The sequence below is a fragment of the Miniopterus natalensis genome, chromosome 9 (genome assembly GCF_054644295.1).
Source record: "Miniopterus natalensis isolate mMinNat1 chromosome 9, mMinNat1.hap1, whole genome shotgun sequence".
NCBI classification, from domain to species: domain Eukaryota; kingdom Metazoa; phylum Chordata; class Mammalia; order Chiroptera; family Miniopteridae; genus Miniopterus; species Miniopterus natalensis.
Window position 1 is genome coordinate 27411735 of NC_142089.1, and position 71307 is coordinate 27483041.

General features: G+C 46.1%; 2 protein-coding genes across 2 annotated transcripts; one reads left to right on the top strand and one right to left on the bottom strand.

Moving 5' to 3' along the window:
- Positions 1-14693: 14693 nt before the first annotated feature.
- On the top strand, positions 14694-38702 carry LOC107526777 (cytochrome P450 4X1). The gene is given in 12 exon segments (XM_016199341.2): positions 14694-14870; positions 20355-20496; positions 21363-21407; positions 22799-22926; positions 24610-24737; positions 24817-24971; positions 29809-29915; positions 30478-30668; positions 34053-34186; positions 36168-36232; positions 37616-37698; positions 38534-38702. Coding segments are annotated over 12 exon segments (1524 nt in total).
- Positions 38703-50103: 11401 nt separating this feature from the next.
- PDZK1IP1 (PDZK1 interacting protein 1) lies at positions 50104-55707 on the bottom strand. The gene is made up of 4 exons (XM_016199342.2): positions 55543-55707; positions 53107-53215; positions 51186-51281; positions 50104-50663 (listed from the first exon to the last, which is right to left on the bottom strand). The coding sequence occupies exons 1-4, from the start codon at positions 55607-55609 to the stop codon at positions 50591-50593; spliced, it is 345 nt and encodes a 114-aa protein (XP_016054828.2). The 5' UTR covers positions 55610-55707; the 3' UTR covers positions 50104-50590.
- Positions 55708-71307: the final 15600 nt, after the last annotated feature.

A 71307-nucleotide genomic window follows, 5' to 3' on the forward strand; every position in this document is an offset into this window, starting at 1 on the left:
TGCAGGGTAGCTGGCAGAAGTACAACTTTATTATAGTCTTTATTTGTAGATTAAGTATGGTTTATGGGGATGTGTGTGGATGCCAAGTTGACAAGGGGTGGATTGTGACATCTAGTTTTATGTGTCAACTGGATAAGCTGTAGTACACAGTTTTTCAGTTAAACACAAGATTAGATGTTGCTGTGAAGATTTTGTAGATGTGGTTAATATCTACAATCAATTGAATTTAAGAATATTTCCTTGATAATCTAGGAATGCCTAATGCAGTCACTAAAAGGTCTTAAGAGCAAAGTTCTAGAAGGTAGAAAATGTAAGAAATGAGATTCTTTCTTAGAGCTTCTGCAACACCTTGATGTGGCCCACTGAAGCCCCATTTCAGGTTTCTGATCTCTTAACTTATGTGTTGTTTAAGTCACTAAGTTTGTTGTAATTTTCTATAACATCAAAGGAATACTAATACAGGTTCAGGAAGGCAGGCAGAAAGTAAAAAGAGAGGAAGAGGGCAGACAGGCTGGAGGACCAGCATGTGACTAGGAGTTAGGTAGACAGAGGTGCAGGTAGGTAGAGACGGGATAGACAAACAAGTTGTAAGTCTGGCAAAGAGTGAGACAGAGAAGAGCAGAAAGACTGGTGGGCAGGAGGAGGACAGAAGTTGATGATAGGAAGACAGCACGCTAAGCAAGAAGTCCTCAGAGCTTGTCCTTGTCTCGTCGAGGGTTAGAGAAGCTTTCTGAGATGCAGGTGGATCCCATTCTGGGACTTCAACACAATTCCTGGTAGGGCTATGGGGACTCTGGAGGGATCTGCTGCCTGTTCCAAGTGGAGCATGTTCAGGACCATGGCCACTTTCAGCTTGTTCATGGCAGACAGCTTCGGGATGAAGTTCCTGAGCCAGGGAGGGAAACCGATATGAGAAATGGCCTTAAACCCTGTTTAGAGCTGGGCAGGTATTGGCCGCTGAGCCCTCGTCAAGAACAGGGCATTCTGATATGAGCAATGCGATCCCCTTCCTTTTATGTCACACACACTTCTACCCCAAAAGCCTTGCTTCCTGTCGACAAAGCCTATCTTTTTTTCAGAAGTAGCTCCTAACTCCTACTTCTGTTCTCAGTAGGCATGAAATCCTGTTAGGGGAAGGTCAGTGTCCTAAGCCACAGAGTCAAATCAAGTGAGTCATTAAAAAGTTAATTATTAGTTTGTTTACTCCTTTCACAAGCAGTTTCTGGTTTCTCAATGTGCAGGTCAGCTCAGGGCATAATATGGAGTGGGATGGGCCATACTCTCAGGCCCTCACCATATAGTGGGATGCACTGGGACCTTGATCCTTAGAGAGAAGACAAATGGGGTTGTATAAGGAAATCAGAATGATAACAGGGGAACTTCTGGAGGGGCCGCAGTTTAGCCACTCTCAACCTATTGTACCATCTGCCTCCCAATAAATGGTCCAGACTCCTGCCTCTTCCTCTCTGTCAGCTATACCTCTTGCTCCCCAGACACTAAGGCACAATTAGTGTTTGACTCAAGGACACATAACTGTCCAGTGCCCAGGACAATGCAAAGAACATGGAACATTCAACAATCTGCTCAATTTGTGAATAGTGAGAGAAAGAAAGAATGAATGTTTGTCTTGAGTAGAGGTATTTGTTTCATGACTGTGAACTCTTGAATTCAGGGAAAGTGTCTCTCATCTCTGTGTTCCCATCTCCTAGCACAGGATTTGGCACATAAAGACAATCTTAATAATTTTAGATTTGATTGAGATTTAGATTTAGATTTCAGAAGTTAATTGAATTAAAAAACAAAACAAAATAGAATAAACTAAGAGTAAATATGAGTTCTGGCCTAAGGATTCAGCTGCCTAGAACCCTTCTGTCCAATAGTGGCAGCCACGTGACTTGCAGTCAAGGTCAGTAAAGAAGGTGGGAGAAGGTGAAGCAGAGCTAGTTCTGGGATAGGTGCAGAGTTCAGCAGGAAGAAATGTTTATTTCTTTGGATGGTGTGGGCAACAGTGTGGAAAGTTCAGAGCAAGCAAGAAGTGTAGGTTCCTAGGGGTCGATGGCACCTAGTCTCTTTGGGTAATTGTGGATATAGCCACTTGTAAGAGGAATGTAATTAGTCTTTGTTGCTTTTGTCCTGCGGTTGTTATTGGATTAACCATTCTTGTCTCCTCCCTTCCCCTCTGCCTGCTGTAATTAATTTGGGGCATCTCAGAATGTTCTCCTTTTCAATAAAAATCATAAGACTTTGGGCCTGAGCCCTGGTGGGTGTGGCTCAGTTGGTTGGAGCATCTGTACCATATACCCAAAGGCTGTGAGCTGGAGTCTCGGGTAGGGCACATACCTGGCTTGCGGGATTGATCCTCAGATGGGGAATGTACAGAGGCAACCAATCAATGTTCTCTCTCAAATCAATGTTACTGTTTCTGTCTCTGTCTCTCTGTCTCTCAAATCAATAAGCATATCCTTGAGTGAGGAATAAAAAATAAAAAATAAAGACTTCAGGTCTGAAAGGTAAGGAATGGTATTATAGGAAACTGGAGGGGACCAAACAAGGCAGGCAGCTCCCAATAGGCAGCTGTGGTCCAGACCACAGGCTGCCATCCCTTCCTGATCATTGTTAGTTGACAGTTTGTCTTAAGTGACCTCCCACATGCCTCCCATCCCCAAGTCTCTGTGTCCTAATTCTGTAGGTTGAAATCAGACTCTCCCATGGCATTGAGAGAAAAGCATCACACAGATCCACACACGGGAGATTGTGGTGTGGCAAGGTGATTTATTAGGGTGCAAATAGACCCCTGGGTTTTCAGTGTCCCATCTCCATCCGTCCCGCCACGGAAAAGTCCAATTGTGTCTTTAGCAAAGCTAAGACCAAGGCTAGTGTCCAGAGTTTTTGCTTCATATTAAAGCTTAGTCCTTTTGGAGACCACACAGTCTGCTTGGGGCCTTGGTTGCTGCTAGACCCACATGTTCTCCTGTTCTTGGGTGAGAGATTAGGCAAAGGAACAGGGCAAGTGTGGGTCACAGAAGGAGAGAGAGCTTCTTTGTTCCCCCTGGGGGTTTAACCAGGAGCTTTTTCAAAATAAACAATCTACTTCCCAAGTTTTCGAGGGCTTGCATTGGCTCCACCCCCTAGCCAATGATTTTTTTTTGCCAGGTTAGACTGATAGGCCTCTATGGTCAAGCACCTCTCTTGTGCCATTTTTACTTTATTGCACATGTCTTTACCTTCCCCTTTGTTCTATCTCTTCCCCTGGGTGGTGAGTGTGAAGCTGTAGCTTCCTAGTGAAGCAAACAGGCTGTGTTCCCAGCTGACCTTGCTTAACAATGTCTGACTTCCCTTGCTCTCTTCCTTTTTAGTAATATTTAGCTAACCGTGGTAACACTAATAGTCACTGTGGACACAGGAAGGCAGACTCAGTGTCCCAGCAGCAGAACACCCACAGGACTAGGATGGTGTGTCTGCCAGAAACGTAGGCTCTCCTCAGTGCAAGAGGAAAACACAGAAGTCTGTGGTCTTCCTACAATTTGTGGGGTCTTAGTCATCCCATGACCCAGGATAGGCAACAGTTAGAAGTGCCAAACCCAAGTCATGGGGGATAGAAAATTGTCTTTTAGATCTGGGGAAATTTACATTACAGATCATCTCAATCTGGTAAAGAGAAAAAGAGAGAAAGGAAAGGAAAGGAAAGGAAAGGAAAGGAAAGGAAAGGAAAGGAAAGGAAAGGAAAGGAAAGGAAAGGAAAGGAAAGGAAAGGAAGGAAGGAAGGAAGGAAGGAAGGAAGGAAGGAAGGAGAGAAAGGGGAGGAAGGGAGGGAGGAGAGGAAGGGAGGAAAGAAAAGGAAGGAAGAAAGGGAGGGAGCTAGAGAAGGAGGGAAGGAAGGAAGGAAGAAGGAAGTTAGAAAGAAAAAGGAAATTGGCCCCACATAGCTGTTTAAGCATTCTATTTACATAAAGATTGTTGGACTTAGGCTGGTATGTGGTTTGAGGGGGTGGTTGATAGAGGGTTCAGGTAAAAATAGCAGAACAGACTCTTCTAGAATTTCACAACCCAAGGGCATACACCCAAGAGAGAAGAACTGCTCCTGCCTGGGACTCCTGACTCTGGTTTAGCTCTCACCTGTTTTTCCAGGATCACCTTCATGTAGTCAGAGTCAAGTCTGACCTTGCTGCCCACAGCGAGGGAGGACAGGCACACAGGAATTTCACTACACTTTTCTGAAGCTGTTGTAGCTCTGGGTCCTTTTGGATGTGTAACCAAGGGAAAGACAGATCAATAAAACCTTTCTCTCTAGGTCCAGCTCGTGGAGTGGTGGTGAAGGGCATGTGGCCACAGTTTGGAGCTGTTTCTGATGAGCTGTGTTCTGATCTGGATTCTTGCTCTATTGCAAGGCTTGATCTAAGGAAGGAAAGGAAAGCAAAGGCAAAGGGCATGGTGGCATGAAGGCCTGGTGTCTTAGGAATGGTAACAAGTTCAGTGTAGGTGAGGAGTAAAATGACAGGTGAGCAGTGGAAGACAAAGATGAAAGTAAGGGCAGGGGTGTAACTTCTGATGAGCCATGCATTCCATAATGACCAAGAGGATGTTTTATAGGCAGTGCCTATTTAAAACCCATGGTGGTTGTGAAGTAAGGTATTGACATTATCCCACAGGACACTGAATGAAAGGTGTTTGGTGGCAGAGGTACTAGCTAGAACGTCTGACCTATAACCATGGCAGCAGGATGACTTCAGAGGAGGGATCAGATTTGAAATAGATTTCCAAGGTAGAGTCAGGAATTAGGCAGAACAGAAAAAGGAAGAACCTGACAACACTTCAGAGAAGTCACCAGTAACCCCTTAGGGACCATAGTGTTAGTTAACCCAATGAGGCACCACTAGGCTCATTAAAAAGCCTGAGTCAGACCCTGTGTAATGCCTAAGTTTCTTTAAAAATACCAAGTACAGCCCTAGCTGGTTTGGCTCAGTGGTTAGAGCATCGGCCCCTGGACTGAAGAGCCCCAGGTTCGATTCCGGCCAAGAACACGTATCTTGGTTGTAGGCTTGATCCCTGCCCTCTCTCCCCTCACCCCACTGTGAGCCCACGGAAACAACCCCCCCCCCCCCCCCGAAAAGCAATGTAAAGTATTTAACCCTCTGGTGAGGGTTAAACATAAATAAATAAATAAATACCAAGCACATAAAAAAAGCATCCATACTAGGGTGGGTGGGGGAAGAACAAACACTTTCTAAGCTCCCAAAATAAAGATAATTGACTTAGGGGCTTCCACTTGAATTTCAAATATGACCTAAAAAAAATGATAAGCCTTTGGAACAGGGAGTGGGGTGTCTGTTCCACCCTGGAATCTGGAATTTGAATCTGTCCTCATCACTGCCCCCCTCACTTCATGCACCAGTCTTGATCACACTCTGACCATGACTTCCTCATCTGGGCCCAGATGTTAGTATCCTTTGTACCTCCTCAGGTGGGTCTCTCTGACTTACGCAACTTAGCCCCTAAGCCAGACGTTGAATCTTTCCTGATTTCTCAGCCGAGTCCATTTAAGACTGGCTGGTCATCTGATCTCCACTCTCTCCTTCCCTACATTCTCCTTTCTTGGCAGCTCCTCCATGCCCTCCAACCAGTTCTGGGTAAATTCTGGCCAGAAAGGGCTGGTACAAATGTGAAACAATACTGTTGACCTTGAACAAACACGAAAGTCAAATATTGCTCCAATAAAATGGGTTTATTCGGGAACAACAATCTCAATTTTGGATAAGTGGTCTAATGGTGAATCACACACCAGTCTCAAGAAACAAAGGAAAGGGAAGGGTATTATACAGGGGAACAGGATGTTGGGAGAGCCATTACAGACACGGAGTTCTGCCTGTTGGCACTCTCCCTTTTGGCCTCCTCACTTCATTTTAAATGAGGTTTCTGTGTACTGACTTTTATAATACACATGCCAGTCCCTTTGCAACAACTGTCAAGAGCCCAAGCTGGGACTAGGGACATGGGTTTAGTCTCACTTCCACATTTGGCTCTCCCTGGATGTTCTCTGTGTCCATGTCCTAACCTGTGAAATGACTCTTACGTTGCCCTACATTTCACAGTGGTCTGGGAGGATCAAGTGAGGGACTATTTTGGAAAGTGATGTATTTCTGTCAGCTTTTATTATTTCCACTTCCCTGTGTTCCAGGTGTGGGTTGTTATTTTTAAATAATTTTTTACTTTTCAATTATAGTTGACGTACAATATTATGTTAGTTTCAGGTGTACAACCCAGTGATTAGACCTATAGCTTACAAAGTGATTGCCCCATAAATCTAGTACCCATATGAAACCATACATAGCTATTATAACATTATTGACTATACTCCCTAGGCTGTACTTTACATCCCCATGACTATTCTGTAACTACCAATTTGTACTTCTTAATCCCTTCACCTTTTTCTCCCAGTCCCAATCCCTGTCCCATCTGGCAACCATCAAAATGTTCTCTGTATCTAGAAGTTTATTTCTGTTCTGCTTGTTCATTTATTTTGCTTTTTAGATTCCACATAGAATTGAAATCATGTGGCATTTTCCTTTCTCTACTTACTTATAACACTCAACACAATATCCTCTGGGACCTTCCATATTGTTGCACATGCAGGATTTCATTCTTTCTTACGGCTGAGCTATATTCCATTGTATATAGGCACCACTTCCTCTTTATCCATTCATCTTTTGATGGACACTTAGGTTCCTTCCATATCTTGGCTATTGTAAATAATGCTGCAAAGAACATATAGATATATATGTCTTTTCAATGTAGTGTTTTGGGTTTCTTTGGATACATACTCAAAAATGAAATTGCTGGGTCCTTCTTTTTTCTTGTTATAGCCTTTGTTTTAAAGTCTATTTTGCCTGGTATAAGTATTGCTACCCCAGCTTTTTTTGTTTGTTTGTTTCCATTTTCATTAAATATCTTTTTCCATCCTTTTACTTTCAATCTGTGTGTATCTTTCATTCTGGAGTGCATCTCTCGTAGACAGCGTATATATAGGTCTTACTTTGTTAGCCCTTCAGCCACTATAAGTCTTTTGATTAGAGCATTTAATTCGTTTTTACTTAAAGTATTTGTTGATAAATATATATATTGCCATTTTATTATTTATCTTTTTATCTTTTTTTATATTTCATATTTCTTGTAATACTGATTTGGTGGTGATGAACTCCTTTAGGTTTTTCTTGTCTGGAAAGCTCTTTGTCTATCTGTTGATTCTAAATGACAGCCTTCCTGGGTAATCTTGGTTGTACATCCTCACTTTTTATGACTTCGAATATTTTGTGCCAATCCCTTCTGCCTACAAAGTTTCTGTTGAGAAATCAACTGACAGTCTTATGGGAGCTCCTTTATACATAACCAATTGCTTTTCTCTTGCTACTTTTACGATTCTCTCGGTGTTTTTAATCTTTGGCATTCTAATTATGATGTGTCTTAGTGTGGGCCTCCTTGGATTCATCTTATTTGGAACTCTTTCACTTCCTAGACTTCTATGTCTAGTTCCTTCACCAGGTTAGAAAAGTTTTCTGTCATTATGTTTTCAAATAGGTTTTCAGTGCCTTACTCTCTCTCTTCTCTTTGTTGCATCCCCATGATGTGAGTGTTGGTATGCCTGAAGTTTTCCTAGAGAATCCTTAAACTATCCTCATTTTTTTGGATTATTTTTTTCTTGTTGCTATTTGGATTGGGTGTTTTCTGCTTCTTTATCTTCCAAATCACTGATTTGATCCTCTGCTTTGTCTACTGTATGCTACTGTTGATTCCCTGTAATGTATCCTTCGTTTCAGTTCATGTATTCTTCATTCCTGACTGGTGTTTTTTTTTATGTTTCCTATCTTCATTTTTATGTTTCCTATCTTTTTGTTGAAGTTCTTGCTAAGTTCATCTACTTTTCCCCTACGTTCATGGATCATCCTTATAGTGAGTGTTTTGAACTCCATATCTTGTAGATTGCTTGTCTCCATTTTGTTCAGTTATTTTTCTGAAGTTTTGTTCTGTTCTTTCATTTGAGACATGCTTCTTTGTCTCCTTATTTTGGCTGCCTCACTTTGTTTGCTTCCATGTATTAGTTTGAGCTTCTATGTATTCCAGTTTTGGTAGAGTGGCCTTATGCTGTAGGTGTCCTGTAGGGCCCAGTGGCACAATTTTCCCAGTCAACAGAACTAGGCACTCCAGATGTGTCTTTTGTGTGGACTGTGTGCACTCTCCTGTAGTAGCTGAGCTTGATTGTTGCTGACACATCAATGGAAGGGATACACGCCATGGCAGATCAGCTGGGAGCACTGGCCACAACCACAGTGTAGGATCTGCTGTGCAAGGCTGACCCCATAGAGCAGGACTTCTGGTACCTGATGAGTCCACCCCTTGAGTGTGTTGTTTGTGGAGGTAGTAGGTGGTCACTCAGGTGGCATCTGAAGATTTCCACTGGGTGCACTGGCTCACCAGCCTCCTGGAAGTACAGGCCAAGGTCAGCCACTGTCTTTGCCCTGCCCAGGGTCACCCTCCATGAGTTACAGAGCGATTGGCAGATGGCTGCTACTTGTTCTGGGTTGGAGGTGCCCAGGAGATGCCAAACTTCTAAGTAAGGCCAGCTGCCACTTTTGTGAGTCCTGGGGACACTGAGCAACAGGTACAGGACATTGTGAGGCCAGGTGCTGCTTGTTGGGGTTTGTGAACCTTTGAGAGATTTCAGGGAGGTTCACAGGATGAGCCAAGACAGGCTGTTTATATAGGAATATCCATTGGTTGGCCTGCATGTTAGCTGGGGTGTGGCCCCAGGGAATCACTAGGGCAGGGTGAACAGTGTTAGCCAGGTTGATGGAGACTCAGATATGACACCTGCCTGCTGTCTCTGTCAGGGGATGGCTCAGCAAGGGAACAATGGCTTCTGCCAGCACTTCCATCTGAGAGAAAACTTTCCCTCAAGCCCTTGCCCTGAAGCCAGATAATTCATTTCTTCCCTGTATGCCTCTGGAGCCTTTCAAATAGCTGCACCTGTTCTGGAGCTCAGAACAAGTGCATCTGAGTAAGTCTCTACATAGCCCCTTTAACAGGCCTGGGACTCAAGCAGGCTTCTATCTCTCTCAGCACAGTCCTCACCAATTTTCACAGTCAAAAGTTATGGGGGGCTTCTCTTCTGGCACTGGAACCCTGGGCTGCGGGGCCTGGTGTGGGGCTGTGATCACTCTCCTTTCAGGGGGCACTTCTGCAGCCAAAATATCCCTCCCAATTTTTAACCAACAAAGGTGGGTGTAGGACCAGCTCATTCTGCCTCTCCAGCCCCCTACCAGTAGCAATGTGGCTTCTTCCATGTATCCTTAGTTATAAGACTTCTGGTCAGCTAGACTTCAGGTGGTTCCAAATGATGGTTGTTCTGTAGTTTAGTTGTAATTTGATGTGGTGTGGGAGGACGCGAGTACCACATTGACCTACTCTGCAACCCTGACCTGAAGTCCCCAGGTGTTGATTTTTTTAAAATTACAAGAGCCTAAAAGCCCATTTGTCTTCGAAGTCAGTCAATTTGTCGGAAACAAAAAGTAATTAAAGTCTTTTACTTAATCTTGTTACCTAACTCATTTCTGCACATTTGAACATCTTTCTGTTAAAAAAGTTTTGACTGTTTTCTAGTTTCTTAGCAGCACATAAAATAGTTTCCAGCTTTCAGCTTCATTCTAGGGGAAAGGCCACTCCAGCATTTTCTCAATGGTGTACTGTTGTAGCTGGTTCATTCAGAGTTTTTGAAAACATAGGGATTAAGACATTTATGAAAAAATTTGAACCATGGTTAATCATTCACTTAATATACATTCGCTAGCTGGGAAATATGTGGTAGATAGTAAGTCATATGACAATGTTTCTAGTTCTTTGCATTTGTCTATTGATGGAATATATTTGTTTAGCATGCATATTTTTTGTTTAGTGTACATTTGTTTATGACTGAATAGATGAATGACATGCCCCTTATTTCACTTCTCTGGGTCTCCCTGGCTGGAGCCCTTGTTTCTCTGATTAGTACAATATTGAAAACCATGTGTGCACTCACTGCTTCAGCACAGTGCTCAGTGTTACACATTGTTACCTCATGTAATTTTCACAATAACTGACAGTGGTATGTGTTATTGTCATTCTCATTTTTTGCAATTTGGAGAACTGAGGCCACTTGGTTAAATACCACATGAGCCCAGGGGCTATGCTCCGTTCACAGAAGCAGCACATTGCAGGAAGCTGGGCAGTGGTTTGATTTGTAAGTAGATCTGAAACAAAGCAGGGTAATTTTTGCTGACATTAACCCACAGTTTCCTCATTCCTGCTCCTATTTATTGGCTCAGTGATTTCTTGTCTTGGGCAGGTTCAATGCAGGGCAGGGCCATAGAAAGGCCAGTTCTCCCACTGGCTGACATATGCAGCTTGATACATTCCCAACTCATACCAGATTTTTAGGCAAAAGGGTTGTAATCATCATTTTTGTTAAGCAGTTGACAGAGAGATTACTTAGAAATTATAATACTATAAAAACTCAACTATAGATGCTAAAATATTTTCATTTCTTCCCCCAACCCAGTTATTTCAAGTGGATGAAAACCTATTTTAAAAAATATGAATGTTGCAAAGATAAAATCAAGTGACCCATCTGAACTATTACCAATAAAATTAATTATTTGAATAAAATCAGTAAAAATAAAATTGAAAAATTAATACTGCAATTATGCTGAGATTAGTATCATAAATACAATATACATGCAAGTTTTGCAAATCAGGTTCTTTACTAAGTTTATTTTGATAATCCAATCTTTGTTGCTATAGTATAATGTCCTTCATATTAAAAATTAAAAATTTTTAAGTAATACAATTGGATAACCATGATTAACAGAGCTAGTGCTATTAACCATGGAAGTTCAACAACTGAAAAAAATGAAAATAGTAACATATGTGGCTAAAATCACATAGTCACGAAACCATAAAAATTCTAGAAGAAAAAGTCAGTAAAATCTCAGACATCTTGTGTAGCAATATTTTTGCTGATATATCTCCTAGGGAAAGGGAAATAAAGGAAAAAACAAATAGGACTACATAAAACTAAAAAGCTTCTGGACAGCAAAAGAAACCATCAACAAAATGAAAAGGAACCCACAGTGTGAGAACAAATTTGTCAATGATACTTCTGATAAGGGGTTAATTTCCAAAATGTATAAAAACTTACACAACTCAACACCAGGATGACAAACAACCCAATTAAAAAATGGGCAAAGGATCTGAACAGACACTTCTCCAAAGGGGACATACAGATGGTCAATAGACACATGAAAAAATGCTCAAAATCACTAATCATCAGAGATGCAAATTAAAATGACAATGAGGTATCACCTCACACCTGCCAGAATGGCTACTATATATTTTTTTAATGTTCTGATTTTTTAAATGTAATTATTGATTTCAGAGAGAGGAAGGGAGAAGGAGAGAGAGACAAACATCAATGATGAGAGAGTCATCGATCAGCTGGCTGCCTCCTGCACGGCCCCCACTGGGGATCAAGCCCGCAACCCAGAACAAACAAGTCCTGGCGAGGGTGTGGAGAAAGGGGAACCCTAGTGCACTGCTGGTGGGAATGCAGGCTGGTGCAGCCACTATGGAAAACAGTATGGACTTTCCTCAAAAAATTAAAAATGGAGCTGCCTTTTGACCCAGTGATCCCACTTCTGGGAATATATCCTAAGGATCCCGAAACACCAATCAGAAAGAAGATATGCACCCCTATGTTCACAGTAGCGTTATTTACAATAGCCAACATCTGGAAATAGCCCAAGTGCCCATCAGTAAACGAGTGGATAAAAGCCGTGGGACATTTACTCCATGGAATACTATGTGGCTGTAAATAAATAAATAAATAAATAAATAAATAAATAAATAAATAAAAAGGAACTCTTACCCTTTGCCACTTAATCCTGTCTCAAGGGCCACTTGACATTCATCTTTTATTTCAAGTGTCCCAGGCTTCTCTGTTGGTATCCCACAACACTCTGTGCTTCTGGTGTCTCTCATACTTCTCTGCTTGCTCCTTTCCCTCTTCTGGAGGCTCACACTTCTTTACCCAGTTTTGTTTTGTTTTTTTAAAATGTATTTTTATTGATTTCAGAGAGAGGAAAGGAGAGGGAGAGAGAGAGAGATAGAAACATCAATGATGAGAGAGTCATTGATCGAGCTCGCAACCGGGGCATGTGCCCTGACCTGGAATCAAACCCCGATCTCCTGGATCCCAGGTCGACGTTCAACTGCTGAGCCATGCCTGGCCAGGCTCTTTACCCAGTTTTTAAAATATGGGAATTACTCAAGGTAACAGCAACACAAATAGACATATTTAAAGGTTTCCTTGATTCACTGGTTATGTCATCCAAAAGAACTGGGAAGATCAACACATCTGGTGTTGCTTACAAGGTGACAAAGAGGAAAGGAGAAAGGACCTTGGAATTCTCGTTCTGGAGAGAAGGGGTTTTGGGCAAGCTGCTTTTCTTTTTTAGACTTAATTTTCTTGTTCATAAGATAGTACAAGTTCTAGAGAATCCACATGGACCCTTCCAGTTGTAGCATTTATTCATTATGCTGTATCTCCTTGCTTACCTATTGTCCCCCCCACCACCACCAGACTGTGAACTGTCCCAAGGAAAGTTACTTAGCCTTGATCCTTCTTTGTTTCCTGGCATTGCCCAGCACTGACCTTTGTACAGGAGGCAGCAGTGAGAGTGGGGACTGACCCTATGCCTCCTTCCTGAACATTTCCATTCTCTTACCTCCAGGCTGTTGAGGAAGAAATTGATGGAACCATGTGTTGTTGGACCTCTGCATAAAACCTCCTATGTAAATGTGACTGTTTCCTCAACATTTAACAACTTGCTTGCCGATGCCCTCAGCATTAATTGTATAAACAATATTATTCTGCACGGCAGGTGTGACTCGTTGGTTGAATGTTGTCCTGTGCACCAAGAAGTCCCTGGCTTGATTCCTGGTCAGGACTCATGCCTGGGTTTTGGGCTTGATCCCCCATAGGGGCATGCAGAAGGCATCAGATCTATGTTTCTATCTCTCTCTCCCTCTCCCTTCCTCTCTAAAATCAATAAAAATGTATTTTTTAAAAATTAAATAAACAAACAAATAAATAAATAAATACCACATGATTCTGAGACACTTTTAGCTGAGGGATGGAAGAAGGCAAGAGGTGAGAGGTCTAGGGAAGAGGGAACTGAAACAAGGTGTGGCACAAAATGGAACAGTCCAGGGGCCAGTACTTGGTCCAGATGAAGTCATCACCATTGGATTCTGTCTTATCCATTAACCTGCCAAGTAAAACCTGGCTCCAGAGACTGGGGTAGGTGCTTGAGGAATGGGGGCAGTAACAGGGAAGAGAATAAGAATTTGTAACAGAGATTGGGTTTATTGTTCAGGGCTGTAAATCCAGCACCTAACCTGTGCCTATCTTAGTATAAATGCATGAATGAATAAATGAATGAATGAATGAATGAATGAATGAATGAATGAATGAATTGTGGACAATGCCTACAAAGAAGGCTGGGAGTGGGGGACAGCATCTTGGAAAGCTGGGTCTGTTGGATCCTACTTCACCACCTACTGGGTAATGAAAAATTCATTACTTTCTAACTACTTTACTACATTTACTATTATGTATGCTCTTGAGGTTATTTATGTTCCTTGTGCCCAGGGCTCACTTCATGGGCATGGAACCTGAGCAGGCCTGCAGGGCCTTCCATTCAGAAGGATGTGCTTTTGGTTTAATGCTCTGCTATTGTCATCTTGTTAATAAATTTTTAACAAGGGGCCCCACATATTCATTTTGCACCAGGGTCCACAGATTATGTTGGGGGCCCTGATTGCATCTGCATGGTGGAGCTACTATACAATGGTATGCTACTTAGCATCTCTTCCCAATTCAGGGTTCAGGGTCCTTTGTTGGCAGCTTGAAACAGGACGTGGTGGACATCAGCAAACACTGGAAATCAGGGTGAGCCCCAGTTGTAAAACATTTACCAGCGCACCACTAGACAGGCCACACTATATAAATATAGTGTTTCCCCCCAAAATGCATACCCACACTTTGAATAATTATCAAGGCAGTGTTTATTACAATACATTTTATTTTCAAAATTGAGCTATCAGCTGTTAAAGTGAGTATACATTTTTTTGGGACACCCTGTGTAATGGTCATAGTCGCCCACCACCAGCCTACAGACCCCTGTGGGTTTTGGTAGAATTTCAGAGTGAAACAAAGGTCTTTTTGTATAGCACGTTACCATTTATTTGTGTCAATGAAGAAAAATGATGACCTCAACTTTGGCATTATTCCAAAACCTAAATTCAAATTTCCCTTGATTGAAAACTGCCATGCTTGAAATATGACACTCCAGGAGGGTATAAGAAACCCTGAATGAAGATTTGCACCAGTTGATAAAGGGTTAGAAGTCTGGGAACTTGCACCTGCCTCCTCTGGCCAAGTCTGAGCTGCACCTCCCATCGCTCTTCCTCCTTCCCGGGAAAGGAAGGAGCTTCTCAGAGGGCTCAGAGACGCAGTGGGCTGGGTGATCTTCCCCCAGCGCCAGGCTTCAGAAAGCTCACCCTCTCCCTGGTCCTTGGAGATCGCCGGCACTCGTCAGCTCAGAGTGATGGTGTCCAGCTGGCTGTTGATGTGCTGGGCGAGGCTCTTTTACCTGGCGATCGTGTTCTTCCTGACCGTGGGGCTGCTGAAGGCCATCAAGCTCTACCTGCGGAGGCTGCAGCTGCAGCGAGATCTGCGCGACTTCTCCGGGCCATCCCCTCACTGGTTAACCGGGAACCAGCAGGTAGATGGAAGGGAGGAGTGAAGGACGATGCTGGAAGCCAGAGGGGCAGAGAGACTGCTTCCTTCCCTTCCTCCCATCCTTCCATCCTGCACAACCCTCTCTGGCCCAGCTTGTGGCTCTCCCATCTTTTTATTATTCTACACTTGCTCCCTCACAGCCCTACAGGGAAAGGGAAACACCCTGAAGCCCCTAGAGAGGAAGCGTTGGTGGCTGGGAGGGGGCTATTTCAAAAGACTGAATCTGGGAAAAGAAAGCGGGTGTAACTCAGGCCTGTCTCTGCTTCACCAATTTCTTGCATTTATGCACTGCATTTTAAAAAGCCTTCCACACGTATTGTTAAAAATAATTTTTAGAAAGTATTATCCTAAATAATATTTATCAATTGTAGGGAATGTACAAAACTGGACATAATAGTTGCCAGTGTTAGGCCATTTCAACTAGAGAAAATTAACTGTCTTTTCCTAAGATTCTTGTGAAGCAGGGAGTAGCCCCAGACAATCACTCAAAAAATATTGACTGATTTAAATTTGTAAGGTAGAGGAAGGCTGTTACCTTTTGGTCTTTCCTGTTATCTAAATCCACTCCCACCCCTGATTTCTTGTTTTATTAAAAACATAAACTATTCCCTGGCTGGGCTGAAATTGACAAAATTAACTGCAATATACAGTCCAAGCCTTCCCCCTGGAAGTTGCAGGCCTTTATTAGACTCCAGAGTTACAAAATAGGTACATCAGACAAATTTTGCCAGGGCAGTGGTTGTCTAGGTGGGGAGACAGATTACTGGTGCTTCCTAGTCTCCTATCTTTCCAGAATTCTCCCACCTATTTGATTGTTAATCCTTATTATGTGACCCTTTTCTCTCCCTCTCTCTAACAGCTTTAAAATCTTCACTTTGCCTTTGGTGTTCTGAAATTTAATTATGATATACTTAGGTGTGGCACTTAGGTTGTTTTGTTTGTTTGTTTGTTTTTTCAGTTATTATCCCTGATGTTTTGGTCAGCAATCTTTTTGATCTGGAAACTCATATTCATCAGTTCTGAGAAATTTTTATGTGTAATGTTTGTCTTAGTTTAGATTTTCCCAGAATAAGATTCTAAGACAAGGATTCAAGAGCAAGTATTTTATTTTGGAGATTATGCCAGGAAACTTTGATAGAGGGTTTGGCAGGTAAGATGGAGATGAGAAGGCAGTCAACATAATGTTGATTCTCAAGCAAGTTACCTCTGTGGATAACTGTAGCTTAATCTAACAGGCAAACTCTGGTAGCCAGTGTATGTAACTCAGAGTTATCCTGCCTGAAGAGTAAGGGAACTGGGGCATTTTTAGATTAACTCCTGACAGTCATTGGTGAAAGATTGATCCTAGGGGGTGTTAAATTTCCAGCACTTCTAAACTGTTGTGCAGACAGCAAAGCAGGCTCCAGTAGCCAAGGACAACACTTAGGTTAATAAATAAAGATTCTGGTTATGGTATGCATTAAAGTGGTAAGGTTGAAGGGGTAGGGATAGGACAGTAACAGTGCATACTACAATTTTTTTGATACTTCCTCCCCATCACCCTCTCAAATTTTCTCTCTTTCTGGAACTCCTGTTGGTTGAATATGAGCCTCCTGGATTGAGCCTCTATTAATTTTATATATATATATATATACACACACACACACACACACACACATATATATATATATATACACACACACACACACACATATATATATAAAATATCAGGAGCCCTGCTTCATAGAGCTCTTGATATAAAAATTAAAGAATATATATTTATATATAATTTCATGTTACACATATATATAATCTCACATCACCTTTGTAAAAAATAAATGTAAACATAAAACTTAACTTCCAGATTCTCAATTCTGTATAATTGGTCTATACTGTATGTCTATCCTTATGCCAGTACCACACTGTTTTAAGTACTGTAGCCTTATGGTAAGTTCTGAAATCAGGAAGCATGAGTTCTTCAACTTTGTTCTTTTTCAAGACCATTTAGGCTATTCTGGATGCTTCCAGCTTCCATGTAAATTTTAGTACCAGCTTGTTAATATCTACACAGAAGCCAGCTGTAATTCTGATAGGGATTGCATTGGATCTGTGGATCAATTTGGGAAATACTGCCATCTTAACTTAAAACTCTTATTAAGCCTTCTAATCCAAGAGCATGGATCTCTTTCCACTTATTTAAGTCTTTTAAAATTTCTTTCAACAATGGTTTATAGTTTTCAGAGTATATGTTTTACAATTCTTTTGTTAAATTTGTTTCTGAATGCCTTCTTCTATTTGATAGTCATAAATGGAATGGTTTTATTTTCATTCAGATTGGTCATTGCCTTCATGGTGTTTTAAAGTCCATATCCCTCTTGACTGTCACTAAATTATTTTTTGTATTTTAGAGAGGTCTCTGTCAGAGTTTTGCCGGTTGGAGATGGCTGATATATCAAGTTAGCTAATATTATCAATTTACTATACTCTCCCCTCATCCTCACTAGAGTACAGAATCTATGAGAGGAGGGTTCACCACTATCAGCCCAGTATTTGGCTCATAGTAGGTGCTTAATAACTACTTTGTTGAATACACACATATTAGGTACTAAATAAATTCATTCATTCAAAGATCTATTGACCACAAAGAATAGACCAGGTAGACTGACACTTATTCAGTAGACCAATGAATCCCAGCCAGTATGGTTGGGACCTAGTGTGTTGTATATGCATGGGTGTGTGTGTGTGCACACTCATGTGTGCACATGCACACTTACATGTGATTCAGGGAAAGCCTGTGTAGCTAAGTATTAAGACACTTGGTCTCAAAAGTTCAATCTGGGTTTGAATCCTTACTACTAGTTGCAGCTGTACAACCTTGGACAGATTACTTAGCTTTCCTAAGGCTCAATTTCCTCTTCTGTAAAATGGAGATTGCAATTGTATCTGAAGATAAGGCTCCTGATATAAAAATTAAAGAATATAAAGCATGGAAAGCACTTGGAAGCCCCCAGCTCATAGTATTGCTTGGTAAATGTTAGCTGTTACTATTACTCTGAGCTAAGTAATTTCCAAATATTTCTGAACATTGTCTCCTAAATATGTATAATATGCATTTTCAAATGTATTTAATGCTGCTGTGGATGAAAAATATAAATTCATATATTACAGGATTCACAATAACGTTCTGTCCTTTTTGTCTAGACAAGAGTTACTAAAAGTATAACCAAATGCTTGTGGCTAAGGGTGTCCATGATCTTTTCTAACCTAAAAAATAATCCTCATACTAGGCTGTAATTTCCATGAAGGCAAAGACCTTGCCTATCTTATATTTCTCTGCATCTCTACCACTTGATGCATGTTATAGGCACTTAATAAGTAGTCATCTGTTTATTTTTTGCAAATGAAATTAGCATTGTTGGCAAACATTGCTCACGGCTCACAGCATCTGTCGGTGCTTGTCGCTGGCTTGACTGTCAGAGGAGAGCAAAAAAAGAGTCTGCAGGAGCTAGTTTCAAGTCTCAATCTTTTGGGGGCCCTAAACTATCCAGGGAGCACTTCATAGATTAGAGGTGCTAGCTGGTAACAGAGGATATTAGGAGCCAAAGTTTTCTACCTCTTTTGATGGTAAGAACAAACAATCACATGGCACATTCTGTGTGACTGGTCACACAAGGAACAGATTGACAGCCTTCAGGTTTTTTTCAGGTCAGGATCCCCACGATCATGCTCAAATCAGTAGCTGGGCACACTCAGACACACACATACAGTTCTCCCCATCTCCTCCCACTTTATGCCCTTGACCCCTCAAACTCTATGAAGCAGATACAATTGCAATCTCAACATAAATGAATCTTACTGTCAGTGATTTAGTGGAACTATTTATTTATTTATTTATTTATTTATTTATTTATTTATTTATTTATTTATTTATTTAATATATCTTTATTGACTTCAAAGAAAGGAAGGGAGAGGGAGAGAGAGATAGGAACATCAATGATGAGAGAGAGTCACTGATCGGCTGCCTCCTGCAGGCCCCTGACTGGGGATCGAGCCTGCAACCTGGGCACATGGCCTAACTGGGAATCGAACTGCAATCTCCTGGATCCTAGGTCGATGCTCAACTGCTGAGAAACGCCGGCCGGGCCAGTGGTCCTATTTAAATGAGCCATTAGCAGGCTGCTTATCAGGCAAAAAGTTCATTTCTAATGGTAGTATTTGTGTTCTGATTTATATGTGTTGGCAGCTGAGAGGTGATGTTTTTTGCTTGTTTTTGTTGTTGCTTTGCATATGAGTTTGTTTTTATTGCTATAATACAAAAACAACTATTTGCTTCTTGCTTTTGCAGCACTGAGTGCCATATTCTTGGGCATCAGGAGGGCCTACATGGATTCATTCATTTACCCAGGAAAAGTGGTAGCATATTTTAGATCGATTCCTTACATCATGTCTGTGCACAGCTGACACACAGTTATCTGAACTAGAGTAAGAGGATAGATTATAGCATCAAGCCACAGGAAATCCTGTATTTTATCTTAGGCAGTAATTTTAACTTCTTCTTTTTTGAAACCTTTCACTAGTGTGGAGTCGAGTCAAACATGATGGGTCTTTCACACCAGACTGAGGCGTTTGGACTGACTTCAGGGTAGATAAGAATCGCAGCTGAATAGGATGCTGTCAGTTGTCAGCTTGGAGAGAGATCAGATTGCTGTGATGCAGTTATTTCAAACCCCTGCTTTCCCATCTTTCTGCTGGTCGGTAGGGTAGAATCGTCCTGGTTTGGCAGTTTGCTTACCTGGCGCGAGGAGGCGATGCTGGAATTGGGGCTGCACAGGGGCAGGCGGAGCATATGGGGAGAGCTGGCAGTAACTGAGGGTTTTGTGTTTGAGTTTGCTTTAAGCTTCACACACGTGTATCAATGAAACTTCTATTATATGGCAAAATAAGTGGATTTTCTTTGTAGATGGAGTTGGCAGGTTTTTAGAAAGAAGCATTTACTGTTAAGTCATTAGGGGCAAAAATCACTCATCAATAGTTAGAAGAAAAGAGGGAATGGTGAGCTGGGTGGTGGGTCATGTTCAACACACTAGCAGTTACCTTTCCGCATAGGAAACAAAAGTATTTTTTAGCTTCCAGATGCCACTCCTGACCCTAGCGTGTGACCTTGGCAGGGGAGGTGGGGCATGTGACTTGACTCCCTTCACCCTCTCAGTTGGGAAAACAGTTCACAGTGTATGTCATTTGACAGTGACTTAGTCTGGGGATATAAGATATATTTATATTGAGAAGATAAATATGCTATCCTTGTTTAGAATGTTATACCCCAAGCTTAGAAATCCCAAGTAAAGTGTGTTCACCCACTTCCAGGAAAAGGGTCAGGCCCCTCTGCCTGGTGACCTTATCCAGGCCCTGAACTCAGCTCGGATCTGTAAGAGGGATGAGTCTAGACTGGTTGGCATCTCTAATTTCCTTCACTTTTTTTTCACTGAAGATGTTTCATGAAGATAATTTGGGAGTAACTGAGGAGCTTGTCAAAAAATACCCTTGTGCCTTTCTTGCCTGGATCGGGCCCTTTGAGACATTTGTCTATATCTATGACCCAGACTATGTAAAGACAATTCTGAACCAAACAGGTAAGAAAAGAAATGAATCTCGGGAACCTCATCCTCCTTGAGTGATATGCACAAACCACAGGCAGGATTCTGAAGGAGTTCTGAAGCAAAGATTAGTATTGGGCCTTTAAGAGACACTGGAGGAAGTGTGAGGAAGTTTCCCACCAATCCTGAAGGGAATTCCCACATCCCCCAGTCCCTGTCTAGTTCAGACCCCCATGGGTCCTTTTAGGTCACTGTATATCTTAAAGCCCAGCAGGCACCACCAGATCACCACAGGCTTTTTTTGTCTCTTTTGGTTTTGTGACTTCAGTGTCAGCAATACTCCCCAGTCCTGGCCCCTTGCTCGAGCATGTCTTCAGAGGGACTCAGGTTCAGTATGTGGACCTGAATGCCAGATCACTGCTTTATTTAGTCTAACCTCTTCACTGTGGTCTAAATTTTGTTTTTGTTTTTGGTATATCTCTCAACTGTGTCCTTTTTGGAACATGAGTCCTCTGACTCCTCCATCCAATTCTTTTTCAAGGCATTCATGGTACATTATCTCATAGCCAAAATTAAAATGTCCAGTTTTTGCTGCATTAACTTTGTAAATCAAGGCCTGATATTCCCATCTTTCTTCCCTGTGTCATTGTCTCCATTACTCTTAGCAAAATCTAATAAAAGAAAACAGCCTTTTCTATGTTTCCCATTTCCTCAGTTCTCTCGGGTTGGTCTCATGTTCACTTCTTAAAGGACCCCTACACCTTCCAAAGGCTGCAAGGAATGAGCCCTGGGCTCCCTTTTGCTGACTATTTGTGGTTAATGTGGGCAAACAAGAGAACCTTCACCAACTTTGATAATTTTCCTCTAATGCTGTCTTTTGTTTCCTCTGTTTGACTCTGCAGATCCCAAGTCCAGGTTCTTGTACAAGTTCTTGATTCCACTAATCGGTATGTATGTGACCCACTCTCTTGCTAGAAGTCCCCTTTCTATAATAGAGCATTCCAAAGAAACTCAAATCAGAATTCAGAAGCATTAAGGGTATGGTGGAGCTACACTGAAGTTATCAAGGGTGGAGGTCAAGAGGGAGTGCTAAGGTCAACATAACACAACTTCCTAAGAACCCTCCTTGTCCATTTCTGTCCCCAAAATCTCATTCTCAAGGCAGCATATGTGTATCTGTCCCATCTCTGTCTTGAAAATTGCAGCCTCACCATCTGTACTCTTTATGTTATCCTTTCTTCTCTCTTGTTTTCTTGGCTCCTTCCCTTTCTTTTTGGAGTTCTTCTATTTCCGTATGCAAATCAGTAAAATTTTGCTTCAGAGTACAGTTTGGAAATATCCCATGAGCACATAAATTAAGCCTTTTAGTCATGTAATTGGTATTTATGTTAGACAAGAAAGGAATTAAATGAAAAAATATAGGTTTTGGATTTAGAGCTACTTGGATTTGAATACTGCCCCCCATTGACTAGTTGAGTGTGGTCTTAGGGAAGTCAATTAACCTCTCTAAGCCTGTGTTTCCTCATTTGACAATGAGGAAGAGAGTTACATCTCCAGACTGTTGTGAGGATTAAATAAAACATGTATTTTCAGCACTGAGTGCAATGCCTGGCACTGTACCAATGCCCGACCATGCATTGCAAGCCTGGTGTGTTGTAAGCTCTCAATGAATGATGGCAATTATATATTAATAAGCTTTAAGTTTCTTTTAAAGCCAAATCTTTAATGACCTTGCTGGTAACAGAAGATTGTGAGGCATTAGCCTTGATTAGTGTTTTCAGCTTGTATCATTTATGGGTATGAAACACAGACAAGAGCTCAAGGAGAAGATATCTGGGGAGATAGTGAACACTTTTGTCCAGTTCCTTATGAAGTTTTTGTTCACAGTATAGTTTATGGGTTGGTTTGAAGTGAGAGATGATGACTATTTGCTGTGTTTCTACTGTCAGCTAGAGACCAGGCCAGGTGCCTTATATGTACACCTTCATTTAATCTGCACAGCAACACAGTGAAGTAGATATTTATTATCAAACTTGATCACTGAGAAAGCCAAGCCAAGGAAGATTAAGTGATTTACTCAATTATTACACAGGTAGTAACTGATGATTTCAGGATGAGCACTCTCATTAGGCTTCATAAAGTGGGGTTTTTTTTCTGACAATGCTAAATACATGCATCCCAGATGCAAACAAACTCACCTCGATCTTAATATATGAGCACTGCTTTGATATTGCATTCTGTCATGTCTGTGCACCATTGTCACTTCATGGTGTCTGTTCCTCACCTCTTCTTCATCATCTCTTCTAATAAAATGCTTTTGTGCCTTTTATGTCTCAAGGAAAAGGACTACTGAATCTAAACGGATCCAAGTGGTTCCAGCACCGGCGCATAATAACTCCTCTATTCCATTTTAACACCCTGAAAGCCTACGTCAGCATAATGGCCCAGTCTGTGAACGTAATGCTGGTAGGGATAAAAGTATTCTGATGTATTGCAAAATTCTTCCAACAGGGAATGGGTTAGACATATGTTTAGTGGGCAGTGAAAGTCAAAGGGGGATGATTTCTAGAAATTAACCAATTACAAGTATCCACTAAGCAATAGGTGTCTATGTAAGACTTTGCTATGTTTTTGGGGGTGATTTATAAAAGATGATGATCCAGTTGAGATCCTATGGCAGTAGTAAATGGTAAATGCTGTAGGTGACAGGTAAGGAAACCTGGAGTAGCTATAATTGCTTCAGATTCAGAGGAGACTCAAATTCATCATGAAATATGAGCTGGACTTGAATATGTGAATAATGGATGAGGGAATTTAGGCAGAGTGAGTTAGCATGAACAAAAGTTTGGAGATTGGGATGGACTTGCCTGATGGCCATAAATGACCTGGCAGATGATAAGGGTCTCCATTAAAGTTGCAGATGTGAGTGTTCTCTTGCAGATAACAGAGGATCATTAGGAGCTGACCTGCACCCTTCCAAAAGGGCCATCCCTGATTTATAAATGAGTTCTATTCCAAAACTCCACTTGTGCATGATGAAATTTTAAATTGTACTTCTTTAAAAATTAGACCAGTAATGCACTGAAAGAGTTTCATCATAAACACTTGCAACACCACAAACAAAGCCCAAGTTTTCTCCCACTTTCACCTGCAAGCCTATCCCTTTCCGCAAGAGGGAAGCACTGATTGGCTGGCTTCTCAGCCAAGCTCAGAGAGGCGGATTTAACCTCAAGCCTGCTGAGACTGTGGTGAAAGTAAGTACCAGTGTGAGCAGTCAAGGCAGAGAGCTTGAGGTGCAGGCTAGAGTGGAAGAGGGCGTGCTCTTCGGATTCTGGTGCTGCGTATCAGCCAGCGGTGGTATTTGCATTTACCCCCATTTCAATAAATTGTTTCTGTCTCCCTCACCTCTTAGGCCCACATTTCCCTGAGATTCCTCTCACAGCTTTTCCCTCTGCTGAATTGTGCCAAAGCGCCTCCAGTACTGAGCTTCCCCTTTGCTCTCATTTCTTCTACACTCACTTCTGTACTCAGTAAAACTTAAATAACTCAGGGTGAAAGCAATTGATGAAACAGTTGACACTTAGGTAAAAGCTTGAAAAACAACATCTCTTTGCCTTTTTTTGGTGTGGCCTCCAAATCCTTAGCACCTGGTTATAGGCATAGGCGCTCAGTAAATGTCAGTTGATCTGAACTTAAACATTAAGATTTATTTGTATTTTTACTTTTAATGTTCCAAGTTTATTTTAAGTGTGATTATGGTGGTTGAAAGTAGTGATGGGGTGGAGTGTCTAATAGTTTGGGGACTGAAGATAGAGGAAACCCTGGGGAGACTCCTTGTAATTGTGGGTCTTATATCGGAGATTATCTGTTTTACTGGAACTCTGATCTGTTTTTAAAGCAGTTGTGGTAATAATTGAATGGCCAATGATACTTAACTCAGCCATTTACGGGATACTTGGCTGGCTCCATGCTCTTTCTCACCCAGCGGGATGCATTTTTTTCCCCTTCCTGATGCCAAGTAAACGTTTAGCTTATTTGCTTGTATGAATTTTGGCTCCTGCTAGGTCAGGGTTGTCTCCCTTACATCATAAGGGCGGGGCCAGTTAAAGGCACTTGGATGGTGATGTTGATCTTGACTTCCTGTTCCAGGATAAATGGGAGGAGATTTGCGGCACTCAAGATACCAGTATGGAGGTCTTTGAGGACATCAGCTTGATGTGCCTGGACACACTCATGAAATGTACTTTCAGCCAGGAGACCAACTGCCAGAGAAGTAGGTTAGTGACAGGAGGGCAAAAAAGACATTTGTTTGCCATTATCTGAGTCACTTATTGACATAGTATCCTTTCTCCCTAGAGCCCATCATTTTTATGTTAAAGGGCTAACTGAAGCCGGCGAAATCATCTTTAATCGCCTATACCATTTCCTTTATCACTATGACATAATTTTCAAGTTCAGCCCTGAGAACCAGCGCTTACAGAAGCTAGTCGGCTTAACATGGAAGTACACAGGTATTTTTGGGTTTGGGTTGCCCGAGTGCATACATTGTCACAACTGTACTGTGTCTGTGTCGAGGAGTAGGCCTCAGTGTGAAAAGAGAAAGAATTTGTGTTCTCAACGGAGCTTTAAATGGACACTGCTCAAATAAATGCAAGTCCTTTAGAAGAGTTTGCTACATCCATAGCAGTGATCTTGTGGGAAGTTTTCAATGTATTATATAATTTTTAATATGCACAATTTTTATTAATACAAATATAACAAGTGGGGACTTAATATTTCAAAGCATAAGTGGCATTTGTCTATTTGCGCCATGATTGCAGTAATAATGACAAGCGAAAATAGTCACGCAGCCTAGGAATGAACAGGGGAACAGGGCAAACGCGGAAGGACATTCAAGAAGGGGGAAATGGGGAGTGCCCGTGGGTATGAAGTTTTAGTGATGGAAGAGGAATACGTTCCAGAGGGCTGCTCTACAGCATAGGGCCTGTAATTAACTATATTGTATTGTGCACTTAAAAATGTGTTAAGCGGTTACATCTCTGGTTAAGCATTCTTACTAGAATAAAAAAGAAAAAAATTTTTAAAAAAAGGTGGGAAAAAAAAAGATTGTTTCAAAATTAATAGTTTTAACAAAACATAAATATAAAAGTTGAAATAGATTAAACTTTCTAAGCAATTCAACATTTCTTTTAATGAACATAACAATAGACAATGTTTATCAAGCAGTCAATTATTCCTGGTTTAGCTCCACCAATTACTAGCAGTGTGACTTTGGGCAAGTTACTTTCTACTTTCTCTGTTTCATCTATAAAATGGGGATAAAAAAGGATCTAACTCATAGGTTTGTGGTGATGATGAAATATGTTTATATGTGTAAAGCACTTCAGATGGTTCCTGGAACTGAATCAGTGTTAAATATAAAGTATATTTGCCCCTAGGAAATTTGCAAGATACACCTGCACATCCACAGTCACACACATATATTCACACATGAACATAGCTATTGTTAGGAGGACACTCATATAAGCAGATTAGAAACAACTTAACACACAAATAGGCATGATGCATAGCAGTTCTCAAACCTGTTCCCATCATGGCGCACACAGAAAATGTTAATATTTATATGCTTCATTGGAGTAAATAGAAATGGATTTTGTGGCATCTACATAGGACTTGGTGAAAAATTTCTTTACATTTTCTTTATATTAATTATGATTTTAAAAAACAATGCAAAGTATTAAGGAAAAGATTAAATGTTAAATTTAAAATTTATTTCAATTACAGTTGACATTCAATATTATATTAGTTTCAAGTATACAGCATAGTATACACATTTATATAACTTACAAAGTAATCTCCCCAATAAATCTAGTACCCATATGATACCATACATAGTATTACAGTATTATTGACTGTATTCCCTATGCTCTACTTTACATCCCCTTGACTATTTTGTAACTATCATTTTGTAATTCTTAATCCCTTTACTTTGTTCATCCATTCCCCTCCCCCTCCCATCTGGCAACCATCAAAATGTTCTCTGTATCTATGAGTCTATTCCGTTCTGCTTGTTCGTTTATTTTGTGTTTTAGATTGCATGTAGAAGTGAAATCAGTGATATTTGTCTTTCTCTGTCTGACTTATTTCTCTTAACATGATATCCTCCAGGTCCATCCATCTTGTCATGAAATGGTGAGATTTCATTCTTTTTTATGGCCAAGTAATATTCCATTTTATATATGTACTACCTCTTTTTATCCAAATGTCCATAGATGGGACACTTAGGTTGCTTCCAAACCTTGGCTATAGTAAATAATGCTGCAATGAACATAGGGGTGCATATATCTTTTCAGATTAGTATTTTGGATTTCTTCGAATAAATACCCAGAAGTGGAAATTCTGGGCCATATGGTGGTTCTATTTTTTATTTTTTGAAGAACCTCCATTCTGTTCTCCATAGTGGCTGCGTCAATTTGCATTCCCACCAATGGGACACAAGGGTTCACTTTCCTCCACATCCTTGCCAACACTTGTTTGTTCATTTATTGATGTTGGCCATTCTGACAGGTGTGAGGTGATATCTCATTGTGATTTTAATTTGTATTTTTATGATGATTAGTGGCATTTAGCATCTTTTTATACGTCTATTGACCATCTGTATGTCCTCTTTGGAGAAATGTCCATTCAGGCCCTTTGCTTATTTTTCAGTTGGGTTGTTTGTTTTTTCATGTTGAGTTGTATAAGTTCTTTATAAATTTTAGATAATAATCCTTTATCAGGTGTATCATTGGCAAATATCTTCTTACATTCATTAAGTTGTTTTTTCATTTCATTGATGGTTTCCTTTGCTGTGTAAAAACTTTTTAGTTTGATGTAGTCCCATTTGTTTTTCTTTTATTTCTTTTGACTAAGAGATCAATCAGAAAAAACTAACACTAAGAGCAATGTCAGAGAGTTTACTGCGTATGTTTTCTCCTAGTCAATAATATAACTATGGCCTTGTAGTATAGTTTGATATCAGGTAGTGTGATACCTCCAACTTTATTCTTTCTCAAAATTGCTGTGAATATTTGGGGTCTTTTGTGGTTCCATATAAATTTTTGGATTATTTGTTCTAGTTTTGGGTAGTATGGACATTTTAACAATGTTAATTCTTCCTATCCATGAGCACAGTATATGCTCCCATTTATTTGTATCTTCTTCAATTTATTTCTTCAATGTTTTATAATTTTCTGAGTACAGGTATTTTTACCTCCTTGGTTAAATTTATCCCTAGGTGTGTGTGTGTTTTGATGCAGTTTTAAATGGGATTGTTTTCTTAATTACTCTTTCTGATAGTTCATTATTGATTATAAAAATGCAACCAATTTTTGAATATTAATTTTTTATCCTGTTACCTTACTAAATTCATGTATCAGTTCTAATAGGGTTTTTTTGGTGGGCTCTTTAGGATTTTCTATGTATGGTATCATGTCATCTGCAAATAATGACAGTTTTACTTCTTCCTTTCCGATTTGGATGCCTCTTATTCCTTTTTCTTGTTTGATTGCTGTAGCTAGGACTTCCAATACTATGCTGAATGGATGTGGTGAAAGTGGACATTCTTTTCTTGTTTCTGATTTTAAGGAAATGCTTTTAGCTTTTCACTGTTGAGTATGATGATAGCTTTAGGTTTGTGATATATGGCCTTCATTGTGTTAAGGTATGTTTCCTCTATTCCTCCTTTGCTAGAGTTATCATAAATGGATGCTGAATTTTGTCAAATGCTTCTTCTGTATCTATTGATATGATCATATGATTTTCATCTTTCATTTTGTTTATGTGGTGTATGACATCAATTGATTTGTGGATGTTGAACTGACCTTGTATCTCAGGAATAAATCCCACTTGATCATGATGTATGACCTGTTTAATGTATTGCTGAATTCATTTTGCTAATAGTTTTGTTGAGGATTTATGCATCATGTTCGTTTGGGGATATCGGCCTATAATTTTCTCTTTTGTAAAGTCTTTGTCTGTTTTTCTTTTTTTTTTCCTTTGTCTTTAGATTCAGGGTAATGCTGGCCTTGTTAAATGAGCTTGGGAGCCTTCCCTTCTCTTCAGTTGTTTGGAATAGTTTGAGAAAGATAGGTGTTAGTTCTTTGAAAGTTTGGTAAAATTCACCTGTGAAGTGTAATGCACTCTAGGTCCATCCGTGCTGTTCCAGTGGGTAAAATTTCCTTCTTTTCTCATAGCCGAGTGGTATTCCATTGTGCAAATGTACCACAGCTTATTTATCCACTCATCTACTGATGAACACTTTGTTGCTCTGCTTGGGTGTTTTCTGTTAGTGTGTCCTCTAAATCGCTCATTTCTTTTTCTTTTATTACTTCATTTTTATTGTTGACACTATTATCCTCTGCTTCATCTAACCTGCTCTTGATTCTTTCTAGTGTATTCTTCATTTCAAATATTGTAGTCTTCATTTCTGAATAGTTATTTTTGTGGTGTCTATGCCCTTTTAAATGCTTACTATCTCTTTAAGCTCTCACTAAGATCCTTGATTCTTCTAAGTTCCTTGAGCACCTTGTAACCATTGTTTTGAACTCTGCATTTGGTAGCTTAGCTGCCTCTATTTCATTTCATTCTTTTTCTAGGGATTTCTCTTGTTCTTTCATTTGGGGCATGTTTCTTTGTCTCCCCATTTTTGTCTGCCTTTTTGTGTTTGTCTCTGTGTATTAGGTAGATCTGCTGTGTCTCCCAGTCTTGTTATTGTGATCTTATGTAGTAGGTGTCTTGTGGGGCTCAATGGTGCATGCTCCTTGATCACCTCATCTAGGTGCTCCAGGAATGTCTCTTGTATGGGTTATGTGAGTCCTCCTGTTATAGTTGAGTCTTGGATGCTGTTGGCCCATCTGTGTTTCTCCCAATTCTTGAGTACCACGTGTGGGTGTGGAATGAGCTCGTTTCGAATCTCCACCCCTCCTATTAGTCTCAACGTGGCTTCTTCTTTATGCCCTTGATTATAGGAGTTCTATTCAACTAGTGTTCAGGTGGTTCTCAAAAGTGGTGGTTCTATAATTTAGTTGTAATTTTGAGGTAATCATGGGAAGAGGCAAGCACAGCATTTACTTACTCTGTCATCTTGACTGGAGACCTCAGTCTTGGGAGGTTTGATGAAAAATTGTAATTTGATAGGAAAATAAATGTCTGCAAAATGAAATCTGTCTAAATAGGTATACCCACTCTGACCTCAAGAAATTAGGCAAGATTTGAAGTTATCTATGGCCATGGCTTGTTCTATAATTTATTTTACTTTGATTTACTTTATGGTCGCTTTAGTAATGGGAAATTATTATTCTACCACAGAGGAGATAATCCAAAAGAGAAGGAAAGCCATCAAGGATGACAAGGAACATGGTAAAACTGAGAAGAGGAAGTATCGGGATTTTCTGGATATTCTCCTTTCTTCCCAGGTAAATCTTTCATATTTCTGAGCCTGCTCATATATCTAGTTAATTGTGTGGGTAGGTGGATGAGTGGGAGGAGAGGAGACAAAAGCACAATTGATCAACTAAATTTAACAATACTTTTGAATCAATGGGTTAGCTCTGTACAATTTGAGGTAAAGACAGAATTCTGCAACTTTGCCACTAGAGGAAAGTCAGATAAAACTAAAATTTTTACTGACTTGATGAGATTTGGTTACTATCATAGAGCTACATGATAGTTCAGGAAAACGAGAAAATGGGTCACAGTAAGCTGATAAAATGTTGATGATGAGGTGCTGGAGAATCTGGATAAATCTGGCAGGATGATTGGAGGAACACTTTGCAAGGCCTGCTTTCCTTATCTAACATTGGTCCTCCTTTATGCTTTGGGTAAAGTATGACTCATAGTATATATTTGTTGAACTGAATTAAAATTGAAACTCACATTAGAAATGCTAATTTTTTTCCTTAAAGCCATTATTTTGATTAAGGCTCCAAACATCTATAAACTGAAATTGTATAAAAATATCTCCATTGTACTTTCTAGGCTGAAAATGGCAACAACTTCTCAGATACTGACCTGTTTTCCGAGGTGAACACATTCATGGTGGCAGGGCAAGACACTATCGGAGGGAGCCTTTCCTGGCTCCTCTACCACTTGGCTCAGAACCCTGAGCATCAGGAGAAATGCCGGGAGGAGATCAGGGGCATCGTGGGGGACGGGTCTTCCATCACCTGGTAAGATCTACATCCCTATACTATTCATCCTAGTTTTCTTCCTGGGATTTTGCTTTAATATTTCTTCTTCTTTCACCTTGGTAACTAGTGCCTCAAAAGATGTGCATGTGGATAGGCTGCTCTTTCTCTAGAAGGCCCAAAGTTACCCCCTTGTCTTTTGCAAAAGAGGTTCACGCATCCATGAGTTATTTTTTTCCATTGTTTTTCTAACCAGTAGTGTGTAAAATGCCTTCTTTCTTTCTTTCACCCAGTTTCTGGTGCATTGCAAATGGGGACTCAATCCATAGACTTGTATTTAGAACGTGTGCAGTAGGGCGCAAGTGGGGCTTCTCTTCTGAGAGACCTGAGCGAGCATCTGCATCATTTCAGTCTCATGGAATACATTCTCTCCCATCTCCTTGTTTACTCCTCAGGATTGGCTTTGGACTTTGAACATAGTACTAAATGATGAGTTGAGTTTAGCAAATGTGGACTGAAGACATTTTAAGTACTGAGGCACTAAAACTACATGCAAGATTTGGTGTGGGTCCTACCCTCAATGAGCTCACACCCTACTACAGGAGATGCTCCCCATATAGATAATTGCAGAATAGCATGATAAGGGTGAGAGATAGGTGTTGGTAACCTCAGAGACTTAGAAGACAGGTGCCTAAGCTGGTGTAGGGGTCTCAAGAAGACTTCCTGGGAGATTTGATGATCAAGGTACCTCTTATAGAATGGGTAGGAGTTAGCCAGGTGAGAAGCTTCAACTTCATTTTGCTAGACCTTGAGCAGATCTTGCTGTTAATGAAGCTCAGGTTGTGAATTTTCCCCTTAATCATGCTATTTGCAAAGAACACACATGTCCCTGATATAAGCCACAGTCTTCATCCTAGGTAGATGTTTCACATATCATTGTTTTGCTGGTCAGAAGGGCTGAAAGATAGAAATGCTAAGGGCAATGCAGCCCCATGCTCAGGGGGAAAACGTCATATTTCAAATGCAAAAGTCAACTCAACTAGAACATTTGTAAAGGAAAGTTTGAATTTATATGGGTGTAGTAGAGATATCACTTTTTATAAGAAATAATAGTCATTTCCTACTATAAATTAAAGGTCTGATCTATATAGCACAAAATGCAATGTTGATCAGTCATTTTTAATTCATTCATTGAATTTGGAAACACTGTGTACTGTCTCCCAACAGTAATTAGATATTGTAGCCTCGATTATGGTGCATATATATATACAACTCAAATAATTATCTTTCTCATTCTTATTTGGTTTATGTAAAATGTGAAAACAAAGAAATATTTGCCAGGTGAGAAAACAAGGTTCAGAGGATCTTTTTACTACCATTTATTTTTATGAGAGTAATGGCAATAATATTGTAGGGAATAAATGTTTTTATTCTATAATATGGTCTTATAGTTATACTTAATGAAATTTATACATAGCCTTCTGAGAATTGATAATTCCTTTAGACGGGTAATAAAACCACACTGCAAAAAGCAGTTTCTGGTGCAACTGAAACTGGCCGGTGTGGCTCAGCAGTTGAGCATCGACTTATGAATCAGGAGGCCACAGTTCAATTCCTGGTCAGGGTACATGCCAGGGCTGTGGGCTCGATCTCCAGTAGGGGGTGTGCAGGAGGCAGCCAATCAATGACTCTCATCATTGATGTTTCTCTCTCTCTCCCTCTCCCTTCTTCTCTCTGAAATCAATAAAAAACATTTTTTTTTTTTTTTTTTTTTTGAAAAGCAGTTTCTGGAAAAGCTAAAAAAATTGTTCAATGTCTTCGTCTGGCTCCTTATCAGCCCACTTCTGCTTTGGGTTACTGTTCCTCTCTTCTTTTTGCACCAGGGCTGAGATGGACAAGATTGTTTTTCTTAAACATGCAAGACTATAAGTTCCAGACTAAGCACATGACTCTTTATTCTGGGCTCAAGGAGGAAAAAGTTTAAAATTAAAATTTCACATTACTGAAACGCCAAAGCCTGCATTCAGAATAAGTAATCAGAAAAGCAAATAGAAATACAATAAAGCGAATAGGCTAAATACTACATTCAATCATTTTATTGAACCGACCTAACTAGCCAGGGTGCAAATTAAAGACTTCATTCTTCTGCCAATGCTTCAAACTTGCTGTGTGGGAAAGGGTCTTCTGGTGTGAAATCGAGAGTGAATCTTACATATTCCATTTGATTTCAGCCACAAGAGTAGTCTCTTCCCAGTAATTAAGTTGATCCAGTGGAATATTGAAAACTTCAATTTCCTATCCACTCGGAACATCTCCCTCTATCCCAGCTCAGTACTTGCTCGGGTCTGGAAGCCAGTGGTGGCACAGGGCTTATGGCTGGCTTCCCCTTATTGACCAGCGCCTCCCCTCCCCTACTTCTGGCCCTTCCCAAAGTGGCCCCAGGAGGGAGAGAGGATGAGGGAGAGCGGCTGGTGCTATGGTGAGCTCACCCTCTGAGCTCGGCAGTGGTGATTCACGGGCGAGGGAAGTCTTGCCCTTCGAGTCCCCTTCAGGCTGGGTCCAGAGCTCTCCCTCTAGCCAGTTCATTGGCCCGGAGGACACATGGGAGTGGTTCTTGGTTTGTCCCTGTTGCTCCCCCATGCCTCTCTGTGTGTCTGTTCAGCGTCATGGCTTTTCTATCAGCCCTGTGCTCCCCAAACTCCAAGGAACACTTGTCAGATCACCGAATTGGTGCCCCGCTCTGCTTAAGATGGGAGGGAACCCAGTCCTCCGTTCTCCACGGCGCTCTGCCATTCCTACAGTTCTCTTTAAAGGATTGTTTCTTTCTATCAAAACTCTTAAGCCTCCTCTCTTCAATCCTTAGCCATTCCTTATACATTCTTAATTTGTTTAATGAGCTAAGGGTTGCAAAACTGGTTTTCAGAACTCTCCTTAGCAAATTTTTTACCAGAACTTCAGCACCTCACTTTATAATCAGGATATTTGGCACCTGTTTGGTTCTTCCTCTGGGAAGGAATTCCATTTAAAAATTCTATCACATAACCAATTGGGAAAAGAGCTTTAACCGGAGGATAATATTTATCAGGAACAAACATCAAGTTAAAAAAAATCAATATTTACAACCTGGAGACCTAGCCAGTTTGGCTCAGTGGTTAGAGCATCGACCTGTGGACTGAAGGGTCCTGGGTTCGATTTTGGCCAAGGGCATGTACCTTGGTTGCAGGCCGAGCCCTGGTCAGGGCACCTGCTGGAGGCAACCAATTGATGTGTCTTGCTCACATCGATGTTTCTCTCTCTCTCCCTTCCACTCTGAAAAGCAATGGAAAAATATCCTCAGGTTAGGGTTAGGAGAAGAGAAGAGTAAATAATATTTACAAACTGTATATGGAGTCTGAGCTCCTTTCCCTCCTTCCCTTGTGTTCACAGGGACCAGCTGGGTGAGATGTCTTACACCAAAATGTGTATCAAGGAGTCTCTCTGATTGCTCCCTACGGTCCAGGCCATTTCCAAAGAACTCAGCAAGCGCACTACCTTCCCAGATGGACGCTCCTTGCCTGCAGGTCTTTGCACTCTTTTCTTAAGCAGTTCTTAGAGTCTGTGGATCCTAGGGACCACAGTAAAAGACCCGTGGGTTTCTCACCTCTTGGAGAAATCAAAAGACAATCCTAAAGACACCTAGCTTAAGGTTGTGCACCTATTAAGTAAAAGCTCAGTGGACATTGGCTTGATCAGATGTGGGTGTTAGCAACTTTCCCAAAGGCACATAACCATTTGCAGCAAAACTATGCCCGGTAACTGCATCACCAGAATCCAAGCCCAGAGTGTTTTCCATAGTGGGACATTGTTTTTAAGATATTTCTTGTTTGGCTGAGTTTGAGACCCAAGTGAGATTTCATGGGAGATGAACACCAGTGTCTTCACCCTAATAAGTGGGCAGTGCATATTATCTTACATAGAGCCTTCAAGCATTTTATCTCATTTTCCCTTTGGAACATGATCTTAGCAAACACTTATACAGTGCTTTGTAGTTTCAAATACTTTTGGTGTTGCCAAAAGCCTGCTGGCAGACCCTAGTGTGCAGTGAGCAGAGTTAGAAGCCACCCAGAGGTCCCGAGCCCAGATCCCAGGGCTCTGCAGAACAGCAGAGGTGGGAGGCAGAGGGGCCACATGAGACACCCTTCACAGAGCTGCTTCATTGCACTTGCATTCTTGCCCTTGGAAACAAGCTGACAGACTGTCACTTACTGTGACATTGTCGACAGATCAAGAATTAATGAACCAGAATTATTTCTGGTAACCAAATAAACCTAAATTCTCTGTCCTCTCTCTTTTTTTAAATCCCCAAACTACCTGGGTGTTTGCCGAAATTCCCCTGCATAGAAACAGCATCCGCAGAAACTTGTCATTGGATTTGCATGATGGAATCATGGTTCTGTTCTTATGTCCCCAAACTGTTCCCAGTGGGTGCATTATAGTCCATCGATAGATATACAGTAGTCCCTCCTTATGCATGGTTTCATTTCCCCTGGGTCAGTTACCTGCAAGCCTCTGGGGTCTGAAACAGGAGTAGTGATGCCAGCAATGGAGACAGGCCAAAGAGAAGCCATAAGTGCTTTTTTAAAAAGAAAAGGTGAAAGTTCTCATATGCTGAGTTTTCCATGACCTATGGTAAAAAACAAATCTTCTACTTGTAAAATTGTGAAGAAGGAAAAAGAAATTGGTGCTAGTTTTTCTGTTGTACCTCAAACTGCAAAAGTTAGGGTCACAGTGCGTGTTAAGTGCTTAGTTAAGATGGAAAAGGCATTAAATTTGTGGGTGAAAGAAACAAACAGAAAACATGTTCTGATTGATGGCAACGTGGTGTGCCAGAAAGCATATACGGAGACTTCGGCAATGAGGTGTCCCCCAGAATGAGTGACACCCAGCCATGTGCTGAAAGTAAAGGATGGTTACACAGATTCAGGAATAGGTTTGGCATTTTATCATCTCACATCATCATAAGAAGTGTGAGTACAGTGCAATAAGATATTTTGAGAGAGACTGCATTCACATAACTTTTATTACAGTATAATTGTCCTATTTTATTATTAGTTGTTTTTTATTTATAAATTACACTTCATATATTACATACATTACATAGGTATGTATGTGTGTAAAATCATAATATATATAGGGTTTGGAACCATCTGCAGTTTCAGAGTTTCACTGGGAGTCTTGGAGCATGTCCCTGTGGATATGGAGGGACTACAGCATTAGTGATTTCCAGAAGTAGCAGGAAACATAAGCATGTTTGGACATGATATCAATAGCTCTTTAAGACAGAATCATGTATTAAGTAGATCATTGCTTTGAAAACTAAGGTGCCACCAAGCTTCATCTTCCCATGGGTCCTTCACTGCTGGCATCAGCCACCGCACCCAGAGCTCTGCCCGGAGCTAGCTCTTGCCCTTCTAGAAGATAAGTCTTACTGAAGAGTGGGACAGCAGTAGCCCACTGCTTGCTCTTTCTCCTGCAACTTGTTTTATCTCCTTTCTTTCTCAGGCACAACCGTAGTTGTCAGTATTTGGGGTCTTCACCGCAACCCTGCTGTCTGGGAAAACCCCACGGTATGACTGCCTTACATGTAAATACTTCCAAAGAACTTGTGGTACGCAATTCACCTTCTGTTAGCTCTGCATGGAAGAGGCAAATGATACAGCAAACAAAAATAAACATAAAAACCAAAAATGTAAAACTTTTCCACTAAAGGAAAATTGCCCTTTCCCTCTACTCCTACTTTGTCTTTGCTTTGGATGAACAAATTGGCATAACGTCTGCTGCTCTAAATTGACACAGCCATTTACTTAGCAGGTTTTACCAAGCCCTGACCTAGATATCTGCCAGAGTATAGATGGTCAATAGTAACTCAGATAACTCAAACTCCCTTTCCCTGGATATAACAATCAGGATTCTGGCAGGAAATCAACAATTCACTCCAGTTGGGTAATTTGAGGAGAGTTTTATGAAGAACTATTGATAAAGGTATGGGTTAGGGTTTAGAAAAAACAAAAGGGAGGAAATAATTGCCAAAGGGCTTACCACTTCCCGGCCTGATGATACACGGGAGAGAGGGTTACAAACCTGGAGACAGAGAACTCCCGGGAAAGGCCATCAGAGAGGAGCGTGGCTGTTAGTAGAGCATGCAGCCCACCTTAGACAGCCTGGTAGGGAGGAGCCCAGGGAATAAATACCCAGAATGCTCTCTCCTCCCAGCCTCCAGATCTCCTATCAATGCCTTTTCTTGGCAAAACCCAATAGGACAACATGCAGGTTAGCTTCTTAGAGCCCAGAGCAGGAAGGAGAGAGGATCTGGAGAGGCAAAAAGATGTGTAACATACCTGAGTTTCTTGATTCAATGCTCTCAAAACTTTAAACACAGCATGTATGTGTGGTTCCTTTTACAAAAGCTGCTAGGATTAAAGATCGGTTACATGTAATGGGAAGTGGGATTGCATATCCCAGTGACAATGATCACGTGATTGTTTTGACTTGACTTCTGAGTAGGTACTCTTTTACCTCCAAAGTGACAATCATAACACTGGCTGTAGTATTTCTGCTTTCCCCTTACTTAGTCTGAGTAGCACACTAGTCAATTGGGAAGCCAGTCAAGGTCACAAGTCTAGAGTTGCACTGTCCAGGGTGGTAGCCATTAGCACATGTGGTTGTTGAGGACTTGAAATGTGGTTAGTCAAAACTGACGTGCTGGGAAAAATTCACACTGGAATTTGAACATGTACTAAAAAATGTGAAATATTTCCTTAATAATTATTTATATTGGGTAGATGTTGGGATGATAATATTTTCTGTTAAATAAATTCTACTATTAAAATTCATTTTACCCTTTTAAAATGTGACTATTAGAACATTTGAAATATATTTCTGTTCATCAGTTGCTAAGTAGTAGCTTAAGAAATGTGTTCATAGTGTTGGGTGGTGCCCTCTCATTTCAGGTCTTTGACCCCTTGAGGTTCTCTCCGGAGAATTTTAGTAAGAAACACACCTACTCCTACATACCATTCTCAGCTGGACCAAGGTGAGGACAACTTGAAGCTGTTGAAAACATACAAAAGGGTTTACGTGGGGACAGAGTTTTTCCTTTAGCCCCTCAATTATATAAATTCTTCCATGGAACCCCATTGTCTCACCTGAGCGTGAGGAAGTCTTGGTGCCCAGTTGGGCCTCTGAGAGGGCAGTTAGTTTTGCAAGGGACAGCTCCCCTCTCTATCACATCCTATATAGCCATGCCTCAGAAAGCTAGCCCATGACGCAAGCTGTTGCTCAGAGGCTCCGTGCAGTCTACCCTCAATGCAGGTGGGCTACATTTATTTTTTTTTCTAAAAATAGAAAAAGATTTTTTAAAATTTTCAGCCTTACTGAGGTATAATTGACATATAAAATTATAAGATATTTAAAGTGTACATCGTGATGATTTCATATACATATACATTGTGAAAAGATTCCTCCCCATCCAGTTAATTAACACATCCTTCACCTCCCATATTTATTTCTATGTGTGTATATGTGGAATATGTACCACTATATCATTGTAACTTACTCTCTTAGCACATTACAGTTATGCAATACAGTGTTATCAACTACAGTCACTAAGCTTTCCATCAGATCCTCACAGGGGAATGAATTTTCTGAGCAACTCCAGCGCCACCTTGTTTAGGGAGGGCTCACACTGGGGCCGCCCAGCTCACATTCTTGTGGGAGACCATGTAAACCCAAGTAGAAAAGTTTGTATGGCATTTAGAATGAAAATGTTGCTTTACTGAGAACATCAGACTTCCTATTCTGGCATCTTTTTGAAGAGTCAGGAGAAACACATCTGTTCAAGTATCTCTGATTTTCTCTCGTGTCTACAGGAACTGCATCGGGCAGCACTTTGCCATGACTGAACTGAAGGTGGCCATTGCCCTGATTCTGCTCCGCTTCAAGATTAGTCTAGACCCCACCAAGCCTCTTTCCCTTGTACCCAAGGTTCTCCTCAAACCCAAGAATGGGTTCTACTTGTCTCTGAAAAAAATTTCCTAATGTTAGAGCCCAGGGTACAATGACTATAAAATTGTGTTTTAAAGTTAAATTACTACTAATGATCCAAGAACATGGTGAGGAATCGAAGGATGGTGGAGGAAGGGCTATGGGTAGGTGGGATGGGGGTCTCTGTGGACTGCATATTATCCACAAACACTCCTAGGTGACGTTGTGTGTCACCTAGATCTGTTTCTGTCTGACTTTGGGAGATTTTCAAATCTTTTCTGTTTGATTTTGGCTACTATTAATGCTATATACCAAGGAGTCTGCTAGAACATACATGTTCTGTTGTTTTTTGAAACAGTTTTCAGAATGACACAGTAATAGGTGAATGGATTCTCACAATAAAAGATTCCCAATTATAGAAAAAGCATGTAGAGTAAAAAGTAAAAATTCTGTTTCACATAGCACACCCCTCCCTGCCCTGACCAATCCTGGTGCTTTTTCTAAACACAGAATACTTTGATTTGCATCCTTTCGGACTTTTTCCTGTATCTTTCATATGTACGTATGTACATGTGTATTCTTAGAGATGAGATCATATCCATATTGTTCTTACTTTTTTCCCACTTAATAAAAATACATCTCATTCCCAATCCTGGCTCATGATATTTTGTAGTATGGATGTACCATAATTTATTTAACTATTTTCCTATTACTGGATATTTAACTTCTTTGTAGTTTTAAAACATGCTTATTGGCCATTTGTGTTTATTTTTGTTTTTTCCTCTATGATTTGTGCATCATCTATATTTCTTTTTCTATGGAGCTGTCTTTTCTTATTCATTCACATGAGTTCTTTATATACTGTGGATAATAACCATTGATTGTAACTTTTCTTTGTAATTTTCCCCATTCTTTTCCTTTGTAAAATGGTACTTGTGGTGTCAGTTACCATATAGAACCTCTACATTTTCATGAAGTGAGACAGATAAACTTTTCTTGATGGTTTCTGGAGTTTAAGTCTGGCTAGGAAAGCTTTCATTTGGAACATGATCAAGATAATTTTACATCAAGATAATTTTACATATTCTCCTGGTGCTAACAAGTAATGTGAAACCTTAACAGGAATTTCTTAATGATTTTCAGATTCATCATTCATTTGATGTTTAAGTGCTTACTACATGTCAGATATTTTGATAAGCATTAAAGATTCAGTGGGTTAATAGACATGGGCCCTGTACTCATGGAGCTGGTATTCTAAAGTGGAAGATGGGTAGCAGATAGTTACAAATTGTAGCAAGTGCCATGAAGGAAATGAGTGGGCTGAGCTAGACAGTCAATCAAGGGAACTTACTTGAATTGTATTATCCAGAATATCCTCTTTTAGAAGGTGACATGTAAGTTGAGACCTGAAAGATGGTAATGGAAGCTACCCCTGCTTTTTCTCATGGGCCTCCTAGCAGCAAAATTATGGCCCTTTGAAAGAGCAAGGGTGAAGCCAAGTGTCACTGCTACATGTCTAAGGGGGAGAAATGGACTGGGAAGGAAGGAGTCAATGGTGAGCTCAGTTTTTCACACATTGAATGGGAGGTGCCTGGTAGCCTTCACAGAACAGATGTCTAAGAGGCAATGAAAACCCACGAGAAAGACTTTGGCTGGAGAAGGTGTTACCAAGTATAATGCCACACTCAGTGCTGCTGTGAATATTTTGAACAAATATCTTTGTAAACTTGTTCAAATGTTTTGTAAGCTAAATCTTAGGAGTAGAATTTCTGAATTCAAGTTTATGAGGGCCCTCCCCTGAATCTTCAATGTAAGAACATGAAATTATAGGTGTATAGGTTAGACTTCTTTGTGCTCCCAAGGCAGGTCAAGCTTACCCCCTCCTCTCAACATGAAAAACATGTTTATCAAATAATTAAGTCCCTTGGGGAAAATTAAGAGTCAACAACCTTGTGTTTATGTTGTCATCTAATCAAATGCCCCCAAATATTTTTTTTCATTAATGGTACAACTGAAATTCTTTGAACACTTTTCCTAATGACCTTGGACACAATTATGAAGTGTGTCTTCAGTCACCAAGGCAGTGCCCAGGCGGACAGGTCAGTGACTAAAAGACAGGAAGCAAACTTATTCACCATGAACTATTTCATCCATGAGCATACTGTTCTACTCCTCTTCTAATATCTCCAGATCCCTCCTGGAAGCAAAGTTTAACAAGACCAAATTTATCCACCGTGGTCAACGCACTCTCCTGTATCACAATGACCTGGTTTACAAATTCAGCCACCAGAATTCCATTTAAATAAATATTGCCTGGTGGTCCATGAGCACCCAGGTTTTTCTTGGGCTTTGCCTTGCCTGAGACCTCCATAAAACAACCAGTTGCCTAAGACACAAACCCTGGCGGTGTATGCTTCCTGGTGGTGTATGTGAAGGTTGGACAATATGTAGCATATAGGAAGTCCTCAAGAAACAAATGGAAACTAAATGTGATGCAAGGCAGGGCCAGTTCTAGAATCCCAAACAACTAACTTCCAGCCAGGACTCTGTACTAGAGCCAGACCCTACTTGGCAAGAAGAACTTTTGGGAAGAGGTAAAAACATTTTTAATACCCTCAACTGGGCCAGGTGACAGGAGTGAGCCTAGGGTAGGCAAAAGCTGGTGAGCAATGGTTATGGGCTATGGTTGGCAGGCACGTGGCTGTGCATGATGCCTCTGAGTCTACAGGATGCCAAGACTCTACAGGAGCCCAGTCTTTGGCTGGACTTTCGCCAGAAATATGAAGTAGATCCTCTTTTAAATGTTTATTTAAGGAAAAGAAAACTGAGACCCAGAGAGGTTAAGTGATTTTCCCAAGGTCACACAACTGATTTAAGTGGCTGAGCTAGAAAACACCAAGCAGGAACTATGCCAGATGCCCTGGGGATGTCCTGCCCTCCAGGAGTTCACAGACGTAGAGTACAGCCCACCCAGTGAGTGTGGTAGGGAAAGATGTGTCAGAGCCATCCTGAAGGAGGTGAAGTTGCAGAAGGAAAAATCATGAGCCCTGAACTTGAACAACAGGGAGATGTGAAACAGCCTGGGAGGGGAGGGAGGGGAGGTTGGAGTAGGCCGAGTCACAGAAAGCCTCCAGTGTGGCCATCTAGGGGCTACCCCGGATATTGCAGGCAAAGCTGAAGGAAAATTGTGATGGCTGTTGCCAACACTCACTGAAGATTTACTATATGCTTTCTGTACATATATTAACTCATTTACTCTTCGCCACAAACCTCTATGATAGCCATCATTTCACCCTTTGTTTTCATACTCAGGCGCTGAAAAATTGGCAGGGTGGGATCTGCCCAGGAAAGTCTCGCTTCAAGCCCCTGTGCACAGCCACTAAGCTGCACTTGCCTGGAGGAGTGCAGTTTACCTCGCAGGGGTGAGGGGTTGGATCCCGGTTGGCTCTGTTTGGGAAAGATCTCTCTAGCGGCAGTGTGAAGGGTGGTCTGAGCGCTCAGCTGGAGTGAAAACAAAACATCCCCAGGCAAGATGGAGACCTTCAGCCGGGAAGCTAGGGGGGGCGGGGGGGGGGGAGGGGGGACAGGGAGGGGCATTCAGGAACCCGTCCTTGGCCTGAGTGAATGGATGGTGATGCCACTAACAGGACCAAGGATTAGGTTGGTGAAAGACAGGGAATTCTATCTGGACCTGAGGGGCTTGAGGAGTTGAGCAGGAGGCAACGGGATACTGGAAGGAAGGGGGCTGATGGTGCTGACTTGGAAGTTTATACTTCAAAGGAAGTAATGTAAATATCATGGAGTGGATAAGGCCCCCATGTCATTCTTTGAACAAGTATTTATTAGGGACCTCCTTTATTTTCAGCTTGTGCTGGACACACGGACACTACGATAAACAGCACAGATGGGGCCTGTGCCTCACAGAATTCAGAGTTCACAGTGTTGTTGAGAAAGCAACACTGCGACCAACGTGGGAGCTGAGGGCAGGTGGTCAGTACAGCTCCTCAGGAAAAATGGCTCCTACCCCATTATGTTGAGAGCAGAGGATCAAATAAGCCATTGTGTCTTATGACAAAAAGACGGGACTATAGTGCCCTTGGTGAGAGCAGTCTCTACAGTGTCGGGCATAAAAGACATGGAGGAGTGGATGGGAAGGATGGAGGCAGAGAGAGCAACTGTCAGCCACTTCTTAGATACTTGAAGGGACCTCTCTCCATCTTTCCAGATGCAGCTTTTGGAATGGACTAGAAGGGCTGCAATGGCAAGCACTCTATTTTCTTCTTCATCTCCCCATTTCACTCACACAAACGCCCTACAAAGAATGTGGAGTAGAATTAGCCATGGATTTAAAGTCAAAAGACCAGAGACAACAAGGTGGTGGGGTAGGTAACCGGTACCCGCCGCCTCCCGCAACCACATCAAAATCACAATGAAAATACAGAACCACCATCACTCAGAACTTCCTGAAATCCAGCTGAACAGAAGCCCCACAACCAAGGAACTGAAGAAGCAATGAGATGGGTAGGAGGGGCGGAGACCCGGGAGGGTCAGGGCTGAATTGTGGAGACTCGGCCACAGGCTCACATGAGGTGCCTCGGTTTAAACCCAGGAGGGATATCTCCCCCATGGAGGTTTCCCGGAAGATTGAGGGGTCCCAGACCCACATCGGGCCCCCAGCCCAGGGCTCCAGGCCGGGAAGAGAAATTCCCACAGCTTCAAGCTGTAAAAACAGCAAGGATTGGGGCTGAGGGAGCAGAGGCTGCAGGAGCCCCAGGCTTTCCTGTTAAAGGGCCCGCACGAGGACTCAGACGCGCTCCCTCTGAGCCCAGCGCCGGGCAGCAGCTTGAAAGGAACCTGGACACTTGGGGAGGAACTAACCTGCCTGAGAGCCGGGCGAGAGCTGGAGGGGCAGCTTTCTCCCAGGCAGAAGAGCTGGCGGAGGCCATTGATCCTTTGGCGAGTCCTCCCCACACAGCCGGCAGGCACGCGCCATATTTGAATCTCCACCAACTGACTCACACCTTTGCCCCTCCCCCCCTGTGACTCCCGGAGGCCCCGCCCCTCCCCACCTGCAGGCTCATCCAGGCCATTTCCAGTGGCTTTTCTGTGCAAGTGGCCTCTTGAGCCTTATGCTTAGAACTTTCCTAAAATCTCTCAAACAAGCAGCAGCGGGCCCCATATGGCTTGATAAGTGGCCCCAGGCCTGGTGCTATCAGCAGCCTGCATTGGTTCATAGCTTTCCCTCTCCTGGGCACCTCCAAGCCCAGCACAAGTAGCAGCCAACTACGGTTTGCTGTGTAGCTCATGCTGGGTGGCCCTGGGCAAGGCATTGGCAGAGGCTGAGTTTGCACCTCCTGAGAGGCCCCAGAGACACTGTACCTGGTAGTCAGACTCGACCATGTTGGATTACAACCCTACCACATCCAGGCGTGACACACTCAAGGGGAGCACTTGGTGAACACCAAAGCTCCACTGAAGTAAACCTTGCTCCATTGGGGTGTCTCCAGCAGAGCAGTTCTTCAGCTATAGCTGCAGCTGGTCCTCACAGCTGATTGGCCTGGGTGTCAATTCCTCCCAGTGACACCAACAGCAACCAAGGCTCAACTACAACAGGACAGTGCACACAGCCCACACAGGGGAGCACCTAGAAGGCCCAGCTCAGCTGACTGGGGAAGCTGAACCACTGGACCCAACAGGACACCTACTACACAAAGCTACTCTACCAATTCCAGGAGACATAGCAGTTCTACCTAATACACAGAAACAAACACCTGAAAGCAGCCAAAATGTGGAGGCAAAGAAACAAATCACAAAGGAAAAACAAGAAATCTCCAAAAAAGTAACTAAATGAAATAGAGCTAAACAAGCTACTAGATACAGAATTCAAAATAATGATTATAAGGATGCTCAAGAATCTCATTAAGACTATTAAGGAAACTAATGAGATCATCAATGACATAATAAAGTACCAATCAGAAATGAAGGCTACACAAACTGAAATAAAGAATAATTTACAGGGCATCAACAGTAGAATTGTTGATTGTTGTAGGATGCTAAGAATCAAATCAGCAATTTGGATATGAGGAAACAAAAAACACCCAACCAGAAGAGCGAAAAGAAAAAAGAATCCAGAAATATGAAGATAGTATAAGGAGCCTCTGGGACAACTTCAAGAGGCCCAACATTTGCATTATAGGGGTACCAGAAGGAGAAGAAAGAAAGCAAGGAATTGAAAACTATTTGAAAAAATGACAGAAAACTTCCCCTACCTGGGGAAAGAAATAGACTTACAAGTCCAGGAAGCACAGAGGGTCCCAAACAAGAGGAACCCAAAGAGGCCCACAGCAAGACACATCATAATTAAAATGACAAAGGTTAAAGACAAAGAGAGAATCTTAAAAGCAGCAAGAGAAAAGCAGTTAGTTACCTACAAGGAAGCACCCATACAACTGTCAGCTGATTTCTCAACAGAAACTTTGCAGGCCAGAAGGGAGTGGCAAGACATATTCAAAGTGATGAAAAACATGGAACTACAACCAAGATTGCTCCACTCAGCAAAGCTATCATTTAGAACTAAAGATCAGATAAAGAGCTTCACAGATAAGAAAAAGCTAAAGGAGTTCATCACCACCAGACCAGCACTGCATGAAATGTTGAAGGATCTTCTTTAAGAAGCAGCTAATGAACGAAATAAACTGACAAACAAAATAGACCCAGAGACACTGACACATGCAACAAACAGTCCTATCTCAGAAGGAAGAGGAAAGGGGGTGAGAGGTGGGAAGAAATTAACCAAAGAAGTTATATGCATATATGCATAACCCATGGACACAGACAGTAATGGGGTGATGGCCTGGGGAGGGGGTGGAAATGAGGTGGAGGGGGTCAATGGGGAGGGAATGCGATACCTATAATACTTTCAACAATAAAGATAAATTTTTAAAAATAAATAAATAAATAATAAATAAATAAAGTCAAAAGACCAGGGCCCAATGCCACTAATTGGCTGTGTGACTTTGAACAAGTCACCTCCCTCTCTGAGTCTGCATTTTTCTCCTCAAGACAATGGATCCAGTGACACAGCCTGATAGGATCAGAATGGGGCTTCATCAGAAAGCATTTTGCAAGCCATACAGCAGGCTTCAGCCTTCATGTGAAAACCACCACCACGACAATCAGTGTGCTTGGGTGTGGGGGAAGTCCCTTCCCAGTCTCTTGTTTCAGCTCATTAGCTCTTCAGACATGGAAGATTCTTCCATCAGCTTCTCTCCACCTCTTCCTTTTTTCTCTGCCCATTGGAGCGCCCTCTCCTCCCTGACCCTTTCCCCACTTTGCCATCACTTATCCTCACCACCCCCATCCCACACCCCCAAGCTTACAGCTAGAACTGGTTAACAGTCAGTTATTCATTTGCAAAGTCCAAGTACAGAGCTGTACCGGCCTCAGCAATGCAGAACGAAACTGTGCAACCAGCCCCATTGTGGTGGTGCCTCCAGAGGTCCAAGAGGGCAGCTGGGCCAGCATGTCCTATACCCACCAGCCATGCAGAGCTTCTAGCCTGCCTCTCACCCCGACTTGTTCCATGACTTGGGCAGGTGCCATCCCCTCTTTGGCTTCAGATTCCACAGTGCAAAATGGGATGGACACTGTGTCCTTGCATCCAATTCAGTTCACCCTGTAATAATAATAGAAATTAAAAGCAATAGCTAATATTTATTGTGCACTAACTGTGCTAGGCACTATTCTATGTACTTTTTAAATTTGTTTTTATTGTTGAGGGTATTACAGATGTGCTTCATTGCCCCCATCCCATGTATTTTTTCAAAATCCTCACATTTTTATTGATTTTTTTTTTTTTTTTTAGAGAGAGAAGGGAGAGAGAGAGAAAGATCGATGTGAGAGAGAAACATCCATCAGTTGCCTCCCATACACACCCCAATGAGGATTGAACCCGAAACCTAGATATGTTCCCTGGTGGGGAATTGAACCCACAACATTTTGGTGTACAGGACAATGCTCCAACCAACTGAGTCACACCAGTCAGAGCACTATTTATGTATTTTATGTGCGTTGTTTCTTTTAATTGTCACAGCATCTCTTATTAGATAGCCACCATTTACTGCCCCCAACTTACAGACGAGTAAACCAGTGCTCTGGGAGTGAGTTGATTTATCCAAGGTCACAGATACTAAGTGTCAGAGTGGTGCTGTGTCCGGGCTGCCAGACCCAGACCTGGCCTCTTAACCTCCCATTTGAGGGCAAAATCTTGTGCCCAGTTAATAACTGCTCAGCTGAGCTTCAGACCTGAACTGTGCACCAAATTGTCCTCCTCCATCTCCTGCAGAAGTCCCACAGGAACCTAAATGCCATATGCCCGTAAATGCATTGTCACCCCCCCCCCCCCCACACACACACACTCCTGCTTGTCCTCTAGCACCTGCCATGCTAAGTGCTATTCACCAGCCTATATTGGGCTTTGTGAGAATCAGAAAAAAGTGCGCCCCCTGCAAGCTGACATAGGCCCAAGCCAGCTTGCAGGCCCTGGTTAGTGGTGGCACAGCCTGCACAACCCAGTGCAGTGTTCCTGGCTCTACCATTTTCATTTGCCCAGGACAATACTGGGACTCATCCTCCTTGACATAACACACACACTCTCTCTCCATCTCTCTCTCTCCATATTTCTCTCTCTCTCTCTGTGTCTCTCTTGCATCTCCAGGGGCCTAAGGTCTGCAGCAGACATGGTCCCAGAAATGTGGTCAATCCATTATTCTCTGAAATAATGTTCCAGGGCAGAAGACACTGGGCTTCCAGACAATTTTGGAGAGAAAGGATCACAAGGAGGCGTCACTGGAGGCCTAGCTGCCCTTGAAGCCCACGAGAAGCCTGAGCAAGGAGCTGGCACAACCTGTAGGGGTCTGTAGGGCCAAGCCAAGGGAGGGTCTCTGGTCCCAGTGCCCTCAAGTTCAAAGACTCTGCTGAATCTGCGCTTCCTGTTGAGTGTGCAGCCACCAGATGGCAGCTGAGGTTTCAGGCAGACAGAGAGCAACCTGCTGGTTTTAGAGCCAGAGCCTGGGCAACCTGAGCCTTCTGCCCAGAGAGCAGGTGGAGGGATCATGAGGAGATGATGCCGCACAAAGAAGCGAGACTCCAGTGAGGGCAGGAGACTTTCCCTGCCAGGGGCCACATCAGGACAGCTTGGGCAGGTGTGGATGGTTGGGGTGGGGGGTGGCAACGGGGAGACCCAGCTGGAAATAGAGAAAGGATGGAGGGGAGAGAGGGGGCGGTGAGCACTGAGCGAAGGTGGAGGGAGAAGGGGACAATAGGGCACGGAGGAGGAGATGGAGGTGAGAACGAAGTCCAGGACACACTCAGAAAGACGTGGACAGGGTGATGGAGATCGGAGAGTGATAAAGGCCGCGCAGCCGGAGAGGAGCCGGCCCGGGTGGGGCGGTCCTAAGTGTAAACGGTGGGGAGGGGGCGGGAAGGCCTGAAGCAGCACCGCCATTTGGGGTTTCCTGCGCTGGTCCCACGGCTCCAGGGGGCCGCCTGCCCCTCGCCGGTCACCCCAGGAGCGCGGAGCCCCACCCGCCGTCCGGGCAGGGGGCGGGCAGCGCGCCTCCGCCCGCCCCAGCCCGCAGCTCCCTCCCCAGGCCCGTGAGCGCCGCCCCCCGCGGGACCGGCTGGGCCGCCCCGATAGATGGTGGGGGCCCAGCTGGTGTGTTATCAGCCTCCTCCAGGAGCCAGCCTGAGCCACTGCGCGGCTGCCTGGCTGAGATTAGGCCCCCGGAGGGTCATTAAGCGCCGCCCTGGCCCGGGCCCAGCCTCCTTCCCCTCCCTCATCTGGCCAGCAGGGCAGGTGGGAACCAGCGATAAGGACTGGGGGCTACGGCGGCCCTGGACCCCGCAGCCCCTGCCCCCTGCCCCCTGTCAGGGCAGGAACAGGGGCGGGGGCGGGGGGAGGAAGGTCAGTACGAGCCCAGCACCTGCAAGGACCCCCAGAGTTCCTGCCGGCCTGGGGAGGGGCGCGAGGAGGCGCAGGCGGAGAGCTGGGGACCTGCCCCAGGACTAGGCCCCTGCACGCCCGTCCCACCTGGTGAGGCCTAACAGGTGAGAGGGGCTGCAGGGAGACAGAGGGCGGTGGCTTTGCCTTTGGGCCCTAGCAGGCCGGTGGGGGACTCAACCCCACCCTGCCATTCAGGGAAACTTGGGGCCAGCAGTGGGAAGGAATATAGCTTCATGCAAGCAGAGTCAGATCCAGGCAGCCGAAAGGTCCCGACCAGGAAGCAGGAGAGGAAAGAGCAGGTATTTGTGCCCTCTAGGAACCTCCACCTCTCCTTCAGTAAGTGAGGGGCTGGGCTGGCTGCCCCCCTAGCTCTGCCCTCTGGTCTAATCAAGGAAGACTTCCTAGAGGAAGAGGAACCTTGGCTGGGCCAAGAAAAAAGCACTATGTAGAATTTAAACTGGCAGCGGTGGGTGAGAAGGCACCAGCCCATGTGTCGGCCGCTTGAAGCGCAGTGAGCAAGCAGTATTTCTGATCATGACACTCTGAGCATGAGTGAAGTGATCTTGAAAATCGTCTCAGTCACCACATGAGCAAAAGCCTAGAGTAGAATCACAAGAGCTATAGCCACAGTTCACGAAGCTGAAGCTCAGAGAGGAGAGGAGACTTGCCCAAGTTCACACAGCAGGGAAAGGGTGGGCCTGGGGCAAAGACCGTGCCATCCCTCTGCTCGGGGCACTTCCCACTGCTCCTGGCTGCAAACTAGACCCCAGTGAGGAGAGAAGGAAGGATTCCAAGTTCAGAGAGGTCTCCCAGGGGGTTTTGAAGTAAAGCCTTAGAACAGCAGCTGAATGGCTGTAATGGTGCAGTGAGGGGCTGTTTCAGGTTGGGACAGGTGGCAGAGGGAGATCTTGGGGACAAGGTGGACTGCCTCCTACCCTCTAGCCCTGCTCTTCTGCATATGGGAGTGCTCCCAGGTGAGTCTGACTCAGGTTGTCACCCTAGACAGAGAAACAGAGAGACAGAGGCTGTTCCCATAAGAATGACAGTCATAGAAGTGAGGGGCCTCTGCCAGCGGCTGAGTCATGCTTCCTCTCTCCCTCCTGCTTCTTTCCCACTGGGACCCTGACTCCACCCCACCCAGGACTGGGAGTCAGTGGCATCAGTGAGGACGACTCTACTCTGGTTCCGTGGTGAGACTGGCCAAACCTGCCACAGAGGGGAAGCTGGGTTCAGAGAAGACTGTGACTCTCCCACAGTCACACAGCAGGTTGGGAGGAACTGGACTCAAATCTGGGCTTCCTAAGTCCTCGCCCAAGACTCCTCCGTGGTGCTTCCTATGCCCAAAGCCCACCCAGAGAGGCTGCGGGGAGAGGGAGAGAGCTGAATGGGTGGGCCTGCTGAAATGCCAGGCAGCATGGAGGCAAGGGGGAGGGGGTGGTGCTGCCTGGAATAAGGGCAGAGTGGGCGAGCTCCCTGGCCCCATGGGCCTTCCAGAGAGGGCTCCCTGGCGAACCCTCCAAAGCCACCATGACAGCAGCTTCGGAAGGTGATTGTCATGGTGCAAAAAAGCCAGGTAGGGGCTGTCTGGAAGCCTGAGGGGCTGTTTCTGAACCTGGGAGCCTCAGCCTCAGAAGTACAAAAAGTCTTTATTCACAGCAATAGGTGATTTCCACAGTGAGGGGAGGAAATGTGAGGCAGGATGGGAGGTGCTGAGCCAACTGTCTCTTTCAGAAGGGTCTTCTGGATTGAATTGAGTGGGAGACTCCCCAGGAGACCCCAGAACCACAGTGTGAGTTCCAACAATGTCTGGGACAATTCCAGGGAGGGTGGGTCAGTGTGAGGTTGAAGAAGTCGGCCTGTTACTATAGATTCCTGCTCAGAGGAGTGGCACTGATCACAGATGCCCAGGATCAGCGCTGGGGGCCACAGGCAAGTGGGGTCACATGGGGGTGCTCCGGACCCTGCCCTCCTCCTCAGGGACATTGTCATAGGCATTCTCATGCTCGTGAGACCTGAAAGAGGGTGACAGGGGTCATTATACCTTTCATCCCATCCCTTTCTCCCTGCCCTATCCCACACCTGTGAGAAAGGTGTCTTTCAAAGGAAACGTTTGCATCCCAGAAGGGGGTTCCCCTGGCCACATCTGGTCTTGTGCACCTGAAACTGGAGGTCTCTCATCCCCACCTCTCTGAACCCCACCTTCCTTCTCCATGGAGTCCCCCCACTCACCCCTTTAGAGCCCCTTTCCCTCATTGAGCCCCTTTTCCCCACTGCACCCCTCCCTGTGTCCCGGTCCACTCACTGAACCCCTTTCCCCACCAAGTCCTCACCCCCTTCCTGGGCCCGCTCCCCAAACTAAGGCTTCGTATTCCCATGGGGCCCTGCAGTCCTCATAGAGCCCCCATGGCTCACCAGTTCCCCCACTGCACCCTCTGTCTTCACTGAGCCCTTCCCCACAGGAGCCCCCGCCCTTCCCCTCCTTCTGCTCCATCAAAAGCGCCGGATCCTGCTGTCCCCCGCCTGGAGCACCTCACCTGAAGCTGGCCGCCATGGAGGAGTACTTTCCTTCTGTTCCTACCAGGATCCCGTCTTCCTTGTTTCCAACGGCCATGACCATGTTCACGGGCTCCCTGGGGACAGGCTTCATCGGTAGAGCTCTCTGGATCCCCTCCCCCTTTGTTCCCCCTTCTCCCCAGGTCCAGTAAGCCCCGTCTGGGCTCTGGTTCTCACAAGCCCAAGGGCAGAGGCCGCTGCCCCTTGGCAGAAGCCCCCTCTCCTGCAGGGCCCCTGTCAGCACCTGATTCTGGCCCCACCCCGTGGACCCTCACACCTTTCTCTCTGCTCCACCGTGGGAGCCGCAGGTCCCAACCCTAGACTGGCAGCCCCCCTCTGCTGCTCTTCCTGCCTCGGCTCGGCCAGCCCCCCGCCACCCCCAGAGCGGACCCAGCAGGACTCAGGGTCTGCGCCGGGTTTCCAGCGGGCTCTCCTGGGGCCCGTAGGAGCAGCACAGCAGACGGGGCGGGGTGGGGGTGGGGTCAGTGGAGAAAGGAAGCACTTCCAGGGAGAAGCTCCTGGCCCCTTGTTTAAATTTAAACCCCCTGAGTGTGGCCTCTGCCCCCACCTCCCAGGAAATTGCTCTCATGAGGGTCACAGGGAGCCTCACCGCTCCTCCTCTTTCCCGGCACATCCCGCAGGCTCCTCAGACAGTATGTCCCAAATTAAACTCAGCAGCTGCCCCAGATCTGCTTTTGTGTCTGTGTCTCAGGGAGTGATCCTGTCAGAAGCCTGGATGTGTCCCTGTCCTTCCTCCTCCTTGCCCGCTGCTGTCCCCCTCCTTTAACTCGCAGGGGGTCTGACTCCTAGGCAGCAGATAGCTCAGACCTGTCCCCTCTCTGCACCCCCTCCACCCCCGCCGTGCAGACTCTCTCCCGACCTCACGCTCAGCCTCCGCATCGCTTTCCCGCCCGCGCACCGGCGCCCACCCCGCATGTCCTCGACGGGGCAGCGGAGCCCTTGCGCTCAGGCGCCTCACCCAGACCTCCCTGCACGCTTTCCCCAGGTTCCCACGGCACTGAGGAGAAAGCCCGCGGCTCGGGGCGTTGCTCTGTAAGGGTTCGCTCGGCCCAGGCCCTGCCTTCCTCACCAGCTTTCCTTGGACCCCTGTCCCTCTCCACCCGTGAGACCCTGGGTTCCCGCCGTGGGCCGGCCGGGCTGCTGCACCAGCCTGCCCGTGAGAGCTGGGGCAGATGCAGCCGTCCCGGGCTGGCAGCGCAGAGTGGGCCGGATTTCACCCCCCCCACCCCTAACTCAGGCCCCCGGGGCACCCTTCCCGGCTCCAGTCTCCATCCCATGCCACCCTGTCCTGACACAGGCTCCTCCTCATTTTTCAGGCTTTGGGGTGAAGGTGCAATGGAAGGCCCTCCTGAACCACCCCCTGCTCCCCAGCCCCGGTCAGGCCCGCACCACTCTCCGCTCCCCTTAGTGTCAGTGCGTGACCCTGTGACGGCTGCTTTCCTGTGTGCCTTCCCTCCTGGCGGGGAGCCTGTGAGCTGTGAGCACAGGGTTGTCTGCCCCGCTGCCCCTCTGTACCCCCGTGTGGCACAGCAGCTGACTCCGAGGAAGGACAGAGCCTTCCTTTCCAGAGGTTTTCACAGCCCCCAGCATAGGCCGGGCGGCTGTCCCAGCTATACACACAGAAACATCAAAACCAAGAAGAGACGTTTCCCGACGTCACAGTGAGTGAGCGCAGAGCTGTGGGCCCATCAGGGGCAGGCCTGGGAGCCAGTAAGCTGGCGCTCTAGCCCAAGACGTCTGACCTCAGGGTCACCTCTACCCAGTGAGAGGACTGGACTCGGGATGTCTGAGGCCCTTCTCACAGCTGCTGGAGCAGTAGCCATGGTACTGGGACCACCCTGCCTGTGGTGCCCGGCACCCAGGACCCCCAGAAACACTCACGGCTCTTCTTGGCACCAGAAGCGGTTGACAGCGAAGGCGATTGCAACGAGGACCAGGAAGACGGCCGTGGCGATAAGGCCCTGCATCCAGGGCTGCAGGTTCCCCAGGCCTGCAAAGAGGGGAGCAGGGGGTGCTGTAGTAGCCTGGGCCACAGTGAGGCTGCGGTGCAGAGCAGGGGCCGGAGGGCCTCCCACCCCAAGGGCTGGGGCCTGTGTTAGAGGTCATCAGCCAGCTGCCAGGACCAAAGAAGACATTCTGGGTGGCAGGGGTGGGAAGGAGGACCCATCCTACACGCCACTGAGCTAAAGAAAGGAATGGAGGTTTGGAGGAAGGAAGACAGGAATTCAAAATAGGCATGAGGAGCTAAGGAAGGAACAGGCGCCAGAACACTGTGTCTGAGATCCAGATGGCCCAGAGCCCCCCATCCCCCATCATGGGTCACATGCAGGGCCCCCCAGGGAGTGCCTGGGCCCCAGGGACCAAAGGGCAGCCCTCTGGACAGCCTGCCCAGGGTGGCTCTCTTCCTCCCTGGCTCCCAACAGGCCAAGTCAGCCCAGAGCTGACAGGACTGGCTGGCATCCGGAAGATCCTGTTCTGTAAGGAGAGAGTTCTCTAGCACTGGGTAGGGTGTGGGAATGAGAGGCAGGCCGGCTACTCGGCCAGGAGTGCCGGGGCCCAGAGAGAGGGGTGAGACAGGACATCTTTGGAATGCAAGACAGAAGGGTTCTCCTCTTGGTCTTGGGGGCCAGGAAGGAGGCATCAAAACCGGGCCCCTTTGAGGTCCTTCAGCTACGTGCCCAGGGGGCTGAGCCAGAGACCAAGTCAAGGCCCCATCCATGCACTGCCTCTGCTTTTTACCCTTAAGGGTTAAGTTTAACCCTTGACACCACCTCTAATCCTCAAGTTTTCTCAGAAGTCTCTGCCCTCTGCCACTGGCAGCCCCATAGGTCTCTTACCTCCCTGGGCATCAGTGTACTCCATGAGCCTGAGAGAGCTCAGCCCCACAGAGCACATGCACATAGCAGCAGGTGGAGAGGTCTCAGGAGGGGACAGAAGCTGACAGGAGGCTTCAGAGGGGCTCTGCCTCCAGCCCAAAACACTTGCGTCCTAGTGCCATTCTGTACTTTGAGGGGCCAGGCTGGGCATCAAAAATCTCATTCTGCCTCACTCTCACTCAGAAGCCCTTCCTTGAGTCTACTCTGAAACCCTCCTGCGGTAGTGAAGGCCCTGCCTCTTCTCTGAGCTCCCTCTGAGCCTGGCAGGTAGTAGGAAGGGGTTTGGGGTCTCAGAACTCAGCCTGTGGCCAGGTCAGATCTTGCTTCTCTCCTTGGGGAACAGAAGCTTCACAATGTGGTTCTCCTGAGTTTCATACTTGCCAAAAAGCAATGTTTTGGACTCATTGTTTCCTCAGGTTAGTGGTTGCTCAAGGATTGGAGTTAGGGCTTGAGCCCTGGGAGGCCCCTCCTTGCTTCCTCTGAACTCTGCAGCCAACCCCCTCCAGACACACCATGTGGCTCTGGGATGAGACACAGAGCAAGGGGCAGAGCCTGGGGTAGGAGAGAAGTGATCTGAGCCCTGTCCCTATTACTCTGCTGTGTGACCCACACAAGTTACTCAACCCCTCTGATCTTCAGTTTCCAAGAAGGCTTCCAAGAGATAGAGTTGAAACAGGCACATATGAGAGCTCAGGACACCTGCCAAGGAGGGGTGATCTGGAAGCATCTTTGTCGGCCCCCTCTGGACCCAAATCCCGCCTGCAGAGTCCCCAGACTTTGGCTGCAGATGTGGTCTCACTGGGCAGGGGAGACACCTGATCTTGGGGTGTGGTACCTCATGGGTGCCCAGCCCTTCCACACCCCTGGCATGGCAGCCACCCTGGGAGGCAGGCAGGGTGCGTTTATTGTCCTCATTTTATGAGTGAGAAGCTGAGTCTCAGAGAAGGGCAGTGATTTGCTCCAGGCCACACAAGACAGAGGCAGAACTGGACAAAGAGCTTGGGTATGTGGTGGGGCCACACTGGGGCACTGTCCCCTACCAAAGCCCAGGAAACTGACACAACGAGGACTGAGGACAAAGCCATGGGCAAACCAGTGACAGCCCTGTCCCTCCCCTGACACAAGTGTCTGGACCCCACCATCACCCTCATTGTAGCCTCAACCCCTGTTCTCGAGACCCAGCTATCTCCAGGGAAATCCCTGCTCCTAGAGCTTGGGTCTCACCTCCTCTCCCCAGTCTTAGACCCAGCATTTCCCCTATTGCCTGTGTTCTCACTCCTGGAAAACAAGGCACAGGCACAAGCCTGTTTCCCAGCGAGGTTCCGCCACCACTCCAGTCTCTGCTGGAGGCCAGAAGACACCCGGCATCCTTACCTGGGTTGCCAGCACCCAGTCCAGCCCTCCGCACCTCAGCCACCTGCCGGCCCAGTCCTATGCTCACCTTGTTGACAGCTGGCGGGTGGCACTGCCGTAAGCAGGCCCAGAATGACCAGGCCGAGGGCTGACATGGCTGCAGACAGCTCCGGGCCTTCCCTCCAGCTGCTGGTATCTGGGCTGTGGGGTCTGGGTGTGTGCTGAGATCAGCCCGAGCTCCGAGCTCCGTCTGGCCCTGGAGGAGAGGAGCTAGTAGGGAAGAAGGCGAGGGAGGAAGGAGGGGGAAAGGTAGGAAGAAGCTGCCCTCCCTCCCATGGTAATGAGCTGCCAGGCCCGGCCTCCCTGGCCGGTGCCCAGCCCACTGGCGCTGGCATTTGAGGTCACCTTTCAGAGTCTGGCTAAGGAAGTGGGTCTGCAGACCAAGGGGATGTGGGGAAAGTCGGGACCTCACCTCCAAGCCCAAGGCTTCCCCAGAGTTTTTATATCAGTTCCCCCTTCCTGGCAGTGGGGCTGAGCCCTCCGAAGAAAGTGACACAATATTGCTTCTCCCTTGAATGAGCCCGGGGGGTGGGGCCTCTTGGAAGTCAGACAGAGGATTAAGAAATTTGCTGGCTGGCTTGGGGAGAGTAGGGTAAACCCCAGAGGTTAGGGAAAGGTCAAAGTTGCCCCCTCCCACAGAACCTGGCCTATTTCCTGTTCTCTCACCTGTCCTTATTTAGCCAAGACCCAGTCCTGGGTCACAGTCCTGGGACCAGCCCTGGCTTCTGTCCCTCTACCCAGCCCAGCTCAGTAGCTCTCTAAATCCACCCTCTCCCATGGGGGTCACCACAGAGGGCCTCAGGTTCCCAGTCCCCAGCCTTTCCTACCCAGCCCAGTTGACTTGGCTCAGTTTAACTCTTCCTCTTGGCTCCAGATGTGGTTCCTGGAATCTGGGTGGAGCATCCCTGGGACGAGATCTGGGCTTGGTCAGAAGACTCTGTGCATACCTCTGATCCACCTCCACCCATCACAGGGCAACAAGAGGGAAAACACAGCCCTGCTGTGGAGGGCAAGGGACGGACACTCTCAGGTGTCAAGGTCCAACCTGGGGCTCTGAACTCCTGGGCTCTCAACTCTCAGGATCACATGGAGTCCGTTGGGCCTTCCAGCCCAGGAACGAGAATGACCCAAGTAGCTGTCGAGGCCTGGAGCCAAGGGTTATGCTGGGTCTCCTTGCCCCACCACTCCCCAGGAGCATGGGAAGCCAGAGATGCTGAGAGTCCAGCTCCATAGACACCAAGAAAGAAGAAGCCAGCAGACAGAGCAAAGTCTCAGAGATGGAGGGTCCCCAAAAGCCAGGGGGAGAGCTAGAAGCCCCCCCTAACAGTTTCCTGGCCAGAAGCCACCAAACTGCTGTTCACAGGATCTCCTGGGCAGCTCTCTCTACTGCAGGACAGGTCTTCCAGGGGCAACACTCAGACATCATGCCTCACCCCTGCTTCCCATATGTGTGTGGGTGTGGGTGTGCACATGGCAGAGCAGTGGGCCCATTTCCGTCCAAATATGGGGTGTCTCAGGAGATCCAGGGAAACTTGGCTTGGAGTCGAGGGGCACCTCCCATACATGCATGTCCTATTCTTCCTCCGTATCCCAACGTGGTATCTTCAGAATCTTCTGGCACAGAGTTTGTCTAGAGCAGGCACCACGCATGTTAATGAACAGCCACAGGATCACTGGCTGGAATGCAAGGAATGGGGTTGAATTTAACAAACATCCACAATGCCTTCTTCAAGGGCTTTAAGCAGGGGAGCCACATCAGGTTTTCCGGACAGAGAGTGGAGCATGAATGAAACGGGAATGCAAAAACTGGAGAGAAGGAGGCCATGGGGGGGGGGGGGGTCTTCCACAACACTCACACAACCAGGGCTGTGGCCTGCACCAGGGAAGTGGCAGTAAGAACAGATTTGAGTCCTTTTTAGGACATACAATAGACGGGACGTGGCTGCTGAAACACGGTGACTAGCCGGGAGTGCGTGGTGGGAAACTGGGAGGAGCTGAGGGTGACTCCACTTTCTGGCTTAAGTAGCTGGTGAATGGTGGTGCTCAGGACAAGGCAGAACAAGTTTCAGGATGTGGGAGGAATGATGAGCTTCAGGCTTAGAGGAATAGAGCTTACGGTGCCTGTTGGCCCTCCGGAGGAAATGTCCAGAAGGCAACGGGGTTCTGGGAGTAGAGAGCTAGATCCAGAAGCCATCTGTGGCTCAGCATGGGTGACTGAGGCATGAGAGTGCACAGTCTTCCAGGCTGTGTGTGTGAAAGGGGGGGGGGGGGGAGCAGGGGGAAGGAGGGAAGCTGTGAGGGGCCAGGACACAGCCCCAACACATAAGGGTCTTTCATCAAAGAGGAATCAGGATGGAGCAGGAGGAAGAAACCCCAGAAGAGGGGATGTTTCAGAAACCCAGAAAGGAGAGATCCAAGAAGACATGGGCAGGGAAGTCACTGTTGTGAACCCCCTCCAGCCAGTGACTCACAAGAGCATCCCAGCCTCTCCCATCAGTTCCCATGTCCCAGGTCCTGCCTCTGTCACCCGAGCATCACCCTCACTTCCCTAAAAACCTGGGGAAGGACAAGGATTCCCTGGCCCATGCTTTGGGGGTGGCAGGGGAGCAGGATAAGCAGGAAGGACATCAGGAGACCAACAGGAGGAAAACACATCTCCCAGGTCAAAGTCCCAAGCTTTAGAGCAAAACAAGTTGTTCCGGAAAGGGGGTGTGGGTGGACACTGGCTTTGAGGCTGGTCCCTGCTCTCTGGGTGTCCTCATCCAGCTGAGAGGGTCATCTCCCTAGCTGTATGGACACAGCTCTGGGTCCTCATGACAACAGGTTGGGCCCCCTTAGTGGCCTGGCTTGGAGCCAAGATCTGGATTCTGGCCTCAGCAGCCCCACCGGGCTGGACCCTGTGTCATCTCTGAGCTGCTATTACATCAATGCTCAGTTCCTTCCTCCTGTTCCCAGCCCAGCTCTGCCATCCAGGATCATCAGACTCCCTTAGGCAGCCCTCCACCCAGCTAAACCTGTGTGCTTACCCTTCAGAAAAGCCCAAGTGGGCCTAGACTGTTCCCTGGAGTCACCTTTCTCCTCTCCCTGCCACATCCTGCCTGCCATTCCAGTCACTGCCAGCAGGTGGCAGAGTCCAGCCCCAATCCCCCGCTGGTTGGGGAGCTCAGAGAGGGGCCAATTCACAGCTGAAGCTTCTGCAACTTCCCCTCCCTCCAGCCCCTCACTTCCATCGCCTTCCAGGGGTGCTTTGGAGGAAAGGAGAGTGGACAGTTGGCAATGCTGAGAACAGTGCGCATGGCATTCTCAGGGCTGTGCTGTGGGGAATCACAGAGGACACAATTTTTCATGAAGGCATCCTGGAGGGAGGTGGTGTTAGGAAAATAGTTAGCGGAATTGTTGGACTGAGCAGAAGGACAGCTCCAGGAGGGCATCCAGGCAGAGAGCATTTGGAAACATCACTCTGGCCCTGACCGGTGTGGCTCAGTTGGTTGAGCGTTGTCCCTTGCACCAAAAGGTCACTGGTTTGATTCCCAGTCAGGGTGCATGCCCAGGTTTGGGGTTCAAGCCCAGGTTGGGGTGCATGTGGGAGCCAACCGATTAATGTTTTTCTCTCACATTGATGTTTCTCTCTCTCTCTACCTCTGCCTTCCTCTCTCTAAAATAAATAAAAATATTAAAAAATAAAAATAAAAACATCACTCTGTGAAGGGGTCCATAGGCTTCCCCAGACTGTCCAAGGGACAAAAATGGTTAAGAAGTTCTGACCCACCTGGGAGCCTGGGGCAGGTTGGCTCAAAGCAATGCCACTGATCTCAAGGTCAGACCTGGAGAAAGACTGGTAATCTCTAGACAGAAGTTTTCTGGGACTGAGAGTTGGGAGCTATGGTCGGATTGAATGGGTGCTCACCCCCGCAGAGAGCCCTGTGCCTGGGAGCTAGGAGGGGCAGAGAGCACCCCTCAGAGCCAGCCAGCCAAGTCAAGGAATGTCCTGGCTGCGACTTCTGGGTCCTAGGCAACTCCAGTGGGCCAGTGAGATTTATGGCCAGGACCACCCAATGGGGGAAGATCAATCACCTCCTCCTTCTGTCCACTCAGCCAAGAAACTAAAGGGCTGCCCTGTGCCAGGAGCCCTGCCAGAGGTCCCAAAGCCAAATCTTTACCCAGTGGTTCCAGCACAGCCCTCTGTCCTGCCCAAGGCTACAGGCCAGCAGTGGAACCAAGCTGAAGTGCTGGTTTCTAGAATCACAGTCTCTCCTGGCCTAACGGCTCATCCTGAGTAGTGTGTTCTTTTCCTTCACTTCCAGCTGGGGAAACTGTGACCCACAAAGAGACAGTCACCAACTGAAGGTCATACGGTAAATTAGGAGGAGAGATAGGGCTAAACCCCAGGCATCCTTATGTCTAGCCCAGGGCTCAGTCCCTCTGTCAAGCACCTACTGGTTGGTCAGTTTCCCAAACAGCATTCCGGCCTGCTTTCACTTACTCACTCAACACATATTTAGTGTCTACCACGGGACTGGAAACACAGGAGTGAGCAAGACAGAGCTTACATTGTACAGTTATCTAATTACAGTTGCACCAAATGTTCCAAAGGAGTTAAAAGGGTGCTAAAAGTATATAAATGGAGATGCCCTCTAGTGTAGGAAATCAAAAAAAGATAGTAGTAAATCTAAAGTTTATTCATTTAGCAAATATATATTGAATAGCTCCTGTGGACCAGGCACTGTTGGAGATGCCAGGAACACAGCAATAAACAAAACAAAGTCCCTGCCCTCACAGAACTTACAATCTAGCAGGGTCAGCCAGGAGACAAGCAAATAGACCAGGGCTGGAAAGGGGTCTGCAGGGCCTTGCGGGACCTGCAAAGAGGTTTGGTCTTTATCTTACAGATAATGTGGAGCCATCATGGGGTTTTAAGCAAGGATGTGACATGGCAGTCTTGCATTTCAGCAAGCTCTCTCCAGGCACGGCTTGAAGAATGGATTAGTCAGGGCAGTGAGCAAGGAGTGGGCTGTTTTATTGGGTGGGAGGTGGGGTGAGGAGGGGTTCCAGGAGAGAGATGGTGTGGCTGCGACTAGAAGAGGGCATGGAGAGGAGGAGGATGGTCGAAGAGCAATTTAAGGGGCACAGCTGGCAGGCTAAGGATGTGGGGAGCAAGGGACTCAGGAGAGTAAAGATAGTACCTAGTCCCCCGCCTTGGACAAAACTTGGATGTTGGTGCTACTTTTGTTGTTGTTCATCAGTTTATTTTGTTCATTAGATTCTACATATCAGCGAGATCATATGGCCCTTGTCTTTCTCTGCCTGGCTTATTTCACCCAGCATAATAATCTCCAGGTCCATCTGTGCTGTCACAAAAGGTAAGAGTTCCTTCTTCTTTACAGCTGCGTAGTATTCCATGGTGTAAATGTCCCACAGCTTTTTATCCACTCATCTACTGGTGGGCACTTGGGCTGCTTCCAGATCTTGGCTATTGTAAACTGTGCTGCTATAAACATAGGGGTGCATATCTTCTTTCTGATTAGTGTTTCAGGATTCTTAGGATATATTCCTAGAAGTGGGATCACTGGGTCAAATGGAAGTTCCATTTTTAATTTTTTGAGGAACCTCCATACTGTTTTCCACAGTGGCTGCACCAGCCTGCATTCCCACCAGCAGTGTACTAGGGCTCCCCTTTCTCCACACCCTCGCCAGGACTTGCTGTTAGTTGGTTTATCCACACGCCTCTTGGCCATCTGTATGTCCTCTTTGGAGCAGTGTCTATTCAGGTCCTTTGCCCGTTTTTTAATTGGATTGTTTGTCTTCCCAGTGTTGAGTTGTGGTGCTATTTTTTAAACTGGGGAATGCTAAAAGAGCAGCAGTTTAGGGGCGGGGTGGGGAGGGAGAGCAAGTATTCATTCACTTACCAAAACTTTCCCGAGAGTCAGTTCTGGGCCCAGCACCGCCCGAAGCGCTCTAGCTCCACAGCCCTGACTGGAGAGCTCACCGTTAGTGGCTGAGACAAGCAGCGAGCACTGAGCCCAGCGCTGGCTTCCAGCGCAGACGGGCCGAGCTCACAGGCGCAGCGTGGTGGGTCCGGCTGGCACTCCTGTGAGCCACCTGAGCTGGAAATAGAGGCTTAGGATTCAGCAGTTTGTGGATAGAGACTGGAGACGGGGGTGATGGAGCCCGGGATAGGGAAGGGTGAGAAGAGGGGCCAGGACCCGGCCCTAGGACACGCTAAAGGGACCGCGAGCGGATGGCCATCTGAACTGAAGGGAGAGAGAGCAGCACAGCTGCTGTTACTCCACTAGGATCAGACTCCCAGCACCAGGCATGCCTCGCATTTCAGGCCCTTTGGAGTCATGCAACTGATTTTATTTTATCCTAACACTGTTTTCCTCCCTTGGCATTAATATTTTAAATTTTGGCATTAATATCTTAAATATTCAGAGAAGCTGATATTTCCAGCCTGAAAAGGAAGAGTCTTGGGAGGGTCTGTCTCTGTCTCCAAATAGTTGTAGGGCAGTCCCAGGTCAGAGAGAGAACTGTGCTCTGTGTCCTCTCAGCATAGAGCTGAAGAAGATGAGAGGAGCCAGAGAGGCTGGGCTTGGTTCAATGAGAGAAAGCCTGTCTAGAAGAGCTGTGTAGTGATGAGAGACGGCCCTGAAAGGCAGTGAGCTCCCCACCACTAGAGGTGTGCAAGAAGGAGCTATGAGGTTGCAGAAGGGGATAGAGCACAGCAAAGGCAGCCGAGGGGTGCATGGTCTTAATGCTGGAGCTCCTGGGGCCCAGGAGGGGTCATCTGGGGTCAAGACCCTCACCCACCACTAGCTGTGTGACCTGAGCAAGTCTATTCGCTTCTCTGAACCTCTGTCTCCAGTAATGCTGTACCGAGTTGGCAGGAGGATAATGCTACTGAATGCCCTGTAGTCGTGGATACTTAGTAAGTGTTGGGATCTCCCAGATCTAAACAGAGCATCACATGTTTGAGCCACACTGCCCTGTCCCAAGCCAGTCCTTTCTCAGAGCAGAAGCCCCAGCAGAGCGGCGGGAGGCATTACAGGCCACAGGCCGGCCAATGTTCTGTGCCTCAAACCCAGTCTAGAAGAAGCCACACCTAAACCATGTGACCATTTCACACTTGCAGGTTTTGTCTGAAAGGTCAGACTTTGACCTTCAAAATGAAAATGACTTTAAAAGGTTGGAGCTGCAGGCAAAAGTTAAACAAAATAGAAGTAATTTCACAATTGGAAAAAAACATGGATTTTTTTTTTTTTTTTTTCCTAAATGAACAACAAAAATGTTCATTGGCGAATTGGGCTGAGTTTGTGGTATTTTTTTGTTTGTTTTTCTTCTGTTCTTTCCAGAATTTCTATAACAAGGAATGTTTGTTGGAAGGGTAGGGTTACAAAATTCATAGTTTAAAAATAAACAAAATAAATGTTCATAAAAAGGCAAAATCAGGTAACTTTTCCACATATTTATTAATGCTCTTAAATAGCCCCAAAGTTAGCCAAGAGCCTCTCTTTGCCAAAGAATCTGCCCCTGGCCAGGCAGGGCCACTAGGGCTCTGTGGCAGAGCCCAGTCTGCCTGTTTTCTGCTCCACTGTGCTCCTCTAGAGAGGCCTCTCAGTGCCAGGGCACACATAGAAAGCATCTGAGTCTGCCCACCCACTCGATTCATAGTGACGGAGACATGTAGCTTTAGAAATGCTACCACATCTTGGAGGAATGCTTACTGTGTGCCAGACACTGGGCTAGGTGCTTCAGGCTCATAGCTCATTTAATCTTCACAAGAATATGAGGTGAATGCTATATCCCCATTTTACCAACACGAACACGGAGGTTCTGAGAAATTAAATTCAGTAAGTGGATCCAGGATTTGAGTCCAAGTCTATTTGATTCTAAAGCTTTTAAGTATTACATTATACTTCCTCCTCACATTAAAAAAAATGTCAATTACTGCCCTAGCCCATTTGGTTCAGTGGTTAGAGAGTTGGCCTGCAGACTGAAGGGTCCTGGGTTCGATTCCGGCCAAGTACTTCCGTTGCAGGCTCGATCCCCAGCCCTGGTCAGGCAAGTGTGGGAGACAACCAATCAATGTGTCTCACATTGATGTTTCTCTCTCTCTCTCCCTCTTTCACTTTCTCTGAAAAGCAATGGAAAAAATATCCTCAGGTAAAAATTAAAAAATAATAAAAATAAAATATCAATTACTAAAGAGCAATAAATGAGTGCTATAAAAAAGGTATACAATTAGAACCCCAAAGAAGGAGTCATTAAACTCCCCTGGGGGAAGAAAAGACCAGGGAAGACTTCCAGGAAGAGATGACATTTGAGTTGAACTTTGAAAGATGACTAAGAATTTACCAGACATAGCACACAACAAAATATATGTCCAGTAGATTTTTTTAAAAAATATATCTTTATTGATTTCAGAGAGAGGAAGGAGAGGGAGAGAGAGAGATAGAAACATCAATGATGAGAGAGTCACTGATCAGCTGCCTCCTGCACACCCACGACTGGGGATTGAGCCGGCAACCCGGGCATGTGCCCTGACCTGGAATCGAACCACGATCCCCTGGATCCTAGGTCGATGCTCAACTGCTGAGCCCCACCGCGCCGGGCATACAGTAGATATTTTTAATTAAATCAACTGATAAAGATTTTAACTGAGTGTATAGATGAAACAACATGATGCGTGGAATTTGTTTAATAATAATCCAATTCAAGAATAGGGAGTGCGGGGAGGAATGGAGGTTTAGATGAAATAAGATTACCCAAGTGAATGATTGTTGAAGTTGGTGATGGACTCATGTCAGTTTTTACATTTTTCTTTTTCTCTCTCCATATATACATATACACACCTATAATGCAAAAGTAGGTTTACAGTTATAAGTACATGAAACACAGAGTTTACTCTAGTATTATTATTTATTAATTAGTATATTATTTTCCATAGGAACAACTGTAAACCTACTTTTGCCCCACCCTGTATATATATTATATTATATTATATAATATATTATATAATACTTATATATCATATATATACACACAGTGGAATATACAATGTAGGTAACGGTCCATTTGTGCCCACTCACCCTGAGGTGATGAAATAATTCAATAAATATTTACTGAGCACCTCCACACCCTGGGCATGATGGAGCCACCAGTGGCCAGTGACACACTGTCCCAGCATTGACCAGCTCACAGACAAAAGGGAGGTGAGGCCAGGACTCAAACACAGGCAGGTGGTAAGCGCGGCCAGATATAAGCCAAGGGGCTCTGTGAGTTCAGAAACAGAGACGGCCACCCATGGGGGAGCCAGCAGGTGCGGCCTCTGGGGTCCAGTTTAACACACGGAGGCAGTTCCCGTGGAGTCTGCGGGAAGGCACCTCAGGCGTGAAAGGCTTAGAGGTGAGAAAGGAAGAGGCGACGGATGTGGAACACTCGGGGCGCGCAGCAGCCCCTTAAGAAGGATGTCAGTGGGAGAATAGGGCAGCATTTTTCATGCTCACTTTAAACTAGTGTGACTGCTCTTGCCCCCCTTCCTTCCCACACCCCCAAAGCACTGGGAGCCAACAACGTGAGTGATGGCAGGCTAATCACGGCCCCTTGGGTGTGAGGAGGGCCCGTCTCTCTCTGAGGACCCTCCAGCAGGACAAGCGCAGGACAAAAGCACTGCCTCCTGCTCCCGCCCGCCACTGCCCTCATTAGCATCATACAGAAAACCTGCCAGCCTCGCACAGCCCGGCGACTGGACAGGCCAGCCCGGCGTTGGCAGAGCCCCAACTGAGCAGCTGTGGACCCTGAAGGGCCCTGTGGCCAACCCTGCCCCCTTCCCCCCAAAATAACCAAACCACAACCACCACCCTGCCCTGCCCGCCCCATAAGCCTCTCTTTACATTGCTGCACCGTCTGCTGCAGGTGGCCAAGCCAAAGGGAGGGGGAGAAGTTACGATCCATGAATGACTCTCCTAGGGTGATACAATCTGAGGGCTTAAAGGCTTCAACTTTCCCCTGTCATTAGGCCCAAATCGTAGACCAGGGCAATCGCAGCATGTTGGGACCTCGTTTAGACTACTGCTTTAGAACGTGCCTTTGCCAGACAACAGAATTGCAGCCTCCCAGGACAGGGTAAGGAAGGCAGCTCATCAGAGCTGAGATCCCAGGCCATCCTGGGAGAGATTGCCTGGGGGCTTGGGGTTGGGAATGCCTGTGTCTGCCTGGATCCCACCTATTCAGGAGTAATGGAGAGGGGGCCTGAGAGTGATGGGGAAGCCTGATAGCCCATTGAACACGCAGCTCCCAGGGGACAACTGGAGAGAGGGGCGGAGTGCTCTGAGCAGGAGCCATGGCCAGCCTGTGTGGGAACAGCCAGAGGGCAGAAGGCCTGGCCCCTCGAGATCTAGCAGAGCCTGGGACCCAGAAGCACCACAGGTCCCAGGCTGCAGAGGGTGAGCTGGGAAGGGCTGAGGACCCTGAGCTCGGGAGACTCAGCTGGCTGAGCTGTCACCTGGCATGGGGTGGGAAAGCGTTTTTCACCCTGGTCCCGTCGCTGTACTGGAGGACTGGAAGGCGGGGGGACCTTAGTTATGAGATGGCAAGGGGATGGGGGCCAGGCAGGAGGAAGGGATGTTATCTTCAGATTGCCATCTGCATGATAGACTGAGTCAGGAGGGATTGTGTCTTCTCCAAGGATCAGTGAACACAAAATAACATATAGCCAAACCTCCCCCCCACAGTGTATGGGGGGTCCTGCTCTGGTTTCTCCTCAGAATGGTCCATCCTAACGGCTGGGACTGTGTAGTCTTTCTCTGTAGTGGTCCTGGCAGTGTTCAGGGCCTCACCTGCTATGGGGTGACAGAACTGGCTCTCACTTGACCTTGGGCCAATCACTTACTGTCTCCGACCTCAAGGTTTCCTCATCTGTAAAATGGGAGTGACTGTCCCCTCGCGCTGGGTTCTAGGGAGATACAGAAGGTGAGACCGCAGAACTAACAGTGCAGCCCTTTGGGGTAAGCTGCAGACACAGCAGTGAGGCTGACCTGCAGGGACCCAGGTCTTCTTCCCCGGCTTCCTGGGCTGGGATCTGGGGCCTTCGGCCTGGCTCTGCCATGCCCTGCTCTTCACTGAGGATCCGCAGAACATCTCCTCTTTCGGACAGATCGAGCCTCCACTCCACTCTTCCCCAGGGAAGAGGTCTACATTTAAGTTAATTCTAATTAAACAAAGTGAACACTTCAGTTCCTCAGTAGCACTAGCCACTTTTCGAGTGCTCAATGGCTGCCTGCGGTAGTGACTGCCACACTGGGCAGGGCATGTATAATGCATGTCCATTGTCACAGAAAGTTCTACGGGACAGAGCTGGCTAAAGGGATGAGATCCCTGTTTGGGAGTCAGGAGATCTAGGTTCTGGCTCCAGCTTAGCTCTTAGTTCATGCTGAGTTTAGACAAGTCCCTTTGCATCTCGGAGCCTCAGTTTTCCCATCCCTCACCCTGTGCCAGGCAGAGCAGAGTCAATGATTGATAAGGACTTTTGATTATTGATTCTGTCACCCCACCGCCTCCGGAGTGGACCTAGGGAAACAGGTGGAGGCTGAGGGACCCACCTGCCGTCCCCAGGCTCCAGCAGCTCAAGAAAATACCATAGAGCCACGAGCTTGTCAGGCAAGCTTCCCTGAGCCTCAGCGTCCAGGCAGGAGGGCAGAGCAGGAGGGCAGGTCCTGCAGAGGGCCAGCGTGAATCTTTCCATGGGCTTATACAGGCCTGAGTGCAGCCTGAAGATCCCAAACTCATCCCTCCCAAACCCAGAGAGAGGCCTGTGCAGGGCCTTGGGCAGGAGGCAGCCGCAGGGGCCTGTCCAAAGGGGAGGGGAGGTGTGGAGAGTCAGAAATGCACTATCAGCACTGCCCGTCCTCCCCACTTCCTCTCCTCGAACGGATCACATCCTGTTATTGTGTGGACAGGGGCGGCCAGGAGCTGGGGAGGGAGGCAGGGCTCGGACCAGGCGAGCGGGGAGAGAAAGGAGGAGCCAGAGAGAATGTCATAGTGGGCACTGAGTAGCTTCGGCCTGGCCCTGCCTCACCCCAGGTGACCTGGGCAGGAGTTGGGTACCCAGGAGGGAGGACTAGTATCCCTGGAGCTAAATTTGCCAATGACAGAAGATGCTGGGGCTCAGGACAGGCTGTGCCTCCCTGCAAAGGCACCTGGAAGAAAGGAAATAGCACCTCCTCCAGCATGGGGCAGGTCCAGAGGAATCCCTGCTGCTGTGAACAATTAATGTTCCCACTTCCCCCTCTGTGCTTTTTCTTTCTTCTGCCTTTCCCAAGTACAGCCCTATCCCCACCCCACTCCCACAATGGGGTTTAATATGGCTGCTTTCTATGAAACACACACACTTTACATATATTCTTTTTTCTTCTTCTTTTCTTATCCTCACACAAGGATATTTTTTCCATTGCTTTTCACAGAGCGTGAAAGGCAGGGACAGAGAGAGAGAGAGACAGAGAGAAACATCGATGTGAGGGAGCCCTGACCGGGGCTGGGGATCGAACCTGCAACCCAGGTACATGCCCTTGGCCAGAATCAAACCTGGGACCTTTGGGTCTTCGGGCCAATGCTCTAACCACTGAGCCAAACCGGCTAGGGCTACATATATTCTTTTGAAATCCCATGATATCCCTGTAAGATGGGTGTTAAATTCTTCATTTAACAGACTAGGAAACCGAAGCTCAGAGAGATTAAATGATTTACCCACAGTCACACAGCAGGTACAGTACGTGGCAGTGCAGCTCTGGGCCTTAAACCCAGGTAAGTCTGACCCCAAAGGCTTGGGTCTTTCTGTGGCCCAGCTGCCTTTCCTGCTCCATCCCACCTGTGCTCTGGCCTTTCCCTCCCGGAGCTGACACCACATCGATGGTCCTCATTGCCCAGGAGCCTGCCTTCGAGCTGAACTTGTTGCTGTTGGCAAGCTCTCCAGAACCCATACTGACTGCCCGTGGCCCTGGGCGGATGGCTGGGCAAGCTGAGCTGCTCCCCCCCCCCCCCATAGCAGAGCATAGGCCTATCTGCTCTAAGAACACCAACTCCCCACCCGCGGTTTCTTCTCCTGAGGGGCAGTGCGCACTGGCTTTGGACTCAGACCAGAACTCAAATCCTGAGTCCCCTTGGTGAAGCCCCTGTCCCCTCACATGTCCTCCTTTGGACACTGGAAAGGATGCCCTGGGGCCAACTTGACTTAGTCTTTTCCTTACTCTGACTCATGATGACCGAGCCTCTACTGCTGGACACTGTGCCCAGCACCAGGGCCTGTCCCCAGCAGGCTGGTCAGGGGTGCTTGCCAGGCTCATAGGGCCACAGGGCCAGAGGGGGTGAGCTGGATGCTAGGGAACAGTTCATTGTTTTGCAAGTAGGAAGGGAGCTAGAGGAGGCAAGGCTGCTATGAACAGACCAGATGAATAGCCTCCTCATTTTCATCACCCCCCCTCACCCCACCAGGTCCAGTATCATAACCAGGCTGCTTGGTGTCTAGCCTGAGAAAGCACATACTCCCCCCACTAACAGCAGCCCAAGGCCCTCTGCCACTCCAGGGCCAGAGCCGTCCACCTGCCCCTTACCAGCCCAGGATCATGGTACTAAGGGGCTGGCACGGGCATTTCTGTAGAAATGACCTTGTCTCTCACCTTTTCATTTCATGTTACCCTCAAAACTGAGCTAGAATATTCCATACAGGGAAAGCTTTTCACTCAGTAAATGTTGAAAGGGACCTGGGCCAGGTCTGACACTGGGCACCGGAGATGAAGAGTCAGACATGGTTTTGCCCTCAAGGAGCTTGTGTTTGAACCGGGAAGCAGACAAGTAGACAAACAGTAGATAGCAAAACAAAGCCTGTGGGGACACAAAGAAGGTGGCTGGCCCCATAAAGTCTCCTGGATGCTGAGGACAAGGTAACCAAATGAAAGGAGGGTGGGAACAGAGGATGGGGAGAAACAAAAAATGCAAAAATTGGACAGTTATAAAAAGAAAAAATTGCAGCCTGGAACAGAAAGGATAGGACAATAGGAGCAAAGAGAATGAAGGGCACAGTGGTGAGAGGGAGGCTGGAAAGATCAGCAGGCCATTCACGCATGGCCCCCGGGGTGTGGTCCCTTCCTTGTGGTGGGCATAAGTTGTCCTGGGAGTCAGGAAGCCTGGTCCTGTCCTGCCTGCCACTACTGTCATTGTTTATGGGACATGTGGCCCTGGGAAGACTCCTTTCCCCTCGGGGCCTCCGTCTCCCCACGTGGAGATAGGGACACTAGCCAGACAATTCCCAGGGCCTGGGCAGCCTGGGAATTGTCGAAAGACTCATAGGCTCTTCCTTGGTGCCACAGAGCTGATGGGCTCTTCCTGATCTCTCTGGACATAGTCTCGTCCACTCCTGAGAAAGGACCTTCTGGGAACGTAGGCTCCTCCTTCCCATTCTCTATCCATGACAGTCAGGTGGCTGCCTCTACCCCCCACTGTTCTCACCAGAGTCTCCAGTGACCTCCACATTGCCAAATCTAGGTGACACTTCAGGCCCTTTTTTGCTTGACCTTGCAGAGGCACTGGGCTTGGCTAACCCTACACATTTGCTTTAGCTTCTAACACACCACACTCTCCTGGTGTCTTCCCACCGCTCTCACTACTGCACCAGCCTCTCTCTGTCTCACTCCTCCTTTCATCAGGCTGCTCCTCAGGCTTGAGAACACAGGTCCACCCACCACCACCACCCCCAAGACCCCACTGATCTCCCAGCCCCAAGCCTCAGTCTCACCATCCCAGCTGCCCAGGGACCCCCTAGCCCTGGGCTAGGGAGAGACACCCAGTCTTCCAAAAGCCAAAGAGCTTCCCCACAGGCCAGAGAATGATCCCAAATACTGTCGTGCTTTTGCCCTTGTAGCTACAGTTGGAAACACCCAGGAGGGGCGGTCAAGATCCAAACCTGGCGGGATGAGATAAGCTCACCCAAAAGAGCCAGCGTTAGCTGTGGGCACCCGAGTTCCCTTCTTGGCACATCTTTTTTCCTTAATACTAATCACCTTCTGATTTACTATACAATCAACACATTTATGATAGTTGTGTGTGTCCATGTTTATTGTCTCCCTGCTAGAATGTAAGCAACACAAGACCAGAGATCTTTGTTTTCTTTAGTGCTGGATCCTCAGTACCTAGAACAATGCCGGCTCATTGGAGGTGCTCGATAAATACTTGCTAAATGAATGCAAAAAAGGAGGACTGGTACGCCATTGGAAATGCCTGCCCGACCTACTGAGGTCCCTGAAGATCCAACAGTCCATGTGCAGAGGCCTCCCCACACCCAGAGTCCCACCTCCGAATGGCATTCCCATTCCTAAGCCTCCATTCACTACCCCAAAGCCTCAGCCTCCATCCCTGAGCCTCATGTGAAACCTGCACCCCCCAATCCTCAAGAGCCAGGCATAAGAGCTGCAGCCTTGATTATCAGGGAAGCTGGGAGCCTCCTTTGGTGAGACTTTAATCTGTCCTGAACCTATGATAAAAGCAACTGTCCAGTCACGGGATCTAAACCCAACACAGAGTGGAATATCCGTGGGGTAGCCTTGGGTGGAAAATGTGGGTGCACAATGCTGAGACAAGGCCCCCTCTGTGAGGCCTGGCAGAGGGAGAGAGTGAAACCCTCCTGAGGAAGCCTCGGGAGGGGTTGGATTCCCCCTCAGAGGACAGCTGAGTCCTGCAGGTGCCATTTCAGGGGAGGCAGGTTCTTGCCATGCTTTTCCTCTTAAGGTCCCAACTCTCAGGCCTA

Bases quoted from the DNA above. Each gene is read 5' to 3' on its own strand.
- PDZK1IP1 (XM_016199342.2), bottom strand. From the start codon at position 55,609: ATGTCAGCCCTCGGCCTGGTCATTCTGGGCCTGCTTACGGCAGTGCCA. The intron at 53,216-55,542 runs GTGAGCATAGGA...CCCTCTTTGCAG, and splicing joins ACCCGCCAGCTGTCAACAAG to GCCTGGGGAACCTGCAGCCC. The intron at 50,664-51,185 runs GTGAGGTGCTCC...ACCCTCTTTCAG, and splicing joins TCCATGGCGGCCAGCTTCAG to GTCTCACGAGCATGAGAATG.